Genomic DNA, 66,901 nt, shown 5'->3' with positions numbered 1-66,901 from the left:
CTCAGGATTCCAATCATTGTCTCACGCGCTATAGTGATCGCACGTGCCTCGAGGCGTACGTTGCTACAGTGTCGCCGCGTAACCCGAGATGGTGGCTCCCGACATCTCAGGATTCCAATCACACTCGCAACCCGAGTCGCGAGCGCTACAGTGATCACACGCGCCCTGAGGCGTACGTTGCTACAGTGTCGCGCGAACCCCTAGATGGGTGCTCGTGCCATCTCGGGATTCCAATCACACTCACAACCCGAGTCGCGATCGCACGCGGCCCGAGTCGTACGTTGCTACAGTGTCGGCACGAGACCGTAGATGGTGGTTCCCGACCTCTCAGGATTCCAATCACTGTCGCACGTGCTACAGTGATCGCACGCGTCCCGAGACGTACGTTGCTATAGTGTCGCCACGTAACCCGAGATGGTGGCGCACGACATCTCGGGATTCCAATCACACTCGTACTCCAAGTCGCACAAGCTACAATGTTCGCACGCATCCCGAGGCGCACGTTGCTACAATGTCTGCACGAAGCCCGAGATGGTGGCTCGCGACATCTCGGGATCCCAATCACACTCGCACCCGGAGTCGAGCTCGCTACAGTGCTCGCACGCGTCCCGAGGCGTACGTTGCTACAAGTCGCCACTAAGCCCGAGATGGTGGCTCGCGGCATCTCAGGATTCCAATCACAGTCGCGCTCGCTACAGTGTTCGCACGCGTCCCGAGACGTACGTTGCTACAGTGTCGCCACATAACCCAAGATGGTGGCTCCCGACCTCTCAGGATTCCAATCACTGTCGCAACCCAAGTCGCGCTAGCTATAGTGATCGCACGCGTCCCGAGACGTACGTTGCTACAATGTGGCCACGTAACCCAAGATGGTGGCTCCCGACCTCTCAGGATTCCAATCACTGTCTCACGCGCTACAGTGATCGCACGTGCCTCGAGGCGTACGTTGCTACAGTGTCGCCGTGTAACCCGAGATGGTGGCTCCCGACATCTCAGGATTCCAATCACACTCGCAACCCGAGTCGCGCGCGCTACAGTGATCGCACGCGCCCCGAGGCATACGTTGCTACAGTGTCGCGTGAACCCCTAGATGGTTGGTCGTGCCATCTCGGGATTCCAATCACACTCGCAACCCGAGTCGCGCTCGCTACAGTGATCGCACGCGGCCCGAGTCATACGTTGCTACAGTGTCGGCACGAGACCATAGATGGTGGCTCCCGACCTCTCAGGATTCCAATCACTGTCGCACGCGTCCCGAGGCGTACGTTGCTACAGTATCGGCGCGAAACCCGAGATTGTGGCTCCCGACATATCGGGATTGATTCCAATCACACTTGCACCCCGAGTCGCGCTCGGTACAGTGCTCGCACGCGTCCCTCGGCGTACGAGCATATTTTTAAATAAATAAAATAATAATAAATAAGTAAATAAGATAATATTAAATTAGTAATTAAAATATTTAAATAATTATTTAGTTGTAAAATAATATTATATAAAGAATGAAATTAAAATAAAAAATAAAAAATTAATTTATTAATTATAGTAATTATTTTAAATTTATTAATTAAAATAATAATGATTAAGAATTAGTAAAGTAAATATTCAATGGTTAATAAAATAAGTAAATAAAATAATATTAAATTATTCATTATTTAATTATATAAATAATAAATAACTAAATTAATATTAAATAGTTAATTAAATAATTGATTAGATTATAATAATATTAAATAAGTAAATATAATAAAAGTAAATAATTGGAGGTGGGTAATATAAATAAGTAAATAAGATAATATTAAATTAGTAATTAAAATAATATTAAATAATTAATTAGTTGTAAAATAATATTATATAAAGAATGAAATTAAAATGAAAAATAAAAAATTAATTGATTAATCAAATAATTAATTACTTATTAAAATAATATTTTTAAATTTATTAATTAAAATAATAATGATTAAGAATTAGTAAATAAAATAATATTAAATAATTGATTAGATTATTAAATAATATTAAATAAGTAAATATAATAATATTAAATAATTGAAGTGAAGGAGAGGAGAGGTGGGTAGAGGAAGAAGGAGAGGAGAGGTGGGTAGGGGAAGAAGGAGAGTTGGGCTAGGTAGGGGAAGAAGGAAGAAGGAGAGTTGGGCTGGGTAGGGGAAGAAGGAGAGTGAAGGGGCCAGCCCAAAGGAAAGAAGGAAATGGGCCAAAAAAATAAGGCCCATTCCCATTTAATTATGAAAATAAAAAATTATAATTAATAAATTAATAATATCATAATTATTAAATAATATTAAATAAAATATTAAAATAATATTGAATAAGTATTAAAAATAATATAAAATAAAGAATAAAAATAATATTAAATAAATTATTGAAATAATATTAAATAGTTGATTAGATTATTAAATAATATTAAATAAGTAAATATAATAATATTAAATAATATTAAATAATTGAAGTGAAAGAGGAGGTGGGTAGAGGAAGAAGGAGAGGTGGGGTGGGCAAAAGTAAGGAAATGGGCCAAATAAAATAATATTAAATTAATAATTAAAATATTCATTATTTAATTATATAAATAATAAATAACTAAATGAATATTTGATTAAGATAATATGTGAAAAATTGTTAATTAATAATTAGTAAAATAGTTGATTAGATTATAATAATATTAAATAAGTAAATATAATTGAAGTGAAGGAGGTGGGTAGGGGAAGAAGGAGAAGGCGAGGTGGGCTGGGCCAAAAGTAAGGAAAGGGCCCAGCCCAAGCAAAGGAAAGAAGGAAATGGGCCCAAAAAATAAGGCCCATTCCCATTTAATTAATAAATTAATTATGAAAATAAAAAATAATAATTAATAAATTAAGAATATCATTATTATTAAATAATATTAAATAAAAGATGAAAATAATATTAAACAAAAGATGAAAATAATATTGAATAAGTATTAAAAATAATATAAAATAAAGAATTAAAATAATATTAAATGGATTATTGAAATAATATTAAATAGACGATTAAAATAATATTAATGACCGGGGTCCCGGGTCGGGTAGTGAAAGGTCGGGTTCGGTTTGGGTGGAAAAAAAAATTCGGGAATAGAGTTGGGAGGTTTGGAGAAAAGCATAAGTGGATGGAACATGTAACGTATAGTAACGCTTTATATGAAAATGATATTGTTTAAATTGAAACGAGTCTGTTTAACCGAAAGTCCAGTTTCGGGAGTCAGAATTGGACGAATTTTTTTTTGAAATCGCATAATTTTTCGAGAGGAACGATATGGAACCATATGATTGGGACGATTCTGGTTCCGCGGGGCCCAATCGAGAAAAAGTGCGATTTGGCCCATTTTCCACACCGTTGGATCGGGACCGAACGACGTCGAAACGGCGATCCGTCGATGCCGTTAGACTCGTACCATCGAGGAGTATGGAAAGCAAAATTTCGTTTACGACGGTTTTAGGGGCAACAGTAGATCCGAAAAAACTACCAAAAATAACGAAACTTTGAATGCGATTTTGAGGCCCTAAACGATCTCGGATCGCAGAAAAACAGCGATAGTAGTGAGGGAACCTCACTAGTTTGCTTCTCCACGCCGTTTCCTTCGACCCTAGGCCGGCCCAAAAGTCAAATTCCAAAAAACGTCTTTTTTGAATAGTGGTTTGACCATTGCGCCTTTCGCGGAAATGCCCAAAAATACCCCCCTTCCGAACCCACTTTCCACGATTCGAACCATTGGATCGAAACTAGACATGTCAACGGACGTCGCGCAAATCTTCGTTTTCGTTCCGAGGGACCCATGCCCTTCGATCCGCACCCCGGAAGTGAGCGCACCCGTTTCATATGAATAGTAAACGTAAAATATTTTTCGAGCCATTTTTCGTGCCCTTCCCGTCATTGCAATGCGAATCCAACCGTACGGATCGAAAGCCCTTGTCGAGGGCTATGACGGTCTGACCTCCTTTTTCGAAAGAAATTTCTCGAACCCCAATATTATAAGGGTAAACGTCTTACGAATAGTGTGAATAATGCCAAAAAAGTGAGAATTTTCCCCCTTTTTTTAAGCGCAATTTTCGATACCTTCTGGCCATAATCCCGACGATCCGACCCCATGGATGGAAAGACCACGCCGAAAACTATGACGGTCAACCCCTCTTGCCTGTCGACGTCGCTTGAGATAGCCGGAATCGGCATGGAAAGAACGGACGGCCGGCAGCCCTCCTGGGCAAAAGGGAAGGGGCACCAGCCACACCTGAGCACCCAGCTGCCACGTGCCGCGCTCAGGTGCGGCCAGCTGCCCCCCACCTTTTTTCTTTTCTTTTCTTTTTTTTTTTTGGATTTTTGAGGGTGCGCCACGTGGCACCCCTACAAACCCATTTTTGGCCCATTTTGGGCCAAAATTCGGCCCAAAATCTGGGCCTTTTTTTTTTTTTTTTTAAATACAATGGGCTGCCACATGGCAGCCCCTCCACAACCCATTAGCCCGCCCATTTATGGGCCATTTTGGGCCCAATTTCGGCCCAAAATCTGGGCCGTTTTTTTTTTTTTTTTTTTTTTTTAAACCATGGGCTGCCACATAGCAGCCCCTCCCCACCACACTAGGCCGCCCTTATATGGGCCATTGTGGGCCCAATTTCGGCCCATTTTCAGGCCACTATATATTTTTTTTTAATTCGGAGGCAATATGGAAGCCCCTCCAAAAACCCAAGCAAACAAAAATTTTCAAACCCAATTTCGGGCCATTTTCGGAAAGCTTAATATTTTTTATTTTTTTATTTTTATTTAGGGTATAGGGTTTACCCCTTAGGCCTTAGCCCTTAGCCCTTAACCCTTAGCCCCTAAACTTAGCCTTTAGCCCTTAGCCCTTAGCCCTTAGCCCCTACACTTAGCCTTTAGCCCTTAGCCCTTAGCCCTTAGCCCTTAGCACTTAGCATTTAGCCCTTAGCCCCTAGACTTAGCCCTTAGCCGTTGGACTTGTTTTTTTTTAATAGTTTTTTTTAATGGAGCTACATGCCGACACTCTAGCACAGTACGCCTCGGGTCGTGATCACCCTAAACCCTAAACCCGAAACCCGAAACCCGAAACCCGAAACCCGAAACCCCAAAACCCTGAACCCTAAACCCTGAACCCTGAACCCTGAACCCTGAACCCTGAACCCTGAACCCTGAACCCTGAACCCTGAACCCTCAACCCTCAACCCTAAACCCTAAACCCTAAACCCTAAACCCTAAACCCGAAACCCGAAACCCGAAACCCGAAACCCGAAACCCGAAACCCTAAACCCTAAACCCTAAACCCTAAACCCTAAACCCTAAACCCTAAACCCCTAAACCCCTAAACCCCTTAAACCCTAAACCCTAAACCCGAAACCCGAAACCCGAAACCCGAAACCCGAAACCCGAAACCCGAAACCCGAAACCCGAAACCCGAAACCCGAAACCCGAAACCCGAAACCCGAAACCCGAAACCCTAAACCCTAAACCCTAAACCCTTAACCCTCAACCCTTAACCCTCAACCCTAAACCCTAAATCCTAAACCCTAAATCCTAAACCATAAACCCTAAACCTAAAACCCCAAACCCTAATTCCCAAACCTGAAACCCGAAACCCGAAACCCTAAACCCTCAACCCTCAACCCTCAACACGATACCCTAAACCCTAAACTCCAAACCCCAAACCCTAAACCCGAAGCCCGAAACTTGAAACCCGAAACCCTAAACCCTAAACCCCAAACCCCAAACCCTAAACCCCAAACCCCAAACCCCTAACCCAAACTCTATACCCCAAACCCCAAACCTTAAACCCCGAAACCCGAAACCCCAAACTCCTAACCCCAAACCCCAAACCCCAAACCCTAAACCCTAAACCCCAAACTCCAAACCCTAAACCTTAAATCCCAAACCCCAAACCCTAAACCCTAAACGCTAAACCCCAATACCTAAACCCTCAACCCTAAACCCTAAGACCTAAACCCTCAACCCTCAACCCTAAACCCTAAACCCTAAACCTCAAATCCTCAACCCTCAACCCTAAACCCTAAATCTTAAACCCTGTAATGTCGTAAAGCTCTAAACCCTTAAACCCTTAACCTCAAACCTTTTTTTTTATTTCGTGGTTTTAAAGTTATAGTGGTGTGGTCTAAGCTTGTGGAAATTAATTTTATAAATTTGGTTATCCGGTATTATCTTGTTCGTTTTCAATAAGCCATTGTTATTTGTTATGGTGTAGTTCTTATTTCAATGATGTATTTATCTTTATTAAATTGATATTATTTATTGTTTCCCGGCGTTGTGTTTTTTATGTGATTCCTAGTGCGTACCAATTGGTACTTCTTTTGTATTTTGTCTATGGTACTTAGTTAAATTTTCAGACTATTTTGTCATCTTAAGAAAGAAAAATTTTAATTGGAAAATAATACATTATTTTCGGGGTTTTAAATAAAAATGAAAAATTGTGAGAGAACATTATAACACCCTAGGCCTTTCCCTCTTTCTTCTCCCTCTCGTCATCCTATACTGGCGTTTCTTTTCCCTCCTCTCGCTGACGAGGACAGGATTGACGTGCAGGGCGGCAAAGCCTGGGGAGTCCGACGAGGAAGAGAAAAAGGAGATTTAAAAGCCTAATATGGTTCGTATTCTAGGTTAGATCTATCAGACGATGGAAAGGAGTCGGTCTTTGGTAGGGATGGAGGTCCCTATCACCGGCAGCGACTCGGTTAAGTGGATAGAGGTTACTGTTCCTTCTGCAACTCCTGCTACTTCCTCTTCTTCTTCTTCATCGTCGCCCTTTGCCCCTTTGACTGAGGATGCTGCCGCCTGCGCCATCATTGGGGATCCTCCTACCTATCTAATTTGGTATTCTCTCCTCTCTCTCTTTGACTCTGGTTTTACAACTTCCTTTTTTCCCTTTGTGGTAACCTAGCACTTAATGCAACTGCGTCAGATTGTGTCTTCTGTACCCTAAACTTGAATGCAGAGTGCAATTGTGTCAGCTGGTGGTTGTTGTACCAAAATTCTGCTATCCAAAGCGGATGGTAATTTTTCTAAGAGTTTGAGAAACCAGCTGTTTTTTTAATCTTTTCTTTAAGTGATCAAAGTTTAAATTCATCGATCCTAATCGGTTTTGTGTTTTTGTTTTTGTTTTTGTGTTTTTGTTTTGTTTTTCTTTTAATTTTGGTGGTGGTGTTGACAAATTTCGTCAAACATTTCATCAAAGAAAATTCTGTTTAGTTGACGCCACTGAGTTGGCTATTTCCTATACTTGGTCCTTTAGAGAACCCAGGGGATAATGGAATACTGGTGACGTCATCTGAATCCACTCCAGTTAAATTAAGGAGGTCGATGCTACTTGCGCCAAAAGTATTGGCTTCTTCATGAAGCATGGGAAATGAAAGTTTGGGTATAATGAGGGAGATTGCCTTCTTCTCCTCTCAGTTTGGATGTGGGTGGGTTGTCAGTTAATGCTGAGGTCCTTGGTAAAGTGTGCAGCTTCATGTCTAGAAATGCATTGGTCACTTCCACCCACTTAAGTGTCTGAGAGGTAGATTTGTGGTTTGCACTTTTATATGTGGGACATAATTGTTTGTTTGCTTTTGGTTTGGTCTCCTTCCTTACCAAGCTAAATCATTCTCCATGCTGATTTTGAAAATTTCCCCCCTAATTAAGAAATGAGTTGCAGTAATAGACATAGATTGGTTTTAAATTTTGCAACCTTCTTAAAGTTTATCTGAAATATAACATTTTGAATTATTGTTGACTTCCATGGAACAGGAGAATTCACAAAAGTCAACCATGCGCTCTTGATTTAGTGGAACTCTGCGCTCATAAAGAATTTCCAAGGACTGGAATTCGAATTCTATTCCCTGATGCACTCTGTCCATTTGCCTTTATATGCAAGGATGAGGTTTGTCCATTGTACAATACACGTGTATGTATAACTCTTGTATGCATGTATATATGTGTATGTCCTTGTGGATATGTGTCTCTATATAGCACTATTGTGAAAATGAAGATGATTAGGTGGGTGGTAAACTTGGAGATGATTATGGCAATGTCTGATTGTGTCTTTCATCGGAAATAATATACATTGGAGACATGGGTGGTGGTTTTACATTATGACTCGTTTCTTTTTGTATTTGTTTTTAATCCTTGGGGGTCAAACGGCATAAAAACTTAAAAAACTATTTAAACTTGTGGTGTGTATGTATCTACGTATAAATGAATGTAATGCATCTTGTAAGCATAATATGTTCTTGTATATGCAGATTAGATGCACTTCTGGCAACCTGTACCTGCTTTATGCATTGACTGTTTCAGGAGTAGCATATCTATTCAAACTCAGAAATATTTACACTTATGAATCCTGCTCTATTTTCCCATCAAATGATCTTATAGAGTTTAATCTGCAAACTCATCCACATTATGGAGAAATAACAGCTGTAGCAGCAACATCAGGGTCTCTTGTAATCGGGAGAAGTGATGGATCTGTTAGTCTTTTCCAACTTGGAATGTTTGATCAAAGTGCTCCAGGTATTAAGTCATGTTGTGCACCTGTGTTTAAAACAATATGCAATGCTCATGCATTTACTTTTTCTTTCAATATGAGTTTTGTTATGTATATCATTGAATTTCAGGTCATTAAAATAAATTTATTCTGCTCTGTAGTCTGGAAAGTCATGAAATTGTTTGTTGGGTGCTTTACTCTCTTAGAAGTTTCTATAAAATAAGTTTGTAGAGATCACCATCCAAGCTATTTCAAACTCTTTTGAAACAAGGATGGTTTTGAGGATATGTTCATCATTTCCCGTACATTTGGTGTATTTCAGAGATTGAGTTTTGTTATTGGATGCTAATAAATGAGGGCTCTGGTAAAAACCTGAGAGTAACAAGTAGTGTGTAGGTATATTATTGGATCTGATGGACTAATGCTCACACTTGAAATAAGTGGCATTTTTTGTCTTTTCATTTTCTTTTTCCTCTTTTGGGAGTTTCTTGGGGAAGATGGATATAGAGTAGCAATGTAGAGGATTCAGTGATTGCTTTTGTGGCTTGTTATCATTAAAACATACATTTCTTTTCCGAGTTTTTGTAGTCTAGTTGTGGCAGAAATTTCTTTTTCATTGTTATGCAGCCCCCAACATTCTGTATCTTGTAACTTTCTATTTTCTTCTGCTGTGCTTGGACCTCATTTCTGACTTCTATTTCCCTTATTTTCAATTCTCAGATTTTGTACATGAGCTGCGGGATGATGCAGGAATTGGTCGTTTGTGGGGTTTCATCTCAAGGTACTGATTTTTGTATTGAATTATTTTTACAGAAAATATCCATATGTTCTTATTCACTACTAAATAGTATATTTGGAGAAGTTTATTTTTCCTATTGCATCATCGGCATTGGCAAATAATTACATCTGGATCAGAAATCCATTACGTTTATTATTGAAAATTTTATCATAATGCCTGCTTATTTTTTAAATAATTGATCTAAAACTTCCTTCTCTATGATGAACAAAAGCAAAAGGAGAATGGAAATTTGCAGTGTCCTTGCCTTTGCAGGCTTATTGACAATAAATGAAAAGCATTACCTATGTTATAACTTATGAATTTCTTTTTATTTGGTTTTCTTTTTCTATATAGATCTGAGGATACCCTCAAAAAATCCTATTAAAAACCTGCACTTACCAATCTCCCTAAGCTTTCCTTGTTGGTAGTACACTATTTGCCTTCTTCACATTTTTTGCTAGAGCTTTATTTATTTATTTTTGTATTTTTTATAGGAAAGACAAAAAGATGTGAAAAGAAAAAAAAAAAAAATGCAGGAAGTCTGAGATTTGCAAAGCAAACAACAGAAAGTAAAAGGTAAAGGAAGCCTAAGAAAGGAGACTTCCAACAAGAGGCTCTTCACCCTTCTAAATGATCCATTAGAAGGAAGCCTAAATGACTTAGAGGGAAGGCAGTCTTATCCAAACTCCTTAGACAAAAAGATTCCCCTTTTTCTGCTTCCTGGTTTGCCAACCTACACTGCCATGCAAAAAAGTATCAAGGCTTCTAGAAAGGTTAAAAAACTTACAGATCCACAAGTCATATCTTGTTCCACTAAGGCCCTCTTGTATTCTAAATTGCCCTAGAAAGGGCTATCGTCAAGTCCTCTTCCATAAGGTTAGTAACCCTCAACAATGGCACCTTTTTCAAGGATTCTAGTGCAGCTAAGATCTCCGCCTTAGTTTCTATGAGAAATAATGCTCTCTTTGGGAAATGGCTTTGGAGGTTCCCTAGAGAAAGGAGTGGTCTTTGGCATAAGGTTATTGCGAGTATATATGGGACACATCCTAATGGATGGGACGCCAACATGGTGGTTAGATGGTCACACAGGCGTCCATGGAAGGCTGTTGCTCAAGTTTTCCAGGTTTTTTCCCCTTTTGTCCGCCTAATGGTGGGCAATGGGGAGAGAATTCGTTTTTGGGAAGATCTTTGGTGGGGTAACCAAACTTTGTGTTCTCAATTTGCTGATTTTTACAAAGTTATTTTTGTGAAAAACTTCACTATCTCAAATGTCCTTGGCAATTCCTTTCCACTGTCTTGGAATTTTAACTTTCGCCGCAATCTTACGGATTTAGAAATTGATCTCCTTCAGAGATTAATGTCCTCCCTTAGTTCTGTGCTTTTCTCTCCTTCTATGGTAGATTCAAGAGCGTGGTCTTTGTCTTTGTCAGGATTGTTTTCAGTGAAATTTTTTTTCTTGGCCTTGTCAAAAGTCTCAAATCCTATCTTGTTCCTTCCGGCCAAGTTCTTGTGGAGTTCAAAAGCCCCTTCAAAGGTTAAGGCCCTCGCTTGGTTAGTAGCACATGGGAAGGTAAACACCAATGATAAACTGCAATTGAGAAGACCCTACAAATCCCTCTGTCCTCAATGGTGCATTCTTTGCAAAGGAAGTGGAGGGTCGATTGACCACCTTTTTCTTCATTGTCCTGTTACCATTGGACTTTGGCACAAGTTGTTCAATCTAGCAGGGTTGGTTTGGGTCCCTCCAAGGAGTGTTGAGGACATGATGGTTATTACTTTTAAAGGCTTGGGGAACTCATTAAGAGGCAAGACACTTTGGCAAATCGCTTGCCTTACCTTGATTTGGTTGGTGTGGCAAGAGAGAAACAATATGATATTTGAGGATAAAGGGAGAACGGAAGATATGTTATGGGATTTGATTCAATTCTATTATTCTCTTTGGGCTTCTTGTACTGAAGCTTTTAGAGGAGTTCCTCTAAGTGTTTTACAACTCAACTGGATTGCGGTTTACGCCTCAAAAGTTTGAAGTTTGTTGGAGTTTCTCTTTGTTCTTAGAGTTCTATTGTTGGGAGTTTTCTCCTTTGTTCAGTTTGTGTAGGAAGGACCTCTCATCCTTCCCTTGCTTTCTTCTCTTTCTTTTGTATCTTTTCTTTCTCCTGTATCTTTTCTTCTATTAATATATTCTTCTTCGTTTTTGATAAAAAAAAAAAAAAAAATCTCTGCCTTAGTTGCTATCCTATACAGTTGACTTACGAAGTGCTCTAACAAGCCCACATTTATATTCTTTGAACTAAATTCTAATACTCTCCTGACCTAGGCATCCAATTAACATCTAAAAGAGTTGGGTTTAAGGCAACCTATAAGTTAGGCCCTTACCCTTTCTCTGACGCAAAAAGCAAGTTTCTCGTCTTTGGTCAAACTAGAAGATGCTAATGGGAGTAGTAACAAACTCTTTAGCAACAACCACCCAAAAACAAGTGAGATAACCAAAAATATTTTACAGATTGTCAACAATCCTCACCTCTATCTAGATTTTTTTGCAAAACCCTGGAAACCAATGTTGTGGTAGAAATATTTGTTAGACGATTTTTCCCCAATTTTTTTTGGAAATTTTCAATTTTCTGATTTTATTTCCATTTTTTACCAAGATTTTCTTGCCAAAGCCACCTTTTTATTGGGGGTCAAAGCGGCTTTGACCAGTCAAAGCGGCATTGACTAGTCAATGCCGGGGTCAACTGATCAAAGCCTCAAAGAGTTGGAAGGGGAGGGAGCCTGGGAATCGAATCTAGATCTCCAGCATGCAGCAAAGAGATGGTGGCCAATTGGGCTACTTTGCCTCCTGTTGTATATATTGATATATTTTTATATAAACCTTATTTCACTTAGACAGTCTCTTTAATAAAATCAAGTTTAATTATTTTATTTCTCAAATTTCATTTAACATATTATTAAAAATATAAAAGCATCATAACAATCTTATTAATGAGTCTCTTTTATATATTTTGTGTATTATTTATAAATGAAATTATTAACATTTTTAAACATAATATATATATATATATATATATATATATATCATTATTTATTTTATATTATGAATATTAAATAAATCATCATTTTAGTATTGAATGTATTTTCAAGTTCTATTTGTTTTTTTGATAGGTATTTTCATGTTCTACTTGTTATTACCGAATGTCATAAATTATATTTTTTGTTATTAAAATAATTATATTTTAATTATTAACACTATTAAAATAATATATATATTTATCATTTCATAGAGTTTTTTTCCAATAATTTCTATGAGGTTTGATTAATTTCCTTCTCATTAATATTTTTCATTAAAATTTCTATCAATATTTCATGATATTTCCATAAAATCCAACCATTGATATTTTCGCGATAACCGATTTTTTATCCTTGCTCATGAGGCACCAACAAATGAAAAGCCCTATTTCCAAGGTAATAAGACAATATATGAAAAATGACCTGACAAAAAGATATATAGAGGTGAGGGTCTATGAAACAAAGAGGTTAGTGCTCTCACCATAAATCTTCTTGAAATGAATTTTTAATCTACATGAGAACAATCATACTTCCTAATATCGACTTTGGTATCCATTGATGAGTTTAAGATAGAGGCCTCATTAAAGGCTTGAGGTTGAAATTGTTTTCATGATATCAAGTGATGCTGCCTATAAGATTGAGAGAATCCATGAAAAGTTTTCTTTGATGGATGTCGAGGGAGAGAAGAAAGATCATTTTACTAGGCTGGAAGTAGGCTTGTAAGCAGAAGAATGATGAAATTTGGGTCTAGGGAGGGTCTTTGTGAGGAAAAGAGGAATTCTAAGTTAGTGACTTTGTGGGTTTCTTAGGGAGAGTAGATCATTGTGGCATAGTTTTATTGGAAGCATATTTGAAGGATGCGCTCTTTGTGCACAATACATCTGTTGGGCATAATAGCTTTGTAGGGTCTCTATTTTGAAGTATATGATCATTATTAACTTTTTTATGAGCCATTAACCATGTGATATTTTTCATTCTTGGGAAAGCATTAAATCTAAATCATTTTACTCAATGAGAAAAATGTTAACTATCTTCTTGGAAGCAACAAAAGAAGGATTTTGAATGGAAAGAGCTCAACCTTTCCAAAATCAGTGGAAGGGGATAGAATGACAGTCCTAAGAGAACAAAGGCACAATGCCAATCCTAGGGTTGGTAGCTCATTAAGGTTTATTCAAATGTCAAGGTGCCTAGATGAAGAATGACTGGAAAGGAAGACAAGAATGAAATTGTGGAATCACTCTATTTTGAAAAAGCATATAATCAAGAATGGATATTCTGATGATAATCTTACAAAATTAGACCTATCAAAAAGTAATCTTACAAAATTAGATTCTCTAGGAAACAAAATTCTCTGCAGTCTACTATAGAAAGTAAATATGGATTGCACTCCAATGGGTGGGACATCAACTTCGAGTAGGCTTGATATGTGGAAGAGCCTCTCTCTCTCTCTCACACGCATCCACAACTCATTTTCTAATAAGAGTCTTTAAAGATAGTCTTGCACTGTTCTCTCTCATCTTATTTCTTCTTCTTCCACTCTCTCATGCCTGACTCTCTCACTCTCTCTCTTTGTGTGTGTGTGTGTGTGTGTATAAAAGGGAAAAGAAAAACTTTATAGGATTATGTGTTGCTCAGCCTGCTGCGTGATGGAGAATTCCATTCTCATGCTAGCCTTTGACTATGCATATATATATATATATATATATATATATATATATATATATATATATAAAAGTAGGTAAAATAAGAGAATATATTAAAAGCACTAGGAAGGGGCACATCAACATAAACATGAACTATATGAAAAGCGTCCAAAGGCCAGTAAGAAAAGGAAGAGAAAAACAAGGGACAAACAACCAAACTAAATCACAACCCTAACAACCCAGAAAACCAAACTGTCCCCCGCCTCTCTTGTCCCAACTGCTCACAACACCAAAAAAAAACCCTTTTCTAGGCTTAAACACCAACAAAACCAACAATTGAGATGCCCTTGATTCCTCACACATGAGAGTTGGATCCCCACTACAACTCCCCCTAGCCCTAGCTATCATTGGAGAGCTTTTGTAATTAACCAAATACTCCAATTTTCCGATCTCCCTCCTGAAATTAGAAGACAAGTTTAGCTTCCCCCCCGATTACATTGACACCAGTGCTCTCCTTTCTTCCATCTTCCTCAAAAGGGGGAGATAATCTCCTTTTCAAAAACCACAATTGCCATCCCTATGTAGATACTAAAATTAACCAACTTACTAAAGAGGCCATCAGAAGGATGCTCTTCCCCTACCGACCAGCTTGAACCATCTTGAAGCTTCATCCTGAGCAGTCTGTCTCCCTCTCCCAAAGACCCATCGGAAAGCCCCACATTTCACTGAGATTGCTTCTCCAGTCACAATTGTTTCTAAGGGCTGATTCAAAGGCCTACTACCATCATCTGGTGACCTAGCTGCATAAACAGAAGGGAAAGAAGAAGAGTAAATCCCTTCCCAAAGCAAAGTGGCTGGCCCTGCCTTCAAAAGTTGCAGCTGCCAGGAGAGTGTCTTCAACTCCCAAAACTTTCCTCTTCAATTTGATTTGTTTTATAGAGGGGCTTGTTATCCTCTTAACTTATTAAGTTTCTGTTTAGCACCTTGGATTCTTGCTTATTCTTTAATCACTATTTGTGGTATGTGCTGCATAAGATTGTTGTATCATATTACCTATCAAAAAAAAAAAAAAAACAGATCATTGTGTTATAGTGTACTTGATTGATGAAAATGTGATTTCTTCATGTAGTTGATTGATGTTTACAATGTAAATAATGCATTTGAATTGTTGTTTATGTATCTTTCTTTGTTTTTCCATGCATTCTGATGAACATAATGTTCCTTAAACATGTTCTGCAGGGGTAGGATGGTGTCGCCTGTTCAGGATTTAGTAATATCAGAGGTGGCTGGTAGAAAACTTGTTTTTGTGCTTCATTTTGATGGGATGTTACGAGTATGGGATCTTTTAAGCCATAGCAAGATTTTCAGTTGTACCATGAGCTCTACACCATTGCCAGGTTTGTATGTTGATTTTTTTTTTAAATCAGAAACGAACAAATGTATTAATTGAGAAAAAAACATGAGAAGGATGAAGTCCTCCCCATGATGTACAAACCTGACCAAAAGAATTGAGTAAGCCTCTACTAAACAAGGAGGGCTATACAACTATATGTTGATTTCGGTTCTGCTCCTTTCCTGAATAGTTCTTGGTTAGAGCTTCTTAAATCTACATGAATCCATTATCCTAATACTAGAAGCCTATTCATATATGTGTTTCAAGGATCGCACTTTTCATGATATGTTCCATCTTCTCATGACATGGTTGCCATACACCAAAATTTGAGCACGTAGTCATTTAGAAAATTCCAATAAACTTCATAAAACATTGACTAAAATTTATTGATCAAGGAGTTGCAGGACCATAATGGGAACTTCTATTTAGGGTTTTCTGTAGAAAGGTTTGGCAACAATTAGGAATAAGTAAAATGGGGTTTGTGGATTAGGCGCTGTTATGGTGTCACCGTCTTCTTTTGTGAGTACTTCATTGTTTCCTAGAGAGAAAACAAAAACCAAAAAACAAAAAATAATAATAAATGGAAAACACAAACTAACACAACAGTGTAAGAGGGAAAAAAAAGGGTTTTTCGCCCTAGTGGTAGGGGAGAGTGAATTGAGATAGTTTGGGATTGTTGCAAGGAACACGTATAAAAATGAAAAAGGAAGCTACATAATGGTGAAATTCAAGAGAATAGTGAGTCCATCAGAAGGATATTATGGGTATAGCCCCAAAGGTCAAAAAGGGAATTCTGAAATCTTGCAACTAGTAAGCTTCTCTGCCATAGACCCTAAAAATAGTTGGCATGGAGCTTGGACAAAGATGTTGTACCTGCTTGAGGAAATAAAGCAGTTTTCTAGCAGCATAGATGATGTTCTAAGCAACATTTGTTGTTTGGTTATCTGCTTTCCATAATTCTGTTGTTTGGTTATCGGGTAGGGCTAATTGGTGGAATCCCTCCTTTTTTTGCTTCTTCAACAAGATCATTACAAGCTCTCTCTCCTAGAATGTTCTGATGGATTCCAAAAATTCCTTGGTACATCAGGGCAAGAATGAAGCTGGGAATCCAAACAAGATCTGATTCTAGGCTAGTTTCAGGAAGAATCCAATGTGGTTTTATACTGATATTATCAGGATAAAGTGTAAAAATTGAAGTTGATATGATTCAACCAAAAGGAGTATAATTTGTAGGCTCCATAACAACTAAAAGGGATTCAAATAATTAGGTAGTTTTTATTTGTTCCGGATCTTCTGATTCCTGTTGGTTGCTTTAATTTTGGTATGGTCCATTTTGCTTGAAATCTTATGAGACATAGTTAAATAGCCATGAAGCTAATGATGTTATTTATTTTTCTTAAAACTTAAAAGAACAGTAACAGCCTTGTTCCAAGAGTTGCACTTCATTAGCTCTTGTTTGTTTTCTTCATTTCTTTATCTTTTGTTTTTGTTTTTGTTTTTTTTTTCAGGAGCTACATTTTTAAGGTTATGGGTGGGTGAAGCTAACTATGATACAAGTGTAATTCCTTTGGTGATCTTATGTAGACATGCTTTGGTATGTGATTTAAAATTAAGTATTGTAGTTGTCCTTAATGTTGAAATATGTTGCAAATGTTTCCTTATTCTTCTCTTCTATCGCATTTTTATGTGTGCCAGTGTTCCAGTGTAATTATTTTTTTGGTATATAATTTTATTTCTTATTGTTAATTGGATTCTATATAATTCTTTAGACAGTTAAAACTTAATGAATTTAATATATGCTAGTATTGCAGTTTAGTGATTGTTTTTTGTACAGTGGTCTTACATCTATTCTATATAACTTCTCAATAACTTGAAAGTAGGAATAAATCTTGAATTTAATATACACTGGTATTCCTATTAGGAGATTGTTTTTTTGTGCATAATATCTCCATCACTGTTCTATATAACTTCCCAATAACTTAAAGCCAGTAACAAAAGTCTCTCTCTCTCTCTCTCTCTCTCTCTCTGCACCATATATTTGTTTAGTTTTAGACTTCTAGGTTTCATTTGGATGAAGAATGGTGGAGGTAGAATTTAGGGATTGATTTTAAGCCCCTCTCTCTGTGTGCCTTATATTTGTTTAGTTTTAGATTGCATTTGAACAAATAATTTTGGAGGTGGAATTTAGGGAGGGATTTTAAGCTCCTGAAGGGGCTTTGAAATTCTAAGATGTGATGACCTCAAAATAACATTAGGAATGCATGCGCATCTGTTTAAGGGTGATTTGCAATAGAAAATTTCAAAGCATTACACCTGAAAGGCACAAGGATGTGACACCTTGGCTTTGGAAGAAGCCCAAACAAGGGGTTACTAGCAGATCCAGAGGATGATACTTGGCATGAGGGTTGTGAGGCATCATAAATGAGACATATGATTAGTTGTTTATGCTTGCAAAAGACATGGCACAAGCAAAGCAACTCTCCACAGTGATGGGATAGGTGGCCTGCAATGGTGCAACTAAAACTGAGACACATGGCATGATCTATGAAACCCTCAATTCTCTGACAATCACTTTCTTTTTATTTTACCAATCACATTAGTTATAAAGAATTATAAGAAAAGTGATTCAGGTTCTAGAATGAATCCAAAATGGACTCTAAACTCATGAAGGTCCAAATGTGTCTGGCAGCAATTATTGATATCTGGATGTAGTCCAATCATTTGGGTTATCAGAGGCGCCTATTGGATGCTCTTTTTAGAACATGCCCCTACTTTTAAAAGTAAATATATTGAAACACGGGAGAAAATGTGTTTATTGCTTATGAGTATTTGGAAAATAAAAGAGTATAAGGTGGAAAATATAATATCAATAAACAAAAAGAAAGCAAAACTTTTAACCATATGAACATGATGTACAAAATGCTATTAAACTGGCTAAAGCTTTTACCTTTAATATATGATATGACTTCTTTCTATGCTTGATATTCATCTAATAGATATCTTAGTAGGTTTTTAGGAGTAATGATGTCAAATTGGTTTGATTGAATGTGAAGTTAACTTTTAATGGATACTTAGCTGGTCTTTCTGATTACATTCATGTTGTTTGCTGTGATACTATCTGATTTCTTTCCCCAATTCTGAAGGAAGTCGACATGGAGATGATCTCCATATATCACCTCCGTTTTAGTGTGGGAGACAGGATCATTTTCTTTTTGGAGCCCTCAATGCAAAATATCCCTTCTGAGGAGGTATACAATTTATTTGTCCAACTATTGCTTTCCCCACTTTGTTCTTATTTAATGATGAAAGTATATTCATTGCATTGGATGCGCTAATGCTTGAATTCTCTCAGGGGAAATTCATTGATGTGAAACTTACTTCAAATAAGATATGGATGCTAAAACAAGACGGGTTGATATCACACAACCTGTTTCATACAAAAACTAATCTGTAAGTACTTTAATGCCTGTCACTTTTTAATTGGCCATGTTTAGAGAATCTTAAAATTTTCCATAAACTTCATCATGTTTATCCTATCTGCTGTTTCTATGTACATTTTTTGCTTATTATATCCCAGCAGAGATGAGAGAAATGTGTCCATTTTACTCATGTTGGGTTTGTTTATTTGAAACTTTGAAATTCATTGGACATTTGCCTGCCAGTGCGGTGTTTTTTTTTTTTTTTGGGGTGCTCTCTATGATATTCTGAACTTTTCATGTTTAGATATGATGAACTCAAAGAATTGGATTGCTCATGGTGCTAGCATGTTCATGTCTTAAGCTCGTGTTTTATGTGGTTTTACTGGTTGTTATTAATTTTACTCTTGTTTAGCACCTAGATTTCATTTTTCATCCTTCATTACAATTGATTGCGAAAATGACACAAGATATTTATGTGCTCACACACAACACAGACACGTTTTACTTGATTGTGGATAGATAAGTATAGTATAAATCTTATGGAAAAATCAGGTATTTGTATAAATATTCACAAATGCACACCCTCGCAGACACCTGCATGGACATGTATATGTTTCTATATTTACTTATTTATTATCCAAGTGTATTTTATTTCAACCGTTGAATAGATATTTCCTTTTTAATTGATATGATTATTTAATTTTTTGGGCTGAATGTTCCTGAATTTCTTGTTAGGGAAGAAGGACACTGTTATGCTTTGCAGGAAACTTTTGTTGCTGACCAGCTATTTCAAAGTTCTGAACATTGTTTGGATGATCTTCTTTGGATCACCCATTCACTATTTTCCACTATGAAGGTAGTATTACTATTAGTGTTGTGTTATCATTGCATCTATGATTATTTTGTTACTTGCCTGTTATTTTGACCTTCAAATTATTAACAAACAAAATTTACATATAAATTGTTGCAGTCAAGTTAGAAATGGAATCACGAGTATTGTAATTGCTGTTATATGTCAAGCCTACATCAAAATTCGATCTCAAATATATTATCATTTTTTTCCTGATGTTTTAGATATTGTTGCATATTGTGGGAGAACTGTAGAGTATGTTGGATAGGTTTTTATTATAGGTTGTGTCACATTTTCATGCAACATGGCACACTTCTCCAAAAGACTGGACCCACAAATTAATTGTCCTATTAAACAAACAAGCTATTCCAGTTGCTTGTTAGTTCAGATTGTGGCTAATCTCCAGCTTCCTTAATTATTGGACCCTCCTGGATTCTCAATGTGTTTAGAAACCGCGATGATTGTGAGACAGTTGAACTCATTTCCCTCCTTATTTAGTGTTTTTACTTTGTTAATTCTACCCTTGATGAGGGGTGTTGGTATCTCTTCATTGATGAGTCATTTCAATTCTTTTTGCGTAGTTAGTGGGGCTATAGGTATTCTACCTCTTGTCTGACCAAGTTGGTTTTGAAGGATCAATTCCAAAGAAAGTAATAGCGTGGACCTTGGCATGTGTCACTTTCATATTGAAGATTTCTTTTAGTACTCATCAAAATACAAATTAATTGTCCTATTTAATAAACAGACTATTCCAATTGCTTGTTAGTTCAGATTGTGGGAGGAGTGGTAATGGAGCCTGGGCCTTTGAGTGTCATTAAGATAGATGGGACGCCAATAGAGAAGGTGGATTTCAGTGAAAGGGTCAATCACGGAGCTGGAATTGGTGGTCTGATTGAGGGGGACCTTTCTAAGGGATCTTTTGGCAAATTTTTGGCCTTTAATAGGCTTGTGGGAATGTCAGTTGAAGGTTTTGAAAGAGAAATTTTGGCCCTTTGTTGGAGACTAGAGTCCAGGAAGAAGGGCAGAAGCTCTCAACAGGAAAAAAAGAAAGTTTCAACCTCGGGATCTAGATTTGATAGAGAATTATGCTATCTTCTATGCTCCATCAATTATGACTCAACTTCAGGGATCAGAAAAAGGGGTGGGAACTCTTTGGGGAATTTTGTGAACTGTGGGGATGAAGATTAGAATTCTCTCTTGGAATGTAAGGGATTTAAATGATGGGGATAAGCAGAAAATGGTGAGAGCTCTTATTAGAGCTTAGAGGGCAGACCTAGTTTACCTGCAGGAAACTAAGGTTCAGCATATGACGAATTTGTTTGTGAGAAAGTTGGGGGTAGGCAGAGTCTCGAAGTGGAAAAGTGTGGATTTGAGAGGTCATTTTGGTTTTTTGGGATAGTAGAGTTTTGGAGCTTCTGGAAATGGAATTAGGTGTGTACTATGTTGCTTGTAGGTTTAAATATGGTGATGGCAATTTCATTTGGGTGTTCATTGGGGTGTATGAGCCAGTAAGCAGTGCTAATAGGGAGGAGTTATGGTTAGAACTTGGGGATATCAGAGAGCTGTGGGGTGATCCTTGGTGCATTAGTGGGGATTTCAATGTGGTTAGATTTCCTAAAGAAGGGAGAAATAGTTCAAGACTCTCTTCTGCAATGAGGCGTTTTTGGGAGGTCATTGAAGAGCTTCTTTTGAGGGACTTACCCCTAGATGGGGGGTGTTTTACCTGGTGTGGTGGCCTGAATAACAGATACTCCTCTAGGCTAGATCGTTTCTTAGTCTTAGAAGAGTGGGTAAGTCACTTTAATGGTCTCTCCCAGAAGTTGTTGCCTAGGCCTACAATCGATCATGTGCCCATTCTTCTAAAGGGAGCGGGGATTAGAAGCGGTAAATCCCCCTCTTGTTTTGAGAACATGTGGCTGAGAGTGGAAGGGTTGAAAGATCTGGTGAGGAGACGGTGGACAGACTACACTCTTAGTGGTTTGTTTAGCCACATCTTAGCCTGCAAGCTAAAGGCGTTGAAGCAGGACCTCAAAACCTGGAACATAGAGGTGATTGGGTATGTTTCCTCTAACAAAGAGTTTGCCCTCTCTCAGATTGGTTATTGGGATGCCAAATAAAGAGATTTGGGACTATCCCTTGAAGAGTCGGAGGGTAGGAGAAGGATTGTAGAGGAATTCAGTAAATGGGCAAGTATGGAAGAGATTTCGTGGAGGTAGAAGTCACGACAGCTATGGATGAAAAAAGTTGATAAAATTCACAGCTTTTCCATAAGATGGCTAATGCTCGGAGGAGGAATTATTTGGCTCTCATCAAAGTGAATGGAAGAAGGTTGACAAGAGAAGATTAGGTAAAGGAGGAGGTGGTCAACTCTTTCCAACGAGTTTTGTCAAAATTTGATGGGTGGAGACCAAGCATCGATGGGTTACCCTTTTCGATTCTAGATTGTGAAGTAGTGAGGGCCTTGGAGAATTCTTTTTCTGAAGAAGAGATCCTTGCTGCCCTTTCTAGTTTGTGTAGGGATAAGGTGTCGGGTTTGGATTGGTTTTCCATGGCCTTTTGGCAGTTTTGTTGGGACATTATGAAGTTTGAAGTGATGGGACTTTTTGTTGAATTTCATCACTCAGGTTTCTTTGAGAGAAGTCTTAACGCTACTTTTATTGTGCTCATTCCTAATAAAAAGGGTGTAGAGGATTTGAGGGACTTTTGACCTATCAGCTTGGTGGGGAGCCTTTATAAGCTTCTAGCTAAAGTCTTGGCTAACAGGTTAAAAAGAGTGGTTGGGAGAGTAATATCAAATTCTTAACATGCTTTCATGGAGGGCAAACAAATCTTGAATGCAGTCCTCATAGCTAATGAAGCCTTAGATTCAAGGCTTAAGAGCTCTGATAAGGGAGTCACTTGCAAATTGGACACTAAAAAGGCTTATGACCACATGAAATGGGAGTTCTAATTAACAGTCATGGAAAAAATGAGCTTTGGGGCCAAGTGGGTTAGGTGGATGAGGTGGTGCATTTCCTCTATTCGCTTTTCGATTCTAATTAATGGAACTCCTATCGGCTTCTTTGCTAGCTCTAGAGGTCTGAGACAGGGAGACCCCCTTTCCCCCTTTCTTTTCATTTTGGCAATGGAGGCATTTTCTAGTATATTGAAGAAGGCTTTGGAAGGAGGCTTCATTCAGGGTTTTTTGGCTTATGGGAGAAGAAGAGTAGGAAGGGCGGTGTCCCATCTCCTTTTTGGTGACTCAAACAAGGAGCATTTAGAAGTCTTGAGTTGGGCGTTCATGTGGTTCAAGGCAATTTTTGGCTTAAAAATTAATATGGACAAAAGTGAGCTAATCCCCGTTGAAGAGGTCTCTAATATAGAGGATTTGGCTAGGGTGTTGGGGTGCAAAGTATGTTCTCTACCTTCTACTTATTTGGGTCTTTCCTTGGGAGCTCCCTTCAAATCTGTTCATGCTTGGGATGTAGTGGAGGAAAGATTTCAGAGAAGACTTGCTTTGTGGAAGAGGCATTATTTGTCAAAAGGAGGGAGACTGACTTTATTAAAGGGCACTTTATCTAGCTTGCCTATCTATTTCATGTCTTTATTTGTGATCCCCTATAAGGTGAGTCTTAGCTTGGGAGTTAGGAAGTTATCTCTTCTAAATAAGGCTCTTCTTGGGAAGTAGTGTTGGAGATTTGTTTTCGAGAATGATTCTTTTTGGAAACAAGTGGTTGTAGGGAAGTATGGAAAGGAAGAGGGGGGATGGTGTTCTAGAATTTCGATAGAAGGCTAGAGGGTGAGTCTTTGGAAGACTATTTGATGTGGGTGGAAGGATATCTATGATACGATTGGCTTTAGGGTGGGAGATGGCAAGAGGGTGAGGTTTTGGAAAGATAGGTGTTGTGGGGAGGAACCTTTGGCTATGACATTCCCAAAGCCGTTTTCAATTGCCCCTGATAAAGAAGCTTGGGTAGATTAGTTGTGGGAGTAAGTTGGGAAGATTGGTTGTTGGAATCCAGAGTTCTCTAGACAGATAAATGATTGGGAGTTAGGTGAGGTGGAAGGTTTGCTTAGAAGGTTGCAAGGGCACATGATCAATGGAGGAGTAGAGGATGCTATAGTTTGGTGGTTGGCGAAGGGGGGTACGTTTTCTGTCAAATCTTACTACTTCTCCTTAGTGGGTTGTTATCCGAAAGGTTTCCCCACAAGCTTGGTGTGGAATCCTTGGGTGCTGATGAAAGTAAACTTCTTTGCTTGGGAAGCATTTTGGGAAAAAATTCTAATTCTGGATCAACTAAAAAGGAGGGGTTGAAGCCTTCCAAACAGATGTTATTTGTGTAAGGGTGAAGAGTAGTCAGTAAACCATATTCTCATTCATTATCCCAAGGCAAGCATGTTGTGGCACCTTATTTTTGTTATATTTGATGTTCAATGGGTGATGCCATTCTCAATCAAGAATGCCCTCATTACTTGGTGGGGTGCCTTTGTTGGGAAGAAGAGGAAGAAGGCTTGGAAAGTTGCACCTTGTGCCTATTTTAGACATTATGGAAGGAGAGAAATCAAAGAGCTTTTAAAGATTCTAAACTAACAGACCACACGATTTTACACTCCATATACATGTTTTTGAAGTGGATTAAGGTACATATAAAGTCTAATTCTTTGTCCCCTAGATTTCATAGATTGGTTAGGCAATAAGTGAAGCGAAGGTGTTGGTTTTTTATTTATCCCTCATTTTTCTTAGCCTTGTATACATCGTGTATGCTTTATGCGTTTTTTGGCACTTTTAATACAATTGCTTTACTTATATAAAAAAAAAGATTGTGGCTAATCTCCAGCTTCCTTTAATTATTGGACCCTCTTGGATTCTCAATGTCTTTAGAAATCGTGATGATTGTAAGACAGTTGAATTCACTTCCCTCCTTATTTAGTGTTTTTACTTTGTCAATTCTATACTTGATGAGGGGTGTTGGTGTCTCTTTATTGATGAGTCATTCAATTCTTCTTGCATAGTTAGTGAGGTTATAGGTATTCTACCTCTTGTTCAACCAAGTTAGTTTTGAAGGTCCAATTCCAAAGAAAGTAATAGTATGGGCCTTGGCATGCCACTTCCATGTTGAAGATTTCTTTTAGTACTCATCAAAATAAACTTCGATTGGTGTTTGTTTGATAATTTGAGAATGGTTTTGCGTTTAAGGTAGAAGTTAAAAGCTCTTCTGGAATATTAGCATGAGGCAAAAGAGGGAATACTCCTAGGATGTATGAGAATAGGGATCCCTCCATGTTCACTTCATGATGAGATGGGATGATGAAATTTTTGGGAATTGGGATTTAATGGGGAACATGCATCTAAGATCCTTAGGGGCTATGAAATATGCTTATTTTTCAAATTTTACTTTCTATGGTGTTTTAGAACGTACCTTGAATTTGAATGTTCTCAAATCCCTTTTTCAATGCCAATGTAGAGTGATCTCAATATCCTAAAGCCTTCCACTTAATGGTTCTCTCTTTGGATTTAAGGATAAGAGAAGTGTGAGCTTCTCTTCCTTGAGGGAACAAAGGCTATGGAGGTTAAGGTTTCTTTTTGGAAGATGGAAGATCACAACACTATCTAATCCTATAGACCCTAAGGTGGTTCATATAGACCACCAAGCAGGCTTAAGTGACTAGGGCCCAACATATGGGTTTAAGTCACTTAATCCAACCCACTTGTTCCTATTTAATCTTATTTAATTAATTGACTAATTTATGGGCTTCAATTAATTAAACAACCCAAGTAGAAACTAGAAACCATAAATCATTTAATTATAAGCACTTGTGCAACATTGTGCTTATACATTTACACTTACAATTAAATAAAAATTTTCCTCAAACCATGTGTCATCAAAGAATGTGAGCTCAACCATGAACCACTAGGATCCATAAGGAAATATTGGCTATTCAAGAATCAAATTCTGAAATTGACGCTACACTCCACTAAAAAGAGTTAACTACACTCCAATATCTAATGACATTAAATCAAAATATAAATTAATTAATTAACTTTTTGAGTATATGACCTACTATTCTTTTTTTTTTTTTTGATAAGTAAAGCAAAATGTATTAAGAAAGAGACGGAAAGTTACAAAGTATACAGGGGGTATACAAAGCAACTACCCCCTCTCAAAGCAAAAAGAAGACCAACAAAGTCTCACCACCCCTTAGTTGGACGCTAACCATTCCAAGAACCCTATAAGGGATAGACGCTCTTCTCCAATATACAATCTAGCCCAGCTCCACAAACTACAAACAAAAGAATTTTTAAGCTTTTGAATATCTAACACTCCTCCTCTAAAAGTTAGTCTATTCCTTTCCTTCCAAACCGTCTAAAAAATACACAACGGTATGGACTTCCATATCTTTTTCCTTTTCTTTCCCACAAAAGGGCCCCTCCAGCTAGTTAAGACCTCATTTACAGTTTCTGGAAAGACCCACTGCACACCTGATAACCCAATGACAATATCCCACAGAACTCTGACCACTATACAGTGTATAAGTATATGATTTACAGTTTCTTCTTCACAACCACACAGAAAGCAACAATTAGGAAGCTGCCATCCTCTTTTCTGGAGTCTATCAAGAGTGAGCACCCTCCCCCATGTAGCCTCCCAAGCATAGAATGCAACCTTGGTTGGAACTAAATCCACCCAAATGCATCTTGATGGAAAAACAATATCATTGGTTCTGGCCACCAATCTATACGCTTCTTTGAACCTAAACTTTCCATTCTTTCCTCCCTTCCAGCAAACTGAATCTTCCTCCATTGAAGGCTTGTAACCCCTCAGAGCATGGAGCAAGTCCCCTATCATATCCAACTCCCAATCGTTAAAATTCCTCAAAAATCTTAGATTCCAACCCCCTTGACCGAAATTCTGATCCCACATCTCCACCGTAGCATTCCTATGGGAAGCCATAGCGAATAGATGAGGGAAATTTTGGGACAACCTTGTACCATTACACCAAACATCAGTCCAAAAATTGATTTTGCTTCCCTTCCCAGCTATGAACCCCATGTTGTCCCAACACCATTCAGTTTCCTTCAAAATTTCCTTCCACACCCCTACTCCGAACACCAAGCCCTCTTTGCTCTCCAACCATGACCTTCTTATGACCTACTATTCTTTACATGCAGGTTTTCTATGACATTAATTAATTAACCTTTCGGGATAACCTATCTAATGTTTGAGTGTAAGATCCATATATATCATGATCAACTGACATACTCTTATCCATAAAGGAAATATGTCAAATCCCACTTAAGGAATTATTATAATCATAGATTTTTTGATCACGAATGTCTGGATCACTCAAGGGGACATACTATCTCAAATCCATGAGATGTCATAGTGCCTCTATTGAGAATATTTGTTGTCATCTACCTAAACCACCAGTTATCGAATCTGTGGGAAATATATTATTATTCTTGGATCTCACCCTTAGGTTAAAGTCACCTATTACCTCAATACTAGTACACTGTACTCTCAAAGTTGAGAACTCATGCAACATAGGAGCTTGGAGTAGTCATTACAACCCGATAGTTATTCAGTCATGACTCTCTGTAGGTCCTAATCAATGTGTAACCATACACACTAATACATTCAACATGGGATAATTATCTTGATGACCAAGACAAATCATTTCATCAATTAGGAGGTAGTGCGTTACGGCTTCTAATGGATTGTTTAAGTTCATGAACTTGTCGTGAACAAACTCATCAACTTGTAAGGAACCTATAACTTGAATCTTCCATGCAACTAGAATGCACTTAGGTCAAGTATAATATAAGGGATTAGACTTGAATATTCAAATATACCGTAATGATGTAAATAGGATAGGGAAAAAAATTGATATCATATATAATGAAATCAAATGTTACATCATATCATTACTTTTAAGGGCTCTATCGTAATAGGACAATAGTGTTTGAGTTTTTTCATGAAGAAAATACAGAATCCATTAAGAGATTAGGCAATGAAGTTTCATGTATGTCTTGACACAGAGTGGAGGAAGTTGATTCCCTAGCCATGAGTGGTTCTACTAGAGAGGATTTTGAGGAAGTGTATATCCCATCTTGATTTTAGTATAATTCATAAGGCTAACAAAATGATGTCCATTATGGTTAAAAAAAATGCTCAAAGGAGTTCTCAACAACTCCTTGGATACATACATCCAAGGGGCAAGGAGTTGTGAGGTAACATATTTTCTCCCAAGCATTTGTCCACTTGTCTCCACTTGAGCTAAAAAAATTTGGTGCTCCTCTCAGAGTTTAAACCATATAACCCATAACATAACAAGGAGTCTCTCTCCACAAGGCTACCCCTCTATATGATAACTTGGTGTTATATGCTATTTATATGAAACTCACCACTTCAGAATTAGTTTCATTACTTTTATTGATAGCAATGTTTTTGGTAGTTATTTCTTCTTAGATATCATTGGTCATTTTATGTCAGTCCTGCATTGAAGCATAATCTTGTTCAATTAACTATTTGGCCCATGAAAAACTTTTAAGTTTTTAGGATAGATCTTCTATTTTTCGGCATTTTCTGTATGTCAGACTTGTTTTATGGGAATTTATTTGCATCTTACAGACATCTGACAATATTTTGCCCAATGTGAAATTTTGCAGGAGCAAATTGTTTCATTTGTGTCTTCTATTTTCTTACGGAGGCTGCTTCATCCTGGGGTTTATCATAACAGTGTTCTACGTACAACTTTACAAGATTATAACAAACACTGGACTAATTCTGAGTTCCAGTCCTTGACTGTTGATGGACTGAAAAAGGAGATCCTTTCGCTGATTGAACATGAGGTTTTATTTGCTTTCATTATTGTCATTTATTTCATTTTATCTTTCATTTCTCACCCAAAATTTTCTTCCCTATCTTTTCCATTTTTCTCAAGGAGAAAGTTGGTACACTGATCTACTGTGTTTTTATTAGGGTGTCCCTGAAAGTCCAAGTACATTAATTTATTGCTGGAAAAATTTTTGTATGCGCTATTTCCATTACTGGTGCAAGAACAGTGCACCATATGGTTTGCTTGTTGACTCCTCAACTGGTGCTGTTGGTCTAATCAGAAAAGATTCATTATCCTTGTTCCGCTGTTTGGAGGATATTGAGCTGCTTATCTATGGTATGCTTGAGAACCTTGATTTTCCTAAAGTGAGCTTGTGGACAAGATCCCTTTTTTTTTTTTTTCCCTTTTTTCTTTTAAGGAATTGCTTCTTATATTAACTTATATGTTCGTATATTTCCAGGTTCTTTTGATGAACTTGGTGATTTTGTGGACTCTGGGTTTGATCTGTATGGTGATGATCTAGAACGCGAAATTCTTTTTGAAGTGCTCCGATGCATTAGTAGTATCAGCCAACAACTGGGCAAAACTGCTTCAGCACTGTTTTATGAATCTCTTATTAGTGCACCAGTCATTTCATCTGAAGAAATTGTTCCTCGATTACTAAAGATCTTAGAGACTGGATGTAGTTCCTCGGTAGCAGCACTCCCTATATCAGATCTTGGAGCAGATGGTGCTTGGGAGAAGGAACTGGCTAATCACAAAATGTTGAGGAAATTTTCTGTTGACATGCTTTTGTCTCTTCATGCTTTGTGCAACAAAGCTAGCTCATGGAGCAGGGTTTTGGATGTCATAGAAAGCTATTTAAAATTTCTTGTACCTCAAAAAATGACACAGGGAGTGGATTCTGAAGTATTATTTAATATCAATACTTCCATTTTGGTCCAAGCTACTTCTCAAGTTGCAAAAGTGATGTTTGAATCTGCTTTGGACATTCTTCTCTTACTAAGCTATCTGGTGAACATAAGTGGGCAGGTCAGTTTTTTGTTTAATGAAGCACACTGGATATCTCATATGAATGCATGTGTGTGTCTTTTTTTATTTTTTTTTGGTCTGTGCACTGAGCATGAAATCTACAAAGTATAGTGTTGACTGTACTTCATTTTTTATCTCATAGATACTTCATAGTGTTGCTATGTGTTCCTCTGAACCATCAGCATGGAAAGCCTACAAGGAAAATGTGATCGAAGCCCATTACTAGCAATTGTCGACTATGGATGGGTCATAAAGAAAACATGATTGTCTTTATCAATTGTTATTTGTGATTTATAAAGTGACCAGCATTTCCACATTGTAATGTACTTCACATGGAACTGCTTTGTACCATATATTCACATTTAGAATGTGGCTATGATTGTGGAATCGGTTCTCTCTGTTTTCAAATGAAAATTCTGACTATGTGCTTTTTTTTTAAAGTCTCGGGATTAAAAAGAATAATTGTTACTTTTTGTTTTCATTTTTATTTTTATTTTGATAGGTAAAGAAAAGATCTATTGAAAAGAGGCACCAAAAGAGCGACTCAAGATATACAATACCTATACACCCACAGCCAAACCGGCCAATAAGTACAAGTAAACAAGCGCCCAGTCGAGTAAAAAAAACAACCTTAACTAGAGCCCAACCAATCAATGAAACTAAGTAAAGTTAGAGGGCGATCAGCTATAAACAACTTTGCCTCTGACCAAAGGGAAAAAGAAAAAAAAAATTTGAGTCTTTGAATCGAAAGCACATCATCATTGAAGGCCAATCTATTTTTCGCCTTCCAAACCATCCAAAAGATGTATAGAGGAGCTGCTCTTCACACCTTTTTATGTTTTGTGCCCACAAAAGAACCATGCTAACTAAGGAGAGTCTTCCTAACTGAAGAAGGCAACACTCATGACACCCAAACCAAGGTGAAGAACAATTCCCATAAGACCCTTGTTTTAATACAATGAAGAAGAAGGTGGTCTATAGTCTCTTCCTTCTCATGGCACAAAAAACATCTATTTGCCAGGGCCTACCCTCTTTTTTGAATTAAATCCAAAGTTAAAGATTTGCCCTATGTAGATTCCCAAGCAAAGAAGCTAATCTTGGGCTACACCTACACATTCCAAATGCAACTTGAGGGAAACAAAGAAGGTTTGGCTGGCTCTAGAGCATAGTAGAGGGATTTGACTGAGAACTTCCCACTCTTTGTTTTAGTCCAAAACACTCTGTCTTCCACATCACTGCACACACTCTTCCCATGTAGCTGCCCCAAGAAGATTTCCACCTTTTCCATTTCCCAATTATTAAAGGATCTGTTTTTTTTTTTTTTTTTTTGATAGGAAACGACAAAGAGATATATTGATAGAAATAAGAAGTACAAGAGAAGGATGAGAAATCCTCCCACCAAAGAAAAACTAAACAACAAGAATAAAAAAAAAAAGAAACTACAATGTAAAAACAAACAAACTCTCTAGGTTAGACCATCCCGTTGGAGCTACACACTGTTAGCCAATCTAGTTGTAACACATTAAGGGGAATGCCCTTAAAAACCATGGAACAAAAAGCCCAGAGAGAAGTAAGGAAGTGAATGGAATCCCAAAGATTCTCTGAATTCTTTACTTTATCCTCAAATATCCTTGCATTTCTTTCCCGCCACACAACCCAAATTAAAGTAGTGCACGCAGTTTGCCACAAAACTATCCCTTTCTTGGATAATCCAAAACCTTTATAATTGATGGACATCATGTGGGAGATGCTCCTTGGGGGAACCAATCCATTTTGGCTAACTGAAATAATCTGTGCCACAACCCCATCATCAAAGAACAATGTAGGAAAAGATGATCTACTAATTCTCCATGCTTCATACACAACTTATAAATGTTAGGACTAAGAGCTTTGTAGGGTCTTCTCAATTGTAGCAAGTCATTAGTATTTACCTTCTTGTGTGCCACTAACTAGACAAAGGACTTGACTTTAAAAGGGACTTGAGAATTCCATACAAACTTAATAGGGAAAACTGGAGAAGAATTGGAAAAGTGGGACAAGGCTAGAAAAAAAGACTTGACTGTAAAAAGCCCCGAAGAAGATAAAGACCAAGATCTCGCATATGAAACCGATGGGGATAAATGCAAACAATCAAGTGACCGCATGAGGCTTTCTAAATCTTCTATCTTAGAATCGGAAATGTTACGACGGAAATTAAAGTTCCAAGAGAAGGGGCGAACAGAACCGAGAATTGAAGATATAAGAATATTTTTATCCGTGACTACTCTAAATAGTCTTGGATATTGGGAACCCAAAGGTTGGTTCCCCCACCACAAGTCTTCCCAAAACTGAATTCTTTCCCCATCTCCTACCACAAACCGAGTATACTTGGAAAAATCCTGAAAGACTTGTGCAATAGCCTTTCAAGGACAATGATGTGACCATCTGACTATAGTGTTGGCATCCCAACCATTGGAATGTGTTCCATAAATGCTTAAAATGACCTGATGCCACATAGCTGAACTCTCCCTAGGGTACCTCCACAACCATTTCCCTAAGAGAGCGAGATTCCTTAGAGAAATCTTCCCAAATTCCAATCCCCCTTTTACCTTCGGATTACACACTATATCCCAACTAACAAGATGATCTTTTTTACCTTCCCCAATTATTAAAGGATCTTGACAAACAAGGGTTCCATCCCTCTTAGCCAAGGGGTCCCAAATATCCGCCACCCATGCTTACTTATCAACAGCTAAAGCAAACAAGGATGGGAATGACACACACAAAGGAGAATTCCCACACCACCTATCCCTCCAAAATCTCACCCTCTACCTATTGCCTACAAGAAAAGAAATCCTAGTACCTACAATGTCTCAGTTTATCCTTATTTCTTTCCATAACCCAACATCATACGTCTTTCTCACTTCCCGAGAACACCATCCCCCTCTTTCTTCCCCGTACTTTCCTTTAATCACTTGATTCCACAAAGCCTTTCTCTCATTTGCAAACTGCCAATTCCATTTACAAAGAAGAGCCTCATTGAGTGTGGAAAGACACTTGACCCCCAAACCCTCTTTTTTCTTACTTAAGCACACCAACTTCCATCTTACTAAATGAGGTTTTCGCTCCAAATTTCCACCTCCCCAAGGGAAATTCCTTTGAATTTGCTCTAGTCTCTGTCTAACTGAGCTTGGCATGCGTAACAAAGACATAAACCCCCTTCAGGGTTGTCTTTGGGTACCCTTTGTATATGTCCTATATAACTTAATGTATAGCATTCTTGTTTACTTATAAAATTTATCCTTTTATTTGTCAAAAAGAGTGTGTGTGGGTGGGTGGAGGGGTGTTGTTCTTGATGAGGAAGAGAGTGGTTGTCTTTTGGTTGTCCTATTCCATTCCTTCAATATAGATTTCAAGGCCTTTAATTTTGCCGCCAAAATAAAACTTGAAGAGCCATTAAAGTTGTCCCCCTCCCACCACAACTTCAAGAGATCCTTAAAGCCCTCCACCTTCAGCCACATATTCTCAAATCTAAAAAGGGAGGGAACTCTCCTCAGACCTCTGCCCTCTAAAAGAATCGGGAAATGGTTAGACACAGGTCTTGGAAAGACACATTGCATCGACCCATTAAAACGACAGTCTCACCCCTTATTCACTAAAAACCAACCTAGCCTTGACATTTGACTGATTGTTCACCCCTCCACTCCAAGTAAAGGGCCCCCCCCCAACAACGGCAGGTCTTTTAACTCTAAGTCTTCCATTACCTTAGTGAACCTTCTCATGTCTGAGTTCAAACTCCCTTCCCTGCTATGCTCTTCACGACATCTAATTGAGTTAAAATCCCCAACAACACACCAAGGTCACTCCAAAGTCCCTTTATGGCCCCCAACTCATCCAAAAAACACTCCCTATCCCTCCTTAGAGTTGGGCCATAAACCTCAATAAAAGTCCACCTGAAGCCATCCTCACAATTCTTAAAATGGCAAGAGATTGAGAACATGCCTGCTTCCAATTCAACCAATTCCAACACCCTATTATCCCAAAAAAACCCACTATACCTCCAACAGCTCCCCTTGAGTTCATAGTTCCCCATTCTAAGAATCTCCCTACTCCTAAATTGTGAACGAGACCCCTTGACATTTCTTGGATCTTAGTTTCCTGCAAGCAAACCAAATCCACCTTATTCTTTTTTATCAAAGCTTTGATCACCTTCCTTTTGTCTCTATCATTAGCCCCTCTTACATTCCAGGAAAGCATTCGAATCTTCATCTTGACCAACTTATTATTTTCTTGTTATCATGTGAAAGATAAATATCATTTCTAACGGTTCATTGTTCTATTACACATCCCTTCATGAAGTACCTTGGTTAGAACATCTTCTAACTGTTTTTCGGTAGGTACATAAGGCATGCAGATCAGTCCGGCTTTTGGCTTCTCCTTGATGAAGTGACAGTCCACTTCAACATGCTTAGTTCTATCATGTTGAGCTGGATTATGAGCAATGTTAGTAGTTACCTTGTTGTCACAGTAGAGCTTCATTGGCTTCTTACTAGAAATTCTTAGGTCTTCAAGCAATTTCTTCAGTTTCAGCCCGACTTCTTGCAACAATAGACTGCTTCTTGCTCCTCCAATTCATTAGGTTTCCTCCTACAAAAGAACAGTCACCTGAAGTAGATCTCTCATCTGTTATGCTCCCAGTTCAATCGGCATCTGTATAGGCTTCAACCTAAAGGCTATTGTTGCCTTTTCCTGGACTCCCTTTTAGGTACTTAAGAATTCAATAGACTGCCTCAAGGTGTTCTTAATTTGGAGAGTGCATGAATTGGCTCACAGCAGTCACTGAATAAGTTTTCACACAAGCTTATGATAGTGTTCTTTGTCAGCACACCGACACTCTTTTTAGTAACCCTAATTTGCAAGTACAATCAATTGGAGTCTCAATTATTTTACACCCTAGCTATCTAGTTTCTTTGAGCAAATCCAGTGTATACTTCCTTTGTGATGCAAAAATACTTTCCTTTGATCTAGCAAGCTCCATTCCCAACAAGTACCTCAACATTCCCAAATCCTTGATCCTAAACTCTTTAGCCAAAAAATTCTTCAATCTCTCTAATTCAACTCATCTCTAGTAAGGATGATATCATCCACGTACACTATTAGTATAACAAGCTTGTCATCACTAGAATGATTGAGAAGAGAGTATGATTTGCCTGGCTTTGTGAGTGCCCATGGCTTCTAATAGACTTTGCAAATCTGTTAAACCAAGCTCTTGGTTCCATAGGAATTAGTTTTTTTCAACCTGCACACCTTTCACTTCCAAATCTTCTTTCAAAACCTAGTTGTAAGACATGTAAAGTTATTCCTCTAATTCACCATTTGGAAAAGCATTCTTGACATCTAATTGTTGTAAAGACCAATTCAAGGTGGCTGCAAGGGATAAGAGAGCTCTTATTGTATTCAATTTTGCAACCGGTACAAATGTCTCTTGGTAGTCAATCCCATAGGTTTGTGTCAAGTCTTTCACAACCGACCTTGCTTTGTACCTTTCAATGGATCCATCTGCATTGTACTTCACAGTGAATACCCATTTACAGCCCATGGGTTTCTTTCCTCTTGGTGCATCCACAAGGTGCCATGTCCCATCATTCTCAAGTGCCCTCATTTCTTCCAAAACAGCTTGCTTCCACTTTGGAATAGCCAAAGCCTCCTATACGTTCTTTGGAATTTCAACACTAAATAGATTAGTAGTAAAGGCTCTCATAGTGTGAGATACTCTATGATATGAGACATCTTTAGCAATAGGATGTTTTGTTTTTTTTTTTTATGGGTAAAAAAGTAATTGTATTAAAAAGAAAAGCATAGACGATGTGTACAAGGAAACAAAAAACAAAAAAGTGCAGACACACAAAAACAACCGCACCTTACAGAGTTCTTAACCAATCTACAAAATCAAGCATCGACAAGGAGCCCTCCCCAATATACAATCTTACCCAATCCCTAATATACAATCTTACCCAATCCCAAAATAGATACAAAAAAGAACTTTTTAAAGAATGATCTGAACATTCACAATTCTCAAAGGCTCTCCTATTTCTTTCCCTCTAAATAGACAAAAAAGGCATAATGGAGCAACCTTCCAAGCCTTTTTCCTTTTTCCACCAACAGGAAAGCCTCCCTAACTCAAGAGTAAACCTCTCACCGAAGAGTGCATCACCCATTGAACACTGAATAAAGCAAAAATAAGATGCCACAATATACAAGCTTTCGGGTAATGAAGAAGAATATGAACACTCGTTTTTTCTTCTTCTTTGCACATGTGGCATCTATTAGACATCTTCCACCCCCCATTTTTGAGTTGATCTAGAGTCGATATCTTGACCCTAACAGGGACCTAGGAGTTCCAGACTATACTATGAGGGAAAGGATCCACTCCTTTACCAGTCAAGGAGGAGTAGAAGAACCTAACAGAAAAAATACTACTCTTTGTGTCAACTCACTCCACTGAATCCTCAGTATCCATAGAAATAGAATGATCATATAGCCTCCCAAAGAAGATGTCTATCTCCTCCAGCTCCCAAAAGGGCCTTATTAGAGGTTCCAAGACTTCTAAATCCTAACCCTCCTTTCACTTTTTCCAAACAAACAACCGACCAGCTCAATAGATGGGGTTTGTTAACCAGAGCTCCCCCACTCCAAAGGAAATCCCTTTGAATCTTTTCCAATCTAGCTGCTACCCTCTTAGGAATGACAAAAAGAGACATAATAAATCGGTAAACTAGATAAGGTGCTCTTAATCAAGGTTTGTCTTCTGCCTTTTCAGAGGCTAGCCTTTTCTAAAACCTCTTCTCCACCCCTTCCCAAACCTTAGAAAGCTTATTGGGAGCTCCAAGAGGGAGACCAAGATAGGTGGTTGGGATGGCTCCCACCTTGCAACCTAAAACCTCTGCAAGCTCCTTCAAATTTGGGACATTCCCTACTGGAATCATCTCACTTTTCCCTAGATTGATCTTCAGCTTTGAACAAGCCTCAAACCAGATAAAAACCCAACTTAGATACTCAAGGTTTTCCTTACTAGCATCACACAAGATTAGTGTGTCGTCTGCAAACGACAAGTGAGACACCTCCACTCCCACACCATTCCTCCCTTTGACTAAAAAGCCATTAATGAACCTACCTTCCTTTGCCTTAGAGAGCAAATGGAAAAGAGTCTCCATCGCCAAGATGAACAAGTAAGGAGACAAGGGATCTCCTTGTCTCAGCCCTCTAGAGTTATGGAAAAAACCTGAAGGGGAGCCATTTACCAAAACAGAGAAGCGCGCTGTTGAAATACACCATCTGATCCATCCTATTCACTTGGAGCCAAACTTCATTTTCTCCATTATTGCCAGGATAAAATTCCAATTAACATGGTCATAAACCTTTTCGATGTCCAGCTTGCATAAGATGTTTAGCAATAGGATGTTTAGTACAAACCCTGGTACCTTTCCTAATACTAATTGGAACATTTAGATCATCACTAGAGGTATTTCTGCATTAGAATTATCAGAGGAAAGAGATTTGGCAGTTGGAATAACAAATGGAAGACATTTAGGGGTTGGAATACCTATTTTTTCCAAGGTACATACACTTGGATGTGATGTTTGGTGAATTGTAAGAGGTTGATATTCCATGCCTTAATCTTTCTTCCTCCTTAAGTAGACATGGAGTTCGATGTAAGGTTGTTCAAGTAGTGTTTCTCCCCTTGAATTTGAATTTAGTATAGCCACGGGTAGTTCAAGTTGTGTTTCTCCACTTGAATTTGAATTTAACATAGGCATAGGTAATGAACTTGAAATTTTACAAAAAGAATCTTCCCCAGTAATTCTTTTCCCCTTAAAAGAATGTTTTTATAAAGTCAGGCTTGTTTTTGAAAAAAGTAACATCCGTACTCACAGAAGATCTTTTAGAAACTGGGATCATAGCATTTAAACCCTTATTGAGTTGGGGAATAACCAAGAGACACACACTTGACAGACCTAGGGCCAAGTTTGGAACGGAGTTATTTTTGGATACGAACAAATGCTATATGCCCAAAGGCTTTTAATGGGACAGGGTTAAAAATATTTTGAGAAGAACTGCAATAGGGCTTGAAATTTCAGAATTCTAGTAGACATTCTATTTGTCAAGTAAGAAGCCATAAGGACTGCCCTACTCCAAAGGTACTTATGAACTCCCATGGTAACCATAATAGCCCTAGTCACTTCTAATAGGTGTCTATTCTTATGTTCAACAATTCCATTTTTTTGTGGTGTGTCAATAAATGAGAATTGATGAACAATGCCTTGTTCTTTCAAGAAAGGGCCAAAAATGGTAATGAAGGGGGTTGGCACACTAAAGAAGTGAGAGAAGCTTTTAGTGTGAAGATGCAGGAAGATATTATGAGGAGATGTAAAGAGTTAAATAGTAAAACTTCCACTGTGGTTTGAATGGTGAAAGACTAAATTATGCTTGGATAAATAGGTACAGAAAGGACCTTCAGAAGAGTCTTTTTCTGTGCTGCCCAGCATAGTCTCTTTCAAAAATGTTAAGACTAGCAGATTTTGGGAATATAATGTGTGTTTGATACATACACACAAACACTTATCTATAGCACAACTATCTTAATTCCTTATCAATACAAGAAAGGAAAGATTGAATCACAGCGGGTAAGATATGTGGGCTTAGAAGGTTTCCCAAATGTATGAACCCAAATCAGAAGCAACCAGTCCTGAAGAAGGTACCAATATGCATACATCATTGCATGGAAGAACCTAGCTCAACCAGATCAAGAGCCCTAACCAAGCCCTACTGACCTCCTTTGGCTCTGGCTCATCACAATTCCAATCTCAGCTTTCTTTTGCCATTTGTAAAACTTAGTTATCCCCTGCCTTGCATCCTCAGTCCTAGGCCTTGTGCTTAACCCATAAAGCTTTCAATAGAAAAAGGGAATACGCAAGATTGTATTTTTACTATTCTATTTTAATAGAAACTACTTGCAAATCTATTGACTATTATTTAGAAACTAAAAGAAATAGAAACTTTCCAATATAACAAGAACAGAAACTCAAGCAAAATTCAATCCTACCATAATAGAAGTCTCAAGTAGGACAATGAAACCAAACTATCCTTGTCTTCCCCTTCTTGAGAATAAATCCTAGGGGTTCATTCCTTATCATTTCCTTAGTCTATTGAAATCCAAAGCAAGTTCTTCCAACCATTCTTCCTCATCCCATGTGAATGAATTGATTATGGACAAGAAGAAATTTACTTGGCATAAACCTCGCCTATGAAACATGTGATTTGCAATGATTTCAACTCTTGCATACTCTTAGAGACCCTTTGTCTTGAAATCTGTTTTCCACTCATCTTCATGGCCTTCTTTGACCAAATTCAATCACACCAAAACTAACCTCGAAAGTAGGTAAACTTTTTATTCAGGTACCTTGAGTGTCAACTCCTCATTCAACTTACATACTAGTGGGTAATGAAATTTCTACAACCCCTTTGCTTTGGACAGCATACTCTATTTTCAGGGGTGCAAGATAGGGAGTCTTCCTACCACCTATTTGGGTCTCCCCCTTGGAGCCCCCTACAAATCCACTAGGGTATGGGATTCAATAGAAGAAAGATTCAGGAAAAGGTTGTCTCTCTGGAAAAGGCAATACCTTTCCAAAGGTGGCCGTCTTACCTTGTTAAAAAACACCCTCTCCAGCCTCCCAACCTACTTCCTTTCCCAATTTGTGATCCCTAAGAGGGTGTGTACAAGGCTTGAAAAGATCCAAAGGGATTTCTTATGGGGCGGTGGTGCCTTAGAGAACAAGCCTCACTTAGTAAGTTGGAAGGTTATCTGTGCTGCTAAAAAGGATGGAGGCTTGGGCATTCGCAATCTAGCTATTTTTAACAAGGCCCTTCTTGGGAAGTGGTTGTGGAGGTTTGCTAATGAGAATGAGTCCCTATGGAAGCAAATATCTCTAGTAAGTATGACCTTCAAGATGGGGGATGGTGCTCCAAAGGTGTAAGAGATCGTTATGGGGTGGGGGTTTGGAAGGCCATCAGAAATGGTTGGGAGAGCTTCCGTTCTCACTCCCGCTTCTTTGTAGGGGATGGCACTAGAGTGAAGTTTTGGAAAGACTTGTGGTGTGAAAACCAATCCTTGGAAGAAGCTTTCCCCACCTTGTTTAATCTCTCTGTCAACAAAGATAGCTGGGTTGCTGAGGCCTGGGAGGAAGACGGAGTTGGGGGAAGTTGGGCGCCTCGTTTTAATAGACACCTTAATGATTGGGAGGTGGGAAAAGTTGGAAGCTTGTTAGGCAAGCTCCTCCCTATGACCATTAGAAGAGGTGTGAACGATTCGCTCCGGTGGAAAGAGAACAAGAATGGAACCTTTTCAGTTAAATCATTTTATAGCTCTCTCTCAAGGGGCATCAAAACCCCCTTCCTGGCCAGAACTATTTGGACGCCTTGGGTCCCAATTAGAGCTAGCTTCTTTGGTTGGGAGGCGGCTTGGAGTAGGTTGCTCACCACTGATCGTCTGAAGAGATTCGGTTGGAGCATTCCCAACAGGTGCTTTTTGTGTAAAAAGGAAGAGGAAACCATAGATCACCTTCTTTTGTTTTGTGAAAAGACCAGAATGCTATGGCTTTTGATTCTCTCCCTCTTTGGGGTGCAATGGGTGATGCACTCCTCTGTGAAAAAGAACCTCCTGGGTTGGCATGGTTCTTTTGTGGGCAAGAAAAGAGAGAAAGCTTGGAGAGCGGCCCCCCTCTGCCTGATGTGGACCATTTGGAAAGAAAGGAATAGGAGGGCCTTCGATGATATTGAGAGGAACGACCAAAATATTAAGTCCATTTTTTTGTACACTTTTGTGAATTGGGCTAGGGTATATATAAAGGAACACACTTTCTCTTTGATAGATTTTGTAGATTGGCTAGCCACCAATTAAGGGTGAGGCTTGTTTGCCCTTTGGTGTTTTACTTCTTTGTATCTTGGTATACTCCGTGTATACTCTTTCCTTTGCCTTTTGGCCTTTAATGAAAATACTTTACCTATAAAAAAAAAAAAGGTTAGCATAAAGATTCCCATTCTCCTTATTCTCTCTTTCAAACTCCTTATTGGTATGAGCAAACCTGAAGAGGTTAATGATCCAACCCTCACATCAAGGAAAATAGGTGAACAATACATGAGTTAGAGAATATATTAGTAGAGATGCTCCTCAGATTCCCAGTCAGAAACATTGCGGCAAAAATTGAGGTTCCAAGAAGAGGTTGAGGTGGAGGGAGCTAATCTGGTTTGAATCTCTTCTTGGGCTTGCGTTGCTTCACCTGGGATTACCTCTTTGGTTTTCTTTTTTTTTCTTCTTGAGATCATTCGCCTTTTGCATGTAAAGGGCTTTTACTGCTTAATTATTAGAGATTGCTCAAATGGCAACAGTTTCATGTACATATACATCTGTGGTGTTGTCCCTAAATGAGTTAACAGACAATTAACATCCATTTATCAATGTATAGCATGGAATTTGTGGTATGCCAAACTTACACAATAAAGTTTCTTATATTTAAGGTAAAGTATACATATGTTTGTTCTACCATACTAATGTTACTAGAATTGGGATGAAGCTTTTTCACTGTAAAAAAAAAATGTTAAACAGACAATTTAATGAGTAATATCAGATGTTAAAGCTGGTTTCCTCAAGTAATCATTTTAGGGCTAGTAGTTTGTGAGTGGAACTTCTGTGGATACATGATCTGTAGTCATAGTTGGGGTACCATGTTCCTTATCACCTGATTTAGGGCCTAGGAGAGTGGTTCTAACCAGGAGATGACTCCACAGTGCTTTTGGGATGCCCGGGCAACTAGATATGTTGTTTCTGGAATCCTGTTATTCATTGACTCAGTTAACAGAACACAAACTTATAGTAGATAAGTCCTACCAAGAAAATCATGTAAGCCAAAGGATCGATGTCTTTAGATAATTAGATCATATAGTTTGTAAAATTTTCCACACTTTTTTTTCCATATGATTGGATAATTTGGATTTACTAATTTATAGCAACCAGGAAGCTGGATGATCTAAAATTTCTTAACTTACACTATAAATTTATATTACATCTTTCTATCTATCTGTCTTAATCCTATGGTTTCAACAGTGGTTATAAATAAGAGAAAAGCTATACAACTATAGGATCTGATAAACGAATTCAAACCTCTTTTCTAGTCTGTTGCCTTAGTTTTACCACTTTGTTGAATTAGGCAGTAAAATGTTGGCTGCCATGTGGATGCCTTAATCAGTCTGATACATCATCTTTTTTTCTGTTCATATTGTAGTAAATTGATCATCTTTAATTCTTGTACTTACCTTTTGCTTTTATGAGAGTTTCCAAAATATCTTGGTTCCCTTCATCGAAGGTTTTTTTTTGCTAGGATGGACAATTTCATTGCATTTATTAAATTTAGATGGCAAATTTCTATCCTTTGCAGATCCATATGTTGCATGATGATATATCCAGAATACAGCTTGAGTTGGTTCCAATGATTCAAGAAATTGTTACTGAGTGGCTTATCATTCATTTCTTTAGCACCACACCTTCTGAGTCACCTGCTCTTGAAGATTTCAGTTCTCAACTTTCATCATTACAAATTGGTAGGTTTATGCTTTGGTCTGCCATCAAAATGCCACTATTTTCTGCTTCTGTTGGTTATACAGATACACTAATATGATCTAATAATAGATAAAGTTATTACTTTTATCAAGTATTCCTTCAACTCATTGAGATATGGTTTCATACCATTTTGGCTTCTCTGCGGTTACTGGGCGGGATACAATGCCCTTACATTGTTGCCATGACCCTGATCTCATTTTCTTCATGGTCCAGATAGCAACATTGATAGAAAATCATGGAACGAGAGGCTTGGAAAGTGTGACTTCACATTGGCTTTTATGCTATTACTAAATATTCGAAGTTCCTCTGGAGATCTAAGCCACCTCTCTTTAAGATCCCTTCCTAGTCCCCGCAGCTTTATTTCTTCAGTACGGGACTTTACTAGCTGGATGATTTGGGGCAGTACTGGAGAAGAATCATCTGCTTTCTTTAGCCATTCAACTGAGCTTGCATCAATCCTACTTAAGCATGGCCAATATGATGCAGTTGAGGTCTGTTTATATGCCTTTAATTTTTTATGATGAGAATCTTTTTCTTTTTTCCCTTTTCTTCTTTTTCTTTGTGAATTCTACTGAAACTAGCCCCTCTTTCTCCAAGTACCTACTTACTATCGTGGATGCCCATTCACACAAGGAAAAGTTATCTGGAAGTATCCAAAGTAGTGATGGTGGATGGTGCACACTCCATCATCTTCTAGGATGTTGTCTTCTTGCTCAGGCACAAGGTGGCTTAAATGGAATACAGAAAGAAAAGAAGATTTGTGAAGCTGTTCGCTGCTTCTTCAGGTATTTAGTATTCTGTAAATTAGTTTATAATTTCATTTTTCCCACCAGGAAGCTTTTTCTCTAGATTGCTAGTGAAGTCGGTTAGGAGGGAAGAGAACAACAGGGTGATATGGAAGGATTCTATGAAAGGCATGTTTTCAATTAAATCTTTCTATTCAGTTTTGGAACCCAAAAGCCCCCTTTCCAACAAACATCATTTGGAATCCGTTGGTCCCATCCAAATTGAGCTATTTTTCTTGGGAAGCTAGTTGGGGAAAAGTTTTGACTTCAAATCAGCTCCAAAAAAGAGGGTGGCCACTTGCAAATAGATCATTTCTTCGTAAACTTCAGGGGGGAATCTATTAATCATATTTTGCTTCACTATATCAAGGCAAGAATTCTATGGCATCTGTTGTTCTCCTTATTTGGTATAAAACAGAAGAGAAATATTGAATTTTTTTTAGATAAACTGGGCTAGCTCCATAATTGACTAGAGATCAACTTTAGGATATTGCACCTATGTATGAGGGAATCTAGTTAATTGGCGAAGCAAGAAACAGTCTATTGTAGCTCAAAGCAACGTAGAAGCAGAATTTAAAGCTATTGCACATGGAATCTGTGAAGCCATGTGGTTAAAGAGACTCCTAAACGAGATGCAAATTCCAGTAGAAAATACTATGAAGATGTTCTGTAACAATCAAACTACCATAAGTATCACTAAGAACCCCAGTTTCATTATGATCGGACAAAGCATGTGGAAATAGATTGTCATTTTGTCAAGGAGAAGATAGAAGGGACAATTTCATTGCTTTACACTCCAAAAGCTCTCCAAACAGCAGACATCCTTACCAAGGTGCTTTCTAGAACCAACTTTGAAGACTTGAGATTCAAGATGGAAATAATCCACATTTACAACTCAGCTTGAGGGATAATGTGGAAATCCGAAGGAAATCCAGAATGTACAGCTGTGTGCACAGTTGTGTTACGGTTATTGTTGTGTCACAGCTGTGTTAAAGTTGTGTCACAGTTATGTCACAACTATGATATAGTTGTATTTTCTATTCTAATTTTATCTCCTGATTTGATGTGAGACTTTCTCCTAAAATCAAGGATTAGATTTCTTTTCAAGGCAGATGATCTCAACCATTCATGTATAAATATTGATACAATAATCAGTTTGAAAAGAAGAGAAAAATAAATAAGATTTTTTTTTCTCCCTCAAATTTCTTTAATATCACATTCCAATATAAAAATAGAAATCCTTCTTCACCATGCCACACTCCACCAGTGTGTACCTTTCCTTGGTGGGATGCCCAAGCTTGTTGTGCACCTGAATTTGAAATTCTTACTGTATTATGCTCTGGTTTGCCTAGAAGATTGTTCTCAACTGAGTGACTATATTCTGCCCCTAAATAGCTGCTATTTCCTTGCTATATTTTAGTTCCAAAACAGAATCTTCAATTTGATTTTGACATAAATTAAGGATAAGCCTTCATGGGCTTGTACTTTTAGAAGTTTTGAATTTATATTGCAATCTTTTTTGCCCAGAGCTTCATCTGGAGAGGGAGCTTCACAGGCCTTGCAGAGTTTGTCTTCTGAAGCAGGATTGCCACACCTTGGTTTCAGTAAGTTTTTTAGAATGACCCATAATTATTTTCTAAACAGATTTATCTTTTTATTTATTTGTTTTTTACTATTGTTTTTCTTTCCCAGATGGTCATGTATCATCTGCAGCATGGAAGCTTCACTATTATCAATGGGCAATGCAGATATTTGAGCAATATAATATCAGTGAAGGTGCTTGCCAGTTTGCTCTTGCTGCACTTGAACAAGTTGATGAAGCGCTTGGTCCACAAAATGACAGCTGTGGAGAAGACCCTCTTAATGAATTGGCCACTTCTTTTAAAGGCCGACTATGGGCAAACGTCTTCAAATTTACTTTAGATCTCAATCACTTCTATGATGCTTATTGTGCCATAATATCAAATCCAGATGAAGAAAGCAAATACATCTGCTTAAGGCGTTTCATAATTGTTCTTTATGAACATGGTGCCATAAAGGTTTTCTAGAATTTTTTTTTTTTTTAGTGCTTGTCTCCATCCATTAACAATTTTCTTTATTACTTTCAGCAATCAGAAAATGATCCATAATTTCCAATGTAGTTTAAATCAATAATATATTTGAAGCATTCCATTTAGCAAATATGAACATGTGACTAAATTAGCCTGGTGTTTATCTTCCCAAAAGGCAATATGAGAATTCTGTAAGACAATTTTCTGTTTAGTGCTTAAAAGTATGTCAGAACATCCTCTTCTGTTTAGAGCTCAAAGTATGCTAGAATATCCTCTGGTATGCAGAAAATGCCTGATAAAAGTAGTCTAGCAAGTTTGAAGCTTAATTCATCAAAGAGAAATAGAAATTACAATATATATAATTCAATTATCATTTTTGTGTCTAATGTTTAGGATATGTTCCTGTTTAATGTCTGTGAGATTAAGTACTATTGGCCTAACCTTTTCATCATACAATATGCAATCGTTGTCATATTTCTCTTATTTTCCTAGCAACGGACTGTCTTATGGTATTTGGAGAGTACATAATGTTATCACCATTTATTGATCACATGGAAAATTAATTTTTTTCATGTTATTTTACTTCTAAAAGAAAATTTGTGTTCCTGTTCCTTGCAGATTCTTTGTGATGGTCAACTACCCTTCATTGGTTTAACAGAAAAGGTTGAGAGAGAGCTAGCCTGGAAGGTATGTCCTAGTTGCAAAATGGCAAGAGAACTACATTGGCTGATATTTTTGCTGACTGAAATCATTGATGTTTTTCCTCTAAAATATTTAGGCAGAGCGATCAGATATTGCAGCAAAACCAAACCCGTATAAGTTGCTTTATGCTTTTGAAATGCATAGACATAACTGGCGAAGAGCAGCAAGTTACATTTATCTTTATTCAGCTCGTCTGAGAACTGAATCAGTGCTGAGGGATTGCCCAAACCTATCTCTAACACTGCAAGAGAGGCTGAATGGGCTATCTGCTGCTATCAATGCTTTATATCTTGTTCATCCTGCATGTGCTTGGATCAATCCTCTCCTTGGAGGAAATCCTCTTCACAATGAGCATTATCCGAGCAAAAAGGCTAAAAAGATGGTGGAAGAACAGTGTAAATACTGCAATGACAAAATAATTTTTTTTTGTTTATTATTCAGTTAATCTTATTGTTTCCAGATCTATTATTGTTCTTTTGCCCATGCTTGCCTTCTATGATAAACTCTTGTTCAATATTAAAGACTGATCTTATCTCCTATCATGCATTACATGGTTTACTTAGAAGCAATAACATTGTTTTATGTTTACCTTTGCTACAGCTTCCAGCAATGATGCTCAGCTTCAAAAACTCTATTCTTATGTTGATGTTGAGAAACTTGAAAATGAGTTTGTGCTAACTACAGCAGAATATTTGCTCTCATTAGCAAATGTCAAATGGACATATACTGGTAATCTTTATTTTTAGGTTATTTTGTCTATTTAGTGTCTTGGAAGCATCGACCTTGTGAACTTCAGAAGCTAATTCCAATTTCAAAGCCACTGATGTTTGAATGAAACTAGAGTTTCAAAATCCTATATACTTCTGCTCATCGAAAGTCTTTAAGTTTCATGCATAATTGGATCCTTGAACCTTTATTTTGTACAGAAACATCATCACTGTTGATGGACTACTTTTTTACTCAGATTTTCTTAAGCATTTAAAATCTTCTTTTCAGTTCGTATGAAGTAGTTTAATAGTTTGCTGGACATTATTTCTTGTTTTCTCATTCTTGTTTTCTTTACAGGAATGCAAAAACTCCCATCAGATTTAGTTGATCTGTTAGTGGAGACAAACTTATATGATATGGCATTTACCATTGTTCTCAAATTCTGGAAGGGTTCAGGATTAAAAAGGTGTGGTTCTTGCATATAAGTTGTAAAAGATAATTTCATTTCAGTCATGTATGCTTCTTGGCATGCCTGTAATGCAAAACTTGGTTCTTTTGTTCAGGGAGCTGGAAAGAATTTTCATTGCCATGTCATTGAAATGCTGTCCAAATAGAGTAGGTTCCTCATTGACCAGGTAAGATATTCTTTTATCATTGTTTATCTGCTGCATTATACTTCATTTTTCAATCTGGTTTGGTTGTTAAATTTAACTTTCTATGATACCTCTTGACCACTTTTATATGTACAATGTAATCTAAATCTTTCTGGAATGATTTCAGGACACATGGCCTTCTGTTGACATCATCAAAGGATGATACAGCCATTCATGGTTCTATTGATCCGGATCCTTCAACCCAGCAATCTAACGGGAGTAATCGATGGGAAACACTTGAGCTATATCTTGTCTCTCTCTCTCTCTCTCTCTCTCTCTCATAAGTATGCAAACATGCATAGATGTGCACACACACACATCCTTATTACTATATATTGTGGTACACAGACACTAATTTTAGTCAAAATACCATGTTGACACGATACAACATGGGGTGTGGTTGTAAGATCCATGTCGGATACACTTACATTCCATTGGATACAACTATTTAACTCGTGCCTACTTTATCTCTTTTTTTTTAATTATGCTTATATTGTATCAAATACAATTATTTCACTCTTTATTTCTTTCTTAATTGTTTTTATATTATATCAAATGAGAGTATAAAATAAATTGCAATTAAAAAAATAAAGATTTTTTTTTTTAATTTCTAACTCTTATAACTAAAGAAGTGCTTTATATCTTCTTTTTAAAAAAAGAAAAAAAATTATAATTGATAAAATTTGAAGATAAATATAATAATTAATATTATATAAAATTTTAAAATAAGTATATAATAGTTAATAGCATAAAAAGTTTGAATATAAATATTAAGATTAATATCCTAAGAAATCTAGAGATAAATTATAATAATTAATATAAAAAATCAAAATTTTTGCATGAATCTAATAAATATAATAATTTATATAAATACATATTTAATTTACATTGAATCTTTATCTAATATATTGGGAAATTTTTATTACAAAATCAATATAAATTTAAAAAAAAATAAACTAATCAAAGTTTACTAATAATGTGGTATAATATTTTATTAAAGTTTTTTTTTCAACATCCTATTAAAATAAAAGACCTATAATAAATAGATTCTTTATGTACAATTAGTCATAACATCAAAGTAAAATAATATTTAGCATCTTATTAAAATAGAAAAGATACAATAAATAAATTTTCTATCTACAATTAACAATGTAGTATTATAGATTATTTATCTTATTGTGTTTATATTTAGTGTTAATTTATTTTTCATTAATGGTGTATCCCCATATTTGCACCCATAGTTTAGATCATTTTTAGCTAAATTCCTATGTGTTAAGATTTTGGGATGCAAAAGATCTGACACCTAGATATGTACCTGCACATAACACTCGTACATAAACCCATATAGCATGGATTATATGCATGACACAATGCTAAAGTGGCTGAAGTTGGAGTTTATTCCATGAAAAAATGTACCAATAAAGTTTCTAGTAGACTCCATATTGTCAAGAACTTAAAATGAAGTCATTTGAAGAAAAACCAACCCTTTAAGGGTTTTAATTGGCTAAACTAGCATTCACCTTCTATATTTTCTTAAACAGTTTTTTCATATTATTAACAAGGTATTGCTTATAAAATTGTAAAATGTTTCAAAGGCTATTTAAATTATATAGAATATTTTTCATAAAAGATACCTAAAGGCCATGGGTTTAGTAGTGTTTGTGGTATTTGGTTGATAGATTATGTTCTTGACTTAGATGTCTAAAGATTTTACATTCATAAGTATGTTTATATGCTTATAATCTAGGGTGATGTTATCTATCAAAATAATAATAATGATAATAATAATCTAGGGTGATGTTCTTGGAGAACTATGTAAAGGTTTGGCAAGAAAAAATGAAAATTCAACTCAACTAAGCCAAATAGTTGTATTAGGTGAAGTGATTGTCAATTTAGTTTGCTTGGTTCATCAATAACTTCCTAAATTTCTCAACAATCAGATCCTTTTTTTAAATAATTATAGTGAATTAAGTCAGATCCTAAATTTATCTTCCCCTTTTGGGTGGAACTTTAACTTTCTTTAAAACCTCATTGATTCGGAAATTGAGGATCTCAAAAGCCTCATTGTCCATTCTTTATTGGGTGAACCTATCACTGTCCTTCCTAGATGTGAAAGTTTAATCATCATTATCATCATCCCCATACACACAATCAAAGCATTTTTCCTAACCTTATGCAATCAATCAATTCCAATCCTTTTCTCTCCAACAAACTTCCTTTGGACTTCAAAAACCCCATCAATGGGTCAACACATTTGCTTGGTTAGTGACCAATAATAGAGTTCACACAAATGACTTGCTTCAAGTGAGATGACCTTTCATAGCCCTTAGTCCTACTCATTGCATTTTGTGTTTGAAAAGTATATAGTTAATTGATAATCTTTTTTTACTTTGTCCACTAACCTTGGAGCTATGACATAAGTTATTTAGGCTAGCTAGATTGGATTGAGTTTCTCATAGAAGTGTCAGTAACATAATGACCATTTCTTTTAGGGGATTGAGGAACTCCATTAGAGGCTAAGTTCTATGACATATTGTTTGCCTTACATTGATTTGGATAGTATAATGGGAAAGAAATGCAAGAATCTTTGAGGATATGTGGAGGACTTTTGAGATGATATGGGACCTAATTTATTTCTATTCCTCCTTTTGGACTTCTACTACTCCCACTTTTTAGGCATACCACTCAAAATCATTCAACTTGATTGGTTTTTGATATGTGGATCAAAAGGGTAAATGAGTAAAGAAAGGATCATTACCAATGTATTTTTATAGAAGGATTCTTTTCCTATGTTTTGATCAAATTTTGTAATTGTGAGAAGGATTTCTCATCCTTCTAATCCATTTTAATGAGAATGTTGTGTTTCAAATTAAATATATATATATATATATATATATATCAGACAACTTGCTCTGTATCCCAGTATTCACACTCATAGTTTAGATCAGTTTTAGTTGAATTCCTATGTCTTAAGATTTTGGGATGCAAAAATTCCAGCACCTAGATACGTACATGCACACAACCATGCCCAAACCCATATAACATGGACTATATACATGACACAATTCTAAAGTGATTGAAGTTGGAGTTTATTCCATGAAAAAAATGTACCAATAAAGTTTCTAGTAGACTCCATATTGTTAAGAACTTAAAATGAAGAGCCATTTGAAGAAAAGCCAACCTTTTAAAGTTTTTGAGTCGCTGAACTAGTATTCACCTTCTGTATTTTCTTTAACAGATTTTTCATGTCATTAACAAGGTATGGCCTTACAACATCATAAAATGTTTGAAAGGCTATTAAACTTATACAGAATATTATTCATAAAAGTCTTTTGCCTTGGGTTTAAGAAGTACCATTGGTTTGGATTAGTATTTCTGGTATTTGGTTGATAGATTGTGTTCTCGACTTAGATGTTTAAAGATTTTACATTTATATATATCTATTTATATGCTTATTATTTAGGGGGATGTTTTCAAAGAGCAATTTAAAGTTTTGACCAGAAAAAATAAAAATTCAACTCAACTAAGCCAAATAGTTGTGTTAAGTAGGCAATTGTCGATTTAGTTTGCTTGGTTTGCCAATAACTTTCCGAAATTTCTTGAAATCTAGATCATATTTTTAAATAATTATAGTGAATTAAGTCAAGTCTTAAATTTCTCTTCCCCATTTGGTTGGAACTTTACCTTTTGTCAAAACCTCATTGATTTGGAGATTGAGGATCTCAAAAGCCTCATGTCCATTCCAAATTGTGTGAACCTATCACTGTCCTTTCTAGATTTGAGAGTTTGGTCATTATTATCCTCAGGCTTATTCATAGTGAAGCTATTTCTCCTAGCCTTATGCAATCAATCAATTCCAACCCTTTTCTCTCTAGCAAGATTCATTTGGAAGTCAAAGCCTCATCAAAAGGTTGAGGCATTTGCTTGATTAATAGCAAATTAGAGAGTTAACACAAATGACTTGCTTCAGGTGAGAAGACCTTTCATGGCCCTCAGTCCTCATTGTTGCATTTTGTGTTTGAACAACGGACAGTCGATTGATCACCTTTTTTTACATTGTCTACTGAATATGGAACTATGGCATAAATTATTTAAACTAGCCGAATTGGATTGAGTTTCTCCTAAAAGTATCAATGACATAATGACCATTTCTTTTAGGGGATTGGGGAATTCTATTAGAGGCAAAGTTTTATGGCATATTGCTTGCTTTACGTTGATTTGAATAGTATGGTGGAAAAGAAATGCAAGGATCTTTGAGAATAAATGGACTTCTGAGTTGATATGGGACCTAATTTATTTTTATTCCTCCTTTTGGGCTTCTACTACTTTCGCTTTTTAAGGGCATAACACTCAATTTCATTCAACTTGATTGGTTTTCGATATGTAAATCAAAAGGGTAAATTAGCAAAGAAAGGAACATTTGCCAATGTATTTTTGTAGAAGGATTCTCTTCCTCTGCTTTAATCAGATTTTGTAATTGTGGGAAGAATTTCTCATCCTTCTTTTGTACTTATTAATCCATTTTAATGAAAATGTTGTGTTTCTAATATAAAAAATAAAAGTTAAATTAAAAATGTCAGACAGCTTGTTGGTATGTCCAGCTTGTCAGTATGTCCATAGATCATAGAATATGCAGTGGCTTTTACATTCATCCACCTGTGACTTGTTCCTTTTTCCATTGCAAATTTTAGATATAATTGTTTTCACACTTCATTTTGGATAAGCAATCATGAAAGTTTTCCCTTTTCTGCACTCAATTGATTTCCTCACTAATTGTCATAGAATACATTAATTGCAGGAAAAATATAAAGGATTTAATGCCAGATTACCAGTAATAGTTGCTGAAACTCTTCTTCGCACAGATCCACAGATTGAATTGCCTCTTTGGTTGGTTCATATGTTCAAGGTAATTGTTTGTTTTTTAAATTCAACTGAATAACTTGGGTGGCTTGTCAAAAATATGATGAAGGCATCCTTGAAGTTTAAAATTTTCTGTTAAATTTTTGTTGGAAAATACTATGGCTTCACTTAAATGTTTTCACATACACACACATTGAGAGAGATACATATTTAGTTTATTGCTGGGTACTTTATTGGCTCCTTGGACAATCTTCTCAGAGGTTCTAGCCTATTCACTGTCAAACAGCAGTTTTTTTGCCCGTTTTCAAATTTCCTTCTTAATTTTTCTATTGGTTGAAAAGAAAAAGTAGCAAGAACAATCTTTAATTTGCCTTTTCATAATATTTCCTAACAGAATTTGTGTTTGTGTGTGTTTAAACATTTAAGTGAAGCCACCATCAACTCTATAAGGCTGTTTATCCTCAGTGATTGAATCCACCTTTAGGGTACATCAAGGCATAACTTCTGTAAACCTTGCTTGAGTACTGTCAATCTGCTCTCATTGTCCAAAACTGTTTTTGCTTCTCCTTTTTCTGGTTATGATGGAAACTCTACCTGCAATTTTTAGTTCAAAAGTCTAGTTTTTTCCAAATCAAAGAAGTTTTATTTGTTATGTAAGTCAAGGCTGGAAATTTTGTTCTCACATTGAGTTTGGATGCAAGGTGGGAACACCTCTATTGTCGTATTTGGGTCTTCCCCTTGGGGCCCCTTACAAGTCTGACAGTATGGGATGGGGTAGAGGAGAGGTTCCGTAGAAAGCTAGCCATGTGAAAAAGGCAATACTTATCCAAGGGTGGGAGGTTTACCCTAATTTGAAGCACTCTTTCTGGCATGTCGATCTACTTCATGTCTTTGTTCTGTATTCCAAAGACAATTAGGATGAGTTTGGAACAGATTCAAAGGGATTTCCTTCGGGGAGGAGGAGCACTTGAGCGGAAGCTAGACTTAGTAGGGTGGTCTGTTGTTTGTACAGATAAGAGTAAGGGTGGATTGGGTTAAAGAATCTTGCTAAGCTTCATGGCCAACCGGCTCAACCGGTTGGGGAACCAGTCAACCGGTTGACCCTGTCCGATCGAGAACCGGTCGAGGAGTGTCAAAAACACTCTCTCTCATCCAGTAGCCTTCTCTTCCTGGTTGAGGTTCACATCCTTCCCGGCCGAGGTCCGGTTAAGGCAACGGTAACCTATCAAAGCATTTAATGCCCAACGGTTAATGATCCGGTCGACCCCTAGCTCGACCGATCGAGGGTACCTTTTGCTGTTTTTGACTCCCGAGCTTAGAAATCTATAAATTAAGAGCTCCACTTCATTTATGAATAAGAGAACACTTGCAATCAATTATCTACCTACTTGTTCTTGATCAAAAAGTTCTCATTTCTTTCTTGGTGCATTAAATCATCATTTGCATACTCCTTAGTGCACCTTTGTGAATCATCCTAGCCTTGTTTTGTATTTGATCCATCCTTGAGCTAGGTTGAGTGTTTTATTCTTGTAAAAGCCAAGCGTTTAAGCCTTCGAGAGGTGTAATTCTTGAAGAGATTGTGTAAGAGCCCATTGGAGCCGGAATCCAAGTGTAAGAAGATTAGAAGCTTGGTTGAAGCTTCAAGTTATTGGAACCCTCACTCGGTTAGGAGATTGAGGAAAGTGGACGTAGGCAAGGAAGTGCCGAACCACTATAAAACCCGAGTTTGAATTCTCTAAATCTATCTCTTTACTTTCACTTATATTGTGCAAAGCTCTTCTAGGCAAATGGAGCTGGCAGTTTGCAAAAGATAAGAGAGCTTTGTGGAAGCAAATTATAAGTGGCAAGTACGGGGTGGAATAGGGAGGGTAGTGCTCTAAGGTGGTGAGAGGAAGTTATGGGGTAGGATTATGGAAAGCCATTAGAAAGGAATGGGAACGTTTATCTAATGGAGTTGTTTTCTCAGTTGGTAGTGGGCAGAGGGTGAAATTTTGGAAGGGTAAGTGGTGTGGTGATGTGGCACTGTGTACTTCTTACCCTGCTCTTTATTCTATTGTTTATTCTAAGGAGGATTGGGTGGTGAATGTTTGGCACTCAACAATTGAAGGGGGGTGTTGGGCCACTAGTTTTATTAGGGCTATTAATGATTGGGAACTAGATTTGGTGGAGCGGTTTCTCTTGAGTTTGCACGGGAGGACAGTGTGCAGGGATCAAGAAGATAAAGTGATTTAGTTGGGACCAAAAAATGGGAGGTTTTCAGTCAAAGACTTATATTCGACCTTAGAGACTCAAAGTACTTTGCCCTTTCCTGCTAATGAGATTTGGAATTCTTGGGTACCCTCAAAGGTGAGTTCTTTTGCTTAGGAGGCTTCTTAGGCAAAGGTGTTAACTTTGGATCGTTTAAAGAGAAGAGGGTGGTCTTTGGCAAATAGATGTTTCCTTTGTCTTGAAGAGGAAGAGACCATTGATTGCATTCTTATCCATTGTGCTAAGACAAGAGTGTATGGAATCTTGTGTTCTGCCTGTTTAATGTGCTTTGGACACTTCCTTCTTTGGTTAGAGACATGTTTCTAGGATGACATGGTTCTTTTGTTGGTAAAAGGTGGAAAAAGGTGTGGTGAGTTGCTCCTCTTTGCTTATTTTGGACAGTTTGAAAGGAAAGAAATAGAAGAGCTTTCGAGAACGAGGAACAATTCATTCAAGGACTAGAACACGCTTTCCTTTGTAATCTATGGGATTGGTCTAGGTTATTTTTATTTTCTAATCCTTCGATTGTAGATTTTGTGGATTGGGTGGGTTCTTGTTGAGGAGGACGCAGTTTTTTTGTTGGTCCTCTCCCTTTTTTGTGCTTTTAAGCGTTTGTTGCATACCTCCCATGTACTTCAAAAGGCTGGTTTGACCAACACTCAAGAGCGTGGTCTTTGTCTTTGTCAGGTTTGTTTTCAGTGAAATCTTTTATCTTGGCCTTGTCAAAAGTCTCAAATCCTATCTTGTTCCTTCCGGCCAAATTCTTGTGGAGTTTGTTGAGAGAGAGAGAAAGAAGAAAAACCTTAATTTTCATTCATCTATTTACTTACAATTGAGCAATATATATATACAAGACTAGGAGTCCTAACTACCATACATGTGACCTATATTAACAAGGAAAGATTATATACTATAAATACATTATATTCAATACTCCCCCTCAAGCTGGAGCATATACGTCATATGCACCAAGTTTGTTACAAATATATTTAATCCTAGGACCTCTGAGAGATTTAGTGAAGATGTCTGCTAGTTGATCATTTGAATTAACAAAACTTGTAGCAACACATCCTGATGCGATCTTCTCTCTAATGAAATGACAGTCAACTTCAATATGCTTGGTCCTTTCATGAAAGATTGGATTGGATGCAATATGTAATGCGGCCTGGTTATCACAGATGAGTTTCATCTGTTCATCCTTTCCAAATCTCAACTCTCGAAGAAGATGTCTCAACCATATGAGTTCACATGTTGCCAAAGCCATAGCTCGATACTCGGCTTCAGCGATAGATCTGGCCACTACATCTTGTTTCTTACTCTTCCAAGATATTAGATTACCTCCAATAAAAACACAGTACCCTGAAGTAGAACGTCTATCTATGGGTGAGCCAGCCCAATCTGCATCTGTGTAACCAACAACCTGAGTATGACCTCTGTTCTCGTACAACACACATTGGCCCGGTGTACTTTTGATATATCGAAGAATGCGGATTACGGCATCCCAATGGCTATCACATGGTGACTGTAGGAATTGACTAACAACACTCACAGGAAAAGAAATGTCTGGACGAGTAATGGTGAGATAGTTCAATTTACCTACGAGCTGTCGATATCTCCCGGGGTCTCCTAAAGGCTCCCCCTGTCCTGGTACAAGTTTGACATTCGGATCCATAGGTGTGTCTACCGGTTTACAGTCTAACATACCGGTTTCTTCCAGGATGTCTAAAGCATACTTCCTTTGGGAAAGGACCACACCAGAACTGGATTAAGCTATCTCAATTCCCAAGAAATACTTAAGTTTCCCCAAGTCTTTGGTCTGAAAGTGGGTAAAAAGATGTTGCTTTAGTTTCTGAATACCATCCTGATCACTGCCTGTAATGACGATGTCGTCCACATAAACAACCAGATAAATACACTGCCCCAAGGAGTTATGATGATAGGAAACTGAATGGTCTGCTGTACTGCGAAGCATGCCAAACTCTTGAACAACAGAACTAAAACGGTCAAACCATGTTCGAGGAGATTGTTTCAAGCCATATAGAGAACGGCGTAACTTGCACACTAAACCAGACTCCCCCTGAGCAACAAAACCAGGAGGTTGCTCCATATAAACTTCCTCGGCAAGATCACCATGAAGGAAGACATTTTTAATATCCAACTGATAAAGAGGCCAAGAACACATAGCAGCCATGGAGAGAAGCAGACGGACAGAAGCAATCTTGGCAACAGGGGAGAATGTCTCACCATAATCAGAACCATAAACCTGAGAATAACCTTTAGCAACTAAGCGGGCCTTAAGGCGATCAACTTGACCATCAGGACCAACCTTAACTGCGTAGACCCAACGATAGCCAACAGTAGATTTACCAGAGGGTAAAACAACAAGATCCCAAGTGCCATTAGAGTGCAGAGCAGCCATTTCATCCACCATTGCCTGTTGCCAGCCTGGATGGGAAAGAGCTTCATGGGTGCTCTTTGGAAGAGAAACAGAGGATATAACAGAAACAAAAGCAGAATATGGTGAAGATAATCGATGATAACTCAAAAAATTGTAAATAGGCTGAGGATTACGAGTAGAGCGAGTACCTTTCCGAACAGCAATGGGTAAGTCATTAGGAGAAGGCAAAGCCGGGGCAGGTGAAGCCGAAGGGATAGGAAGTGAGTCAGTAGGTGCCTCAGCAAAAGGGAGAGGAGCAACGACACGAGGGCGACGATGATAAACCTGAAGTAGTCGAGGAGGCATAGCATCAGGTGGGGAGACAATGGGAATGGGCAAGACTTCAGAAACAGGAAGAGACTCAGAAGTGGTGGAAAAGAATGGTGTGGTCGGTGTCGGAAAAAGATGTCGCCGGAAAAGTTCGCCGGCGGTGAGTGTTTTCTGACAACGATCCGACTGACCGGAAAGTATTGGGAGATGGGGAAGGTGACCGGAATGAAACACGGTCACCGGAAGGTTTCCCGGAGTTGATGACACGGGAAACAGGAAAGAATTAGGTTTTCTCCCTTGGCTCTAATACCATGTTGAGAGAGAGAGAAAGAAGAAAAACCTTAATTTTCATTCATCTATTTACTTACAATTGAGCAATATATATATACAAGGCCAGGAGTCCTAACTACCATACATGTGACCTATATTAACGAGGAAAGATTATATACTATAAATACATTATATTCAACAGAGTTCAAAAGCGCCTTCAAAGGTTAAGGCCCTCGCTTGGTTAGTAGCACATGGGAAGGTAAACACTAATGATAAACTGCAATTGAGAAGACCCTACAAATCCCTCTGTCCTCAATGGTGCATTCTTTGCAAAGGAAGTGGAGAGTCGATTGACCACCTTTTTCTTTATTGTCCTGTTACCATTGGACTCTGGCACAAGTTGTTCAATCTAGCAGGGTTGGTTTGGGTCCCTCCAAGGAGTGTTGAGGACATGATGGTTATTACTTTTAAAGGCTTGGGGAACTCATTAAGAGGCAAGACACTTTGGCAAATCGCTTGCCTTACCTTGATTTGGTTGGTGTGGCAAGAGAGAAACAATAGGATATTTGAGGATAAAGGGAGAACAGAAGAGGTGTTATGGGATTTGATTCGGTTCTATTCTTTTCTTTGGGCTTCTTGTACTGAAGCTTTTAGAGGAGTTCCTCTAAGTGTTTTACAACTCAACTGGATTGCGGTTTGCGCCTCAAAAGTTTGAAGTTTGTTAGGGTTTCTCTTTGTTCTTAGAGTTCTATTGTTGGGAGTTTTCTCCTTTGTTCAGTTTGTGTAGGAAGGACCTCTCACCCTTCCCTTGCTTTCTTCTCTTTCTTTTGTATCTTTTCTTTCTCCTGTATCTTTTCTTCTATTAATATATTCTTCTTCGTTTTTGATAAAAAAAATATATATATATGTACTTTTGCTTTACTCATCAATGTCATTTATCTTTTAAGATAATTTTATCCTTCAAATCACTGTCACCTCTGTTGTTTGCACCAAATTAACTGTCTTCTTATCATCCTTCCAACACCCTCAAATGAATAGTCTTCTTATCATCAATGAACCAAGGAATAGATGCTCTGAATTCCAGAAATTGGTAATTCTATGCACTGTTCTGAGAGCAATCCGAAACTCATTTTTGCCTGAATGAAGCTCATTTCTTCTCTCTATGTGGTCTTTCCTTTCTCATTAGAGTTGTTTTAGCATATTTTGACATGTTACAGATAACTTTTGGTGTTTCAACTGGATATATGCCTTCTCTGTGTTGTATCATGATTCGAAGGCACACTTGACTCACACCATCATGGTTCTGACAGGGTAATCAGAAGGAAAGTTATTGGGGAATGACTGGCCAAGAATCAAATACTGCAACCTTATTTCAACTCTATGTTGATCATGGTCGATATACAGAAGCTACCACTCTGCTACTTGAGTACATAGAGTCATTTGCATCAATGGTAAATTGCAATCTTTTCCTTGCTACTCATGACATTCACACTATTATAAAGTCCATGAAATTACATGCATTCCTGCTGGCCCCTTCATTTTATTTAGGATTTTCATAAATTTACACTGTATAAGAATTTATGTCATTACATCTCAAACTTTGATCATGGTATGTGAAAGAAATTGTCTTAGTCTTGATATAATGGAACTACCTAGAAGGTGTAGTATTTGAATTAATCCCTATATTAATATTTTATTACCTATTTTAGGTTTGTCCCTTTACATTAATTCTTGTTTTTTTAAAAAAAAAAATCAGAAACAAACAACTGTATTAATAGAAAAACAAACTTGATCAAAAGTAACTAAGCAAACCTCCGCAAAACAAAGAAGGTTACGCAAAAAGAACAAAAAGGCCTGTACAAGCAAACCAACAGCAGCCCTATAACCAAAAAAATGGTGTACAAATTGAGAGCCAACTAAGCTGAATTACACTCAAAGGGTAGGGTTTAAAAATGTCTATACAGTAAGCCCAAAAAGAAACAAAAAAATGAAGCGAATCCCATAATGAATCCAACGTCCTCCAAGTGTTCTCGAAAATCCTAGCATTCCTCTCTTTCCACACAATCCACAATAAAGAGAGATAAGCTATCCTCTAAAGAGTCCTTCCTCTAAATGAATTCCCAAAACACTTGAAGGAAATCACCATCATATCACAAATAGTGCCTGGTGAAACCCACTTCATCCTACCTTTGCCACAATCCCGAAGCAATCGAACAATGCAAGAAAAGATGATCAATTGTCTCACTACTACTCCTATATAGGATGCACCAATCAAGACTAAGGGCTTTGAAAGGTCTTTTCAACTATAGCAAGTCATTAGTATTTACCTTCTTAAGTGTCACAAACCATGCAAAGGCCTTGACCTTAGATGGAACTTTTGAATTCCAAAGAAAATTAGTTGGGTAGAAGGGGATTGAATCTAGAGAACAGGATAAGACTGAAAAAAACGACTTAATTGAGAGAACTTTTGATGCGGACGGTACCCAAGATCTCGTATCTGAAATATAAGGAGACAGATGGAAATTGGACAATAAGGACATTAATCTTTCAAAATCCTCAATCTCTGTATCTGCTATAACCAAGGACGAAAAGTAAGATCCCAAGACAATGAAGTGTTATTACCAAGGATAGCTGAAATAAGACAGTTTTTAGTAGTGGTGACTCTAAAAAGACTTGGAAATTGTACACACAAAACTTTACATTAATTCTTTAGAGAGAGCAAAAATCTCATGTAAATATAAATAAAATCAATTATACAAATGAACATAGGATATTACATGGAAAAACCACCTAGTAACCTCCTAGTGTAAAAAACCATGGGTAGTCTCTTAATAGCTAAATAATCCACTAAATATGAGAAAATGGTACATAATTTTACTTGATCGGATACACCTACTACCTAGGATCTTATATTGTCAGCACCTATACTCCTTTTCCACGTTCCTGATGCAACACTCCCCCATGCTCCTTAGTGGATCCCTCAAAGCCCTAATCGAAGATCTCTAACCTTTGTTATAGTCAAAAGTTACTCTCAAGAAAGATCTTGAAAGTTTGAGAGTTGGAGGATCAAGATTTTGATGAATGGCTATACCATCTATGGGTTCATAAAATTCCACCATACGTTTTTAAATAGAATATCTCTATTTGTATTTATAAAATTCTTTTTAGAATTATGGAGAGTTTTCTAATTCTAAAATATTCTAAAACTTGTTTTTAGAATCAAATACTAATTTAGAAATAATCACAATTTTGAAATATTACAAAAATTCTTTTTAGAATCAAACACAAATTTAGAGAAACATAATTTTAAAACTTATCAAAAACTATTCTTGGAATTAAAAATATAATGGAAATCAAATTAAGAAATAGAAAGTATTCTCTTCCTAATTTATTGTATTAGTCATTTCAAAAGCTTTACCAACCATAAATACATACCTTAAATCTTACTAAATAATTTGATCCAAATTTGATGAAATGCAAAGTTGTCTTGAAATGAATAAGACCCAAGGAAGTAAGTTGCATCCAATTAGTAAGAAAGGAACAAAATTGCCAACTAAATAAAATACCCTAACAGCATGGATTCATTTGTTTATTCTGACAAGAGAATACACGGCAGCTGGGGGATGGGGAGCAAGGGAATTCTCCCTTTTAACACTTTTTGTAGCAAAGCAAACTTTCTGTTCTGCTTCTAGTCCTAATAGGACTAGATATGGGTCCTTTTGTTTTTAGGTGGAACTGTCAGGCATTAAAGTGGTTTAAGGGAGGGAGGTCTTGAGGTCAGCTTGATATACATTCTTGGCCCATTCCCTAGCAGCTTAAGCTTTTGATCTAATAGCTAAGCATGACATCATAACTATGGTTCTTGGGGATCTTGGATTCTAACCTTTATATCTGTTTATGTCCTCATTTATTGAACCTGCATATGAGATAAGGCTGCACATTTGGCAGGATGCTGGGTATTAGCTAGCTTGATATACATTGCCAGCACATTCCCTAATATCATAAGTTCTGGAGATAACTAATAGTTTAACAGGGGAAGAAGAAGCTTAAAACTAGGTGGATTTGGAACTATTAGGATCATACAAGATTTGATAGTTCTATTGAAGTGATTTAGAATGGTTTATCACCCCTTAGAAGTGCTTCTTTTATGTAGTCTGGTTTGTAAGGAAGATCTCATTATCCTCGGAGTCCAACCCCATCAAAATTGAGAGCATGTGGCTACCAAATCATTTCAAATTGGACTGTGGAAATAGTTGAATCAAACTAATCTAGTAGGCCAACAAAGGTAAATTGATATGTTCCATTCAAGTTTTATCAATAATTTTATGAGATTCACTATTGAATGTGGTCATGGGTTCATTGCTTGAAACAGAAGCCATCTTTACAATGATAAGAAAATTGTGAAATACTGTTATTTCATGAAAATTCCTTCCTACTGTAGTGATCTCTCCTCACATCTTTATTGGTCTCGTTCCTGATAATGTATTTCTACCAGTTACAACAATTTGGCTGTAACTAGTGAGATAATGTATTTCTACAAGTTACCACAATTTGCTTGTAACTAGTGATATATGAAGCAGACTGCATTGCATGATGCAAAATCTGTGCACTTTTGCTCTATAATACTAATTCTGATGAATTTGACAACCATATGAACTTATTATTTCCCTTCTAGAGAGGCATTATTAAAAGTTATGAATCAACCCCTAATATTGGGGTAAAGAGGGACAGCAACCAAACACACTAGGATGCACTTATGCCTCACATGGTTAATTCATATTCAAAAAGGAAAAAATGCTTCTGAAAATGACTTGAGGAAAACATAGAAAACCAAAAGGGGGAAAGGAAAAAAAAAATTATATATATATATATATATATATAGCATTTTATTTATTGAATGAAAAAACAACTATTTCATTCTCACATTCTAAGTTACAATAGCTTCCAATACAAATTATTTAAACTTGCTCCCATCAAATTTATGTTTTATTCTCACATGCCAACTTCTAGAGCAGTGAACATTTTCCATTCCACATACCATGGCAAGTCTATGATCCAGGTAACATTGATTTGTACCTTTAAACCCATTACTTGGTAAAGTAACAATTTGACCATCACATCCATGAGATCTTCGAAGGAGATGTGGCCACTTGACCATTATTTGATTATTTGATTATTCATAGTATATGAAACATGTAAGTAATGTTTGGTGGGCTGTGTAATGAAGAAACGTGTCACTATCAATCTTTTTCAGAGACCAGCTGATATAATTCACCGGAAGAGGCCATCTGCAGTTTGGTTTCCTTACACAACAATTGAGCGTCTATGGTGCCAGCTTGAGGAAATGATCAGTTCGGGTAACATGGTTGATCAATGTGATAAGCTGAAAAAACTACTACATGAAGCTTTGCTGAGACATCTTAACCTTGTATTCTCCATTTCCTTGTGTGGTCCTTGTTTGCCTTAATTTTCCTCTGCTGCTATATGAGAAATTCTCACCATTTTTATCCACTATTTTCAGCTAAAGGTGGACTCAGATGATGCACTATCTTCTTCTGTCCGGTAAGAAAATTTAGCAAATTTGGCTAATCTGCGAAACACCATCTCAGTATTTAGGGTTTGCACAGCAAAGAGAGGATCAGGAATACCAAAAAGTCTTCTAGGAAAGAACCTTGTTCACTAGCTGCTTTTCCTAGCATTATGCTGCGTCTTAAAGGCCCGGTGTGACAAAAGTGTTACATGTAAGTGATTTTACAAGCTGTAATTAGTCATGAAATTTAATATGATGATTCTGGAAGTCAAATATATTTCCATTATAAGGAATTTTGTGAAATCATTTAAGTGAGCTTTACCCCCATGTAATTATCTTCCTCGAAACAGTTGGCAGCTGCTGATTTTCCTGTGAGTGGAGAATTTGGAATTGGAGAATCTGCCCATTTGTTGCAAACATGATGTCTTCTTCTTCTCCTATTTCGGATGCACTTTGAGAATGAAAAATTTGAATCCTGGCGTTCCTTGTGTTTTTTTTTATTCAGTGATGTAGTAATAGAAAACTTGGATGATTTGCAAATGAGGAAAAAGGGAAACATGTAATCCATTGTTGGCACGACTTGGGGTTTATATCCAGATGTGGGCGACATAAGGAAAACACTGATTGATTACCGAAGCTCATTAGCTGGTTTAGGCATAAATGTTAGATAGCTACTTAACCAAAAATTGATTGTAACAGTGCTAAAATGATAGATAGAGAAGCATTACTGTAATTATGAAGTAATTTGATGTGATATATAAGTCTATAGATTCATGGCTATATCAGAGAAAAGTGTTATTTTATATCTGTTGCTTGGAGAATGGGTTTTGTAACCAACCTTATAACAAAGCAAAGCAAAGCTTAGATATTTGCTTATGAAAACAGAAAAGTTACAAAAAAAAAAAAAAAAAGAAAAAAAAAAGAAAAAAAACAAGGTAAAATACTATTTTTTTTATTACAAAGATACTACAACTAGTTTTAATATAATGGAGAATGAATATTGTGAATTTTCATCTTGCCAATAGGTTTGTAAGTCAGTGTTATGAGGAAACACGTAGGTGGTGTTTGTTTTTTTGGCTTTTTGCTGAAAATCATTTAGTTTTAGAATTTAGGTTGTTTGTTTTTTTACTTTTTAATGACTTATTATAAACTTTTTACTAAATAGAAAAAGCCAAAATATGTGGCTTTTTCTAAATAAAAAAAATAACATAATGGTTTTTTTTACTTTTTAATACTTAATAGAAATAAAATACTACAAAAACAAACAACCTAATATTTAATACTATTAAGTATTAAGGTTCTATTTAGAATTAAGTAAAAAAACAAACACCACCGTAGTATTTTGATAACATCAGCTTGTACTTTTTCTCTCACTAAATGGTAGTCAATTTCAATGTGTTTGGTACATTCATGGGACACAAGATTGGTTGCAATATGTAAAGCTGCTTGGTTATTGCAGAAGACAAATCTAGTCTTGTGATGGTGAGATATAGCATCATACCAATCATCCTTCTATACAGTGGGATCATCGAGAAAGTCCCATTGTGAAAGCTTGGTGTTAGGATCCATAGGCGTTTTTCTTGGCTTGCATCCAAGTAAAGCCTGAATCTAATAAGAGCTGCAAAGCGTAGTGTCTTTAGCTAAGAAAAATACCTTTAGGAGATCTAGCAATGTCTAACCCTAGAAAATATTTTGAGGGTCCTAAGTCCTTGAGCTTGAAGCATCCATCAAGAAACTTCTCTAAGTCATCTACCTCCTGATTGTTGCTAGCTAAGATAATGTCATCAACATATACAAGCAATGCCATGAAAGTGTTACGACTAATTTTCACAAAAAGAGAGTCTTCAATAGTGGATTACTTAAAACCCTTGGTGATAAGCACACTAGAATTTTGAAAACCATTGCCTTAAGGCCTGCTTAAGTCCATATAAAGATTTATGCAATTGCAGACAGTGTTTGCAGGCAAAGTGTACTCTCCCTCGCGATAGAAACCAAGTGGCAAGCTCATGTACTCTTTCTCATTAAGATCATTATGCAAATAAAGCATTATTGGCATCTAATTAGGTCAAACTCCAACCATAAATGGAAGACAAGACAAGTAACATTTTAATTGTAACTAGTTTGGCCTTAGGAGAAAAAGTGTCAAAGTAGTCAATGCCCTCTTGCTAAGTTATCCTTTTGCCACTAAACGAGCTTTGTAACGTTCTATAAAACCTTTAGTTTTGAATTTAATATGATAAACCCACTTGCACCCAACTACATGCTTGTTAGGTGGTAAGGTGGTCAAGGTCCACGTGCAATTACTCTCCAAAGTTTACAATTCAATTGACATAGCCTCTTGCCATTTTGGAATTGTAGCAACTTGGGAGAAACTTGTTAGTTCAACATGAGAAGAAATGGTATAAACAAAGGCTCAATGGTTTGGAGTTAGTTTGTCATAATTGAGGACACTGGACAAAAGATGAGAGGTGGAGTAAGAACCATTGTAAATGAAATAACAATGGTAATCTTTAAGATAAGAGGGGGCTTATGACATGAGAAGAACAAGAAGTAAAGGTAGGTGGTGGATTGGAAATCGTAGTGGGATTAGAAGACTCAATGGAAGAAACACCAAAATCAATAGAAGAGAAAGATGGTAAAACATGATCAAAAAAGAAATCGAGTTGAGAAGGATATTGGCACATTTCCTTGAACAGAAAGATGTTTTCATAAAAAATAACATCTCTAAAAATGAATGTGGTATTGGTGGTCAAATCAAGCAACTTATATCCTTTGAATCCAACAGGATATCAAAGGAAAACCATTTGTGTAAATTGAGGAGAAAACTTTGTGCGATGACGAGGCAAAGTGGAAGCATAGCACAAACAACCAAATGTCCGAAGATGATTGAAGGAAGGTTTTTTTGTTCCAAAGTAATTCAAAAGAAGTTTTATTTGCTAAAAGTGAATATGGTGCTCTATTGATTAGATACACAACAGTGAGTATGCAATCTCCCCAATAACCTAAAGGAATGTGTGATTGGAAGTATAGAGCCTTGGCAACATTTAAAATGTGTTGGTACTTTTGCTTGACAACTGAATTGTGTTGTGGCCTATCCATACAAGAATGAAAAGACATGATTCCTTCTTTATAGAAAAATCGAATAAAGAAAGTTCTAGCACATTGTCAAAGCGAATAAACTTTATTTTGACCCCAACTTGATTTTGAATTAAAGAAAAGGTGGTGGGAAAGATTGTTATCATTTTGGATTTTGTATGCAAAAGATAAATCCATGTAAAACGAATACAGTCATCGACTATTGTAAAAAAATATCGGTAGCCTTCAATAATGGGAACATGAAAGGGACCCCAAATGTCACAGTGAATGAGTTGAAAAGGTGTTGCAAAAAAATTATTTAAAGAAATGAAAGGTAATCTTCATTCTTTTGCTAAATGATATACATAACAATGATTAGAATTAACAAATAAATTGGAAACATTCAATTCATTTCTTAAAATGTGAAGTTTAACATATAAGGGATGACCTAAACGAAAATGCTAGAGATCATTCTGTGACAATGAAATCTTATTACACTGTGCTACAACATTTGTAAAATTAGAACTAAAGCTTGAGGAGTCAAAAACGTAGAGATTGCCTTATCTTCTACCCATCCCAATCACTGTGCCTTGAGTATGGTACCGGATAATACAAGAATCAGTGAGAAAATTGATTGAGAATTGATGATTTTTAGTAAGAGCACTAATGGAGATAAGATTGAAATGAAAATCAGGCACAAACAACACATCTGACAAGAGTAAATTATCGAGTAGTTAGACTAAACCTATGCACTTAATAGGAACTAAATGACCATTTGGCAAGTTTACATATGAATTAGTAGCTGGACTAGAAAAAGTAAACTCAAGTAGCAACATACATGATGAGTAGCTTGTGTGCAAAACCCATGATTTGGAGGAAATAGAAGAATAAGAAGATGTAAAAGAGGAAGAAGAAACAATACCACTAAAGCTACAATTCGTCGGTTCAGGTTGTTGCGATTTAGAAGAGACATGAGAATTTCCCTATAATTGCGAGCTCAAGAGCGCAAAAAGCTATTGACATTAAGAGGGAGTCAATAGATTGAGAGAGATTTCAGACAAAGCTGAACCTTCATTCATGGTAGAAGCTGCTCGATTTACATGAGCTTTAGTTGTTGTAAACTTGGGTTTTGGATTATAACTAGGTGGGTATCT

The 66,901-nt window shown here is 37.1% G+C and overlaps 1 protein-coding gene across 2 annotated transcripts; it reads left to right on the top strand.

The window, feature by feature from the left end:
- Positions 1-6,466: 6,466 nt before the first annotated feature.
- Positions 6,467-63,452, top strand: LOC100250223 (nuclear pore complex protein NUP160). 2 transcript variants are annotated; one of them, XR_785530.3, is made up of 28 exons: positions 6,467-6,858; positions 7,774-7,906; positions 8,268-8,532; positions 9,227-9,287; positions 15,233-15,390; positions 16,895-16,980; positions 18,530-18,634; positions 18,739-18,836; positions 19,541-19,661; positions 28,303-28,485; positions 28,616-28,808; positions 28,933-29,504; positions 41,978-42,140; positions 42,373-42,650; positions 42,757-42,944; positions 44,472-44,548; positions 44,637-44,983; positions 45,614-45,682; positions 45,774-46,092; positions 46,298-46,426; positions 46,763-46,871; positions 46,969-47,040; positions 47,186-47,309; positions 51,857-51,964; positions 58,453-58,593; positions 62,397-62,570; positions 62,664-62,883; positions 63,023-63,452. XR_785530.3 is itself a non-coding variant. In XM_010649923.3 (27 exons), the coding sequence occupies exons 1-27, from the start codon at positions 6,662-6,664 to the stop codon at positions 62,706-62,708; spliced, it is 4,515 nt and encodes a 1,504-aa protein (XP_010648225.1). In that variant the 5' UTR covers positions 6,467-6,661; the 3' UTR covers positions 62,709-63,452. The 2 variants fall into 2 exon arrangements, 1 of the variants encoding a protein (XP_010648225.1); XM_010649923.3 differs by having other exon boundaries at positions 62,664-63,452.
- Positions 63,453-66,901: the final 3,449 nt, after the last annotated feature.

The sequence above is a fragment of the Vitis vinifera genome, chromosome 3, assembly GCF_030704535.1.
Source record: "Vitis vinifera cultivar Pinot Noir 40024 chromosome 3, ASM3070453v1".
Taxonomy (NCBI): Eukaryota; Viridiplantae; Streptophyta; class Magnoliopsida; order Vitales; family Vitaceae; genus Vitis; species Vitis vinifera.
Note: the sequence above shows the minus strand (reverse complement) of the source record. Positions and strands in the feature narration are given on the sequence as shown.

Coding starts and splice junctions, on each gene's coding strand:
- LOC100250223 (XM_010649923.3), top strand. CDS start 6,662: ATGGAAAGGAGTCGGTCTTTGGTAGGGATGGAGGTCCCTATCACCGGC. Junction 46,427..46,762: donor TGTCAAATGGACATATACTG/GTAATCTTTATT, acceptor TTTTCTTTACAG/GAATGCAAAAACTCCCATCA. Junction 46,872..46,968: donor AAGGGTTCAGGATTAAAAAG/GTGTGGTTCTTG, acceptor TCTTTTGTTCAG/GGAGCTGGAAAGAATTTTCA.